This window comes from Durio zibethinus, chromosome 9 (assembly GCF_047325235.1).
Source record: "Durio zibethinus cultivar Kanyao isolate XHJ-2024 chromosome 9, ASM4732523v1, whole genome shotgun sequence".
In the NCBI taxonomy this organism is placed as follows: Eukaryota; Viridiplantae; Streptophyta; class Magnoliopsida; order Malvales; family Malvaceae; genus Durio; species Durio zibethinus.
The window spans coordinates 9,212,779-9,284,867 of record NC_143170.1 but is presented as its reverse complement, the minus strand read 5'-3'; the positions used below and the strand labels follow the sequence as shown (position 1 = coordinate 9,284,867).

Here is a 72,089-nt window from a genome sequence, read left to right as displayed (position 1 = left end):
AAGCAAAACACTAAAATAATATATGTAATATAGATGTCATTAGATTTGTAAAAATGTGTAGATAGTACTAGCAATATGAAAAATTAAAAGAAATTTATATTGAGTGTTTATTGTTAAAATTGAAAAAAAAAAAAGTTGTGTAAAAAAAAAAAGAAAACATAATAAATATTGACTTCTTACCATAATAACAGGGAATTTCATAAATTTAACCTTTTACTTAAAGAGGTGAAATTTAAAAGGAAAATTTGAGCTCTCCAAAATTTTTCATTCAAATTTCAAGAATTTTAACCATTCTAATTTTTATTTTGTTAAAAAAATTAATTCTATTTTAGAATTTTGAAAATATATTTACAAATGAAATCCCTCCCTAAAATCCCCCATCCAAATGTAAATTTTATTTTAAAATTTTAAAAATTTCTTTAAAAATGAAATCCCTCTTTAAAATAACAAAATCTCCTCTCCCTTTTATTCAATTTTTTTGTACTTTTCTTTTTTCTTCCATTCTGATTCTTCCCCACTTTCCAAGTAGGTTCTCAGTTCCCATCCATGACACACTGACAAGGCCCACTCTATTGAGCTGAGGCATTCTAGCTAAATAGACGTGGTGGATAAGGCCGAAACCAGTTGGTAGCTACCCTTATTTAAAATCTATTAAGCCCAAATTTTTATTATAAATTTTTTATTCAAAATTTAACTCAATTAATATAATTATTTTTAAAAAACAATATTCAAAGAATCTCTAATTTAAATCTTATCATTTGTAATATTTTTTTTTATTCTTAAATTACGATATTATGTGTAACAAAAAAAGCTTTTATAAGTTTTAATTTGAAATAATAGGATTGATAAAATAAAATAGTCATACAATAAAAAATGATAGAAAAAAGCATGATTAAAACATAAAAAGTAATTGATAGTTTAAAATGATAGAAATTTATAAATTTCATATTTATAAAATAATATTTTATTTTATATATATAGATATATTTATCAATCAATTTCGAATGTTTCATTAAAAATTGTTTTTTTTTAAATAAATGTTTCATAACTTGTTTGTAGTATGACAATTTCACTGCATAAATTTATACAAAAACTTAATTTTCTTAATAATCTAATGTATAATATATTAAGAAATTGAGTTCTATTTTATAGAAAAAAATAATTTTTATCATATAATAATAAAAACTAAAAAGAAATACTGTAGTAATATTAAACAAACCTCTGCTTGGGGGAAATTAATATACTATTTCACCTGCTTTGGTTACATCTGTGACATGCACCAGTACCCTTGATACGCGATGTCCACCCCTAGCGATTTTCACATTATCGACGAAGTAAACATATGTTCATGGAAACTCTGGACAGGATTTTCTCGGCTTCGGAAAAGAAAAATCAGGCAGCCACAATTTCTTCCCTGGTTTAACAAGTGAAGGTCCCGTCTAGAATTGCAGCCCAAATTTCGAGATAAATTGAGTGAGATTTATGAGATAGAAGAACGGTATTTTTCATTTATGTAATTTTTCAAAGTTGTTTGAAGGTCTCGTATTCAAAATTCAAATTTATAAGATAAGGAGACTCTTTCGAGTAATCTAAGATCATAAAACCCAAGTGGATTAGCTTGAATGCTCCAAAGAAAATATATCAGATTGATTGTTAAATGTGACAAATATTTTTATATATTTTTAAGGTCTCTTATCCTCAGCATGAGAGGTGCTAATACTAACTGCCACATCTCTTTTCCTTTGATTTGGTAACAAATCCATGTCTAATTTTCAATTTCCATCAGAAATGGAGTCAAAAGAAAACCAGAGGATAAATATTATAGCAATAGAGACTTAATCTCATCGATCCAAATGAGATCAATATAAAAAAGAAAGCTATGGTCAGCAGCTCTTGCTTCAAAAGAAATTAATCAATAAATCAACAGAATAATAATAAAAAAAAAAACTATGCATGTAAAATATTTATTCTCACGAAAGAAAAGAACAAATATTAAGTTAAATGAACAAAATCAGAACCCTTATTTGCGTCGTAAAAACAAATAGCTAATAAAACTACCCAAAAAAAAAAAAATCAATAGAAATAATTAATGAACAAAAGACTCAAATGATTTTCTCCAAAACTTTAATAATCCCGAAACTCATTCATCATCTCCAACCCTGATGAAGAAGATGAAATGGAGTTCCTCATATTTGGTGTAAAAAACAATGAATCTGTGCAATTATAAAAAGGCTGATTCACGCATAGAAAATCAGCCGAATTCGGCGTAAAAACTGGAATATTTGCCAAAAATGGAGCTGGTGGTGGTTCAAACAAAGGTGGCACAGAACAAGAATTCACTTGTCCTTCACAGTTTTCATCTGTTACAACCAATGAGGATTCATTATCATCATTGTTGATCCTCTTGCTGTCTTCTTCGGCTGAGGCGGTACCATTCTCCCCCTTGGATTGATGAGGGGCGTGGTGATGATTATGATGATCATCTTCATTGCGTGAAAATCCAGTGAGTTTTTGCACCAATGACATGAAATCCTTAGGGTGCGTGTGGATGACTTTGGGAGAGTGCGTGTAGATGATGACAGGGTGCCGTTGCTGTTGCGGCTTTGTGGTGCCGGTGACTCCAAGGGAGGAGGCCGCCGATGATGATGACGATGAGGACACTGATTTTTTTATCAAATGGGAGTCTTTGCTGACTTTCAAGGGCGGAGTGCATAGGCCACCATTACCGTTGGATGTGCTTTCATGGTGTTGTTGATTATTAAATTGTGTAGGGCTCATAATCTTTTTTTCTTCTTTTGAACAAAACAATTAAAAGAAAAAAGAGCAAATGATTTTAGGGTTTGTTTACATTTATTTTTTATAAATAAATTTGTGGGTTTGGGTTTTTTTTTTTTTTTTTTTTTTTTCCTTTTTGATTTACGATTTTGAAAGTTTGCTAGAAGAAAAATGGAATGGAATGTCGTTATTTATAGGGAGGTGTGAAAAAATGGTTGCATACTTGCATTTGGCATGGAGGGGGTATTACGGTCTTTTTCAAATATTGCCACCTGGGGAGCATGTTGTGGAAAACGATAAGCAGGGAAGAGTTACACTCTTCAACACTTGGAACATTCTAAAAAGGACACATCATTTTGAAGTTTTATGTTATCGAATGTTCCGGTCAATCTCTTTTTTTTTTTTTTTTTTTTTTTGAATGTTTAATTTGACTTTGTCTCCTATCAACTCCTTCATTTTTTATGTGAAGACTATATAGTATACAAACGTGGCTGATTTTTTTTTTAGATAAATAATATCAATTTTCTGTGTGGGTTTAACTTGAAGTCATTAGTTATGAATTTCAATGGATTTAGGGAAAAATGCTTCTATTTTTCACTATATTTTAGTAAAGATACACATATTTCTAGCTGTTTGAAAAATGCTCTCTCATCTTTTGAGTTTTAATAAAACATATCTTATTCTCATGAGCATTTAATTATTAAGTTTTTTTTTTTTAAAGGCATGGCTATTATAAGGCAAAAAAAGAAAAAAAAAAAAAAAAGAGATCTAGACTAGCAATCAAGACATTTATATTTTCATAAAACTTTCTTAATTATTAGATCAAGAAGCCAAAGATAATTATTAAATTAATTTCAAATAAGAAGACAAATATACTTTTTGTTAATTATTAATTTTTGTATTTTTTCTTTTATTCAAGATTTTTTTACTATAAAATTATAAAAATTTAATTAATTTTAAAATTATTTTCAATTATTATCAAATTATATTTTAATTAAAATTTATTCTAGTTCAAGTACATGTAAAAAATTTTATGCTTATCTTTAATTCAGTTATCATATATATTAACTAGTTTTTTTTTACCCGTGCCAAGCACGGAGTTTTTTATTATATTTTTTATAATTTAAAATTTTAATTTATATCAATTTTTATATTATATATAGATAAATAAAAATAATCATAATCATCCATAATTTGTAGTTTAAAATTAAAAAAATTTGTATATATATAAATTATTATGAGAGAATCTAAATAAGTATTATGAAAGCTTTAAATTATGAAAGTAAAGTTATATACAAATATCAATGAGAAAATTAATCCCTTATTCACAATTACATAAAATTTTAAAAGTATATATTATTTTAGTATAAATTAAGATTTACACATATGATATATCATGAAAAACTTTTTCATATTTAATTTTAAAACTTTATTTTGTCAAACTTTTATGACGAAAAGAAAAAAATATTGATTGTGAAAAAAAATCATAAATATATATTTGATAATTATTTAATTTAAAAAAATTTTAAATTTTTAAAAATTTAGTTTATCCAAGTTTAATTTTAAATTAAGATAAAAAAGTTAGTATAATTTTAAATTTAGATACGTATGTAATTTTAAATTGAGATAAAATATTTTTTATTTTAAATTATAAAAAAAATAAAGACAAAAAATTAGTAAATAAGAGTGGTTCAACCACAATTTTTTTTATTTAAATTTATATAAATATTAATTTAGATGGTGTATAATTTTTTATTCCTAAAATTTAAGGATTTAACATTTAAAAATTATTTTAATTGGGTAAGAGTAAAATATGAGAAGATATATTTTATTATATTTAAATTAAGATAAATTTTATATATTTTGAAAGACTTTGATAAATGTAAATTTTAAAAATTTAAAATGTTTAAAAATTAAATAATTGATTGAATAAAGTTATTAAGAAATATCTTACGTGTCAATAATAAAAGTTGTTCACGTAAACATTTACATAAGCAAATCTTATAAGATTTTTATGCATGTTGTAATATAATATTATATATGATTTTGAAATGAATGCATTAAATTATCCTTATTTAAAACAAATTAATCACCATTATTTTTTCTTAAAAAAAATTTAATGATAAAGTAATTGATTATAAAAAAAGAGATAAGAAAAGGAGAAAAAATGAAGGTACTTTTAATATTAAAAAAATAGAACAGATATTAGTTTGACTAATGGAATCTTAACATTAGTTATCTTTTCAAAAGAGATAAAATGTATTTTTTAAAATTAATAGAACCAATCATATTCTTGGGGAAAAAAATAGAAACAAGTTTATTTTCAATAAAACCTCGTGGGCGTAGTTTTATTTTTCTTTATTTGTCTTTTTTCTTTCTATTTCTTCATTTTCTGTTTTAATTAATTTATATATCATTAATTATTTTTTAAATGTTGATAATTAATTTATTTTAAATAAAAATAATTCAGTATATTCATTTCAAAGTTAATATATAATTGAAGCAAAGATAATTTTAAAATATTTAATATGTACTTGAATTAAAATATAACTTAAATAAATTTTAATTTAATAGTAATTAAATAAAAATTTAAAATTAATTAAATTCTCAAAATTTTTAATTAAAAAAGTTTTGAGTAAAAAATAAAAAAATAAAAAATAAAAAGATAATTAATAATTAATAATCAACTAATATATTTCTCTCACCATCACCAAGATGACAATGAAGCAAGACAAACCCCAATTTGGAAGTTCCAAGATAAAACGCCATCCCAATTAGTGAATTAAGCACTAAGCAATAACCCTATAGGTTAATAAATTAAAAAGAAAATTAATTTCCTAAAACAAATCAACGAGAAAATAAAATCCCAAAAACGAACCTAGGAAAAAATTTCAAATTGAAGAATAAACAAGAGCAACATGTCGATCACAGCTTCAAGCAATTTAATGGTGAGACCGTGAATCTCAATGACGAGACCGTGAATCGCAATGACGACCTGACCTATTAGGTTAATGGTGTTCAATCACTTGGCCTTTTTATACAGCCAATAACACCAGTGGAGCACTATGAGTGGCTAAACAAGCTTTTAATGGAGATTTGGTGAGAATTAATAATTCCTCACTTGTTAAGGCATCTTTATTTGAGTTGATCATCTTCGATCACTAATGAAATATGCTTGTGAATAGATTGAACAATGCCAAATTGAGACATATATTTTGTTTAAATTGTGCTATTGAGTGATGATCAAGTTTTGTCGTAACGGTTTTGAGATTGTCGGACGTAAAAGGTTTTAAAATCAAAATAAATGAGAGGAGTCGCCACCAATTTTTGTTAGGGTGTATTGGTCACCCAAAAATTTATCTTTTTAATAAAATTATAAAAGCATGTTTAAAGTTTATCAAAAAGATAAATTTTGATCTACGAAAAATCAGGTTGAGTCCGAGAGTCGGTTACGTGTGGGGAAGGATTAGCACCCCCACAACGCCCATAAATTGGTACCATTTAATTACGCTATTTTCGGTGTTGGATAAAAATGGTTTCAATTTGAAATTTAACATTAGTTCCCTTCATTTGGAAAAATAAAATTTTGCTAAAGCTCTTTATTTAGGAATATTGAGAAAATCTTAAAGTTAAAAAATTATTTTAAAATTCTCCAACATCTAGGTAGAATTTTAAAATAACACTTTTCGCTTAAGATTTAACACGATAATCCTTAAAATGAAATAACAATCTTTATAAAAGATAATTGTTAGTGACTCTCCATCATTTAGGCAAAGTACTAAGAATTATTTCCTTCGGACTATTATTTTTATTTTATTTTATAATATCATAAAAATTTTTTTTCCAAAATGTATTATTCTTTTTTTATTATAAAATATTTTATCATCAAATAATAAATAAAAATTAAAGAGAGAATAATGCAGACAATTATCGATGATTACATGCTAATGTATGTATGCTAATGAATGTCATGTAAAATGAAATGCCATTTAAAAGTTGGATTCTTAAGTATAATGAGACCACCCCGACTCTCCAATATCTAGGCAGAGCTTAGGTGCAACTGTTTATATTTAAAATCATAATTTACTATTATACTTTTTATTTATTAATCTTATTATTAATGCGAATTAAGAAATCGTGTGAAAAGACTTAACGAAGTAAAATTTTCTAAATACCTTATCATCTAGACGGCATTCGGGAACAAATTGCTTCAAATGGGATTTTCACACTTGTTCTTAGGATTTTCAAGATGTTTTGAGTAAGGACTTAAGTAGATGTTTTAAAGATTAGGATTTCAAGATTTTGAAGATTTGGATTTAAGTTTTGAGGGTTTTAGGGTTTGGTTTTAAGGTATGGAAGGTTTAGGGTTTGATTTTAGAGTTTGAAGATTTTAGGGCTTCGGTTTTAAAATTTGAGGTTTGGGGTTTGGATTTAAGGGTTTGGATTTTAGGAGTTTGGATTTAAGAGTTTAAAGATTTGAGATTTCGGATTTTAGGGGGTTTTAGATTTTAGGGGTTTCAGATTTTAGGATTTTGGATTTTAGGGGTTTGGATTTAGGGGTTTTAGATTTTAGGATTTTAGATTTTAGGGGTTTTAGAAACTTAGGATTTTGAAAAATTAAGAATTAATGTTTAAGGTTTCGTTTTTAATAAAATACGAACATCTCTAAAAATCTTTAACATCTAGGCGAATTTTCGAAAGAAGTTTGATTTTAATGATTTTTGAAAATTAATTAAAAATTTCTTATATATTTCTTTTTATAAAAATTTATTAATAATAATTTTCCAACATCTAGGCGAAATTATTTCTATAGGAAAATATTTTTTATTTCCTCTAACATTTAGGCAAGAAAAATAATAATAATTATTCTATTATTATTATTATTATTATTTTTTAAGCATTTTTAACATTTTTTAAAATTATTATCTTACTTATTTTCATTTTTACTATTATTAAAACAATTAAAAAACTTATCCTAACAAATGTAAAACTTATCATGCATAAATATATAAAAAAAATACTTAAAATAACATAAATAATAATATATAAAAAAAATTAGAAAATTAAAAAAAAAATACCTGAACCGGACCGATCAACGGTGGTTCGATTGGACTGAAAAAGGTTCGGTTGAACCGGTTGAGGCACGGTTCAAGTCGATCTATGGAGCGGTTCGATCTGGTTTGATCAAACCAGTTCAGGGTTGCTGAGGAACCGGGTTGGTGGGTCGGTTACGTGGACCCTAGTTGGGTTCGGTCCATGCGCGAATCCTCTTATGCTTGAAACAATGTCGTTTTGGTCCTATGCTCAAAACATCATCGTTTTGCTTCTATGTTTTTTTTTATAAAAGTCAACTTTTTTTTCAGTTCATTCTTTTTTGTTTCAGAAAAAAAAAGAGAGAGCTTTAGGGAAAAGGTCCGGGGCCCTTACCGTCCGATCGTCGGATTACCGCGCTTGCCGTCACCTTGGCTATCGCCAATGGTGATCGTCGGTGCTAAAAAAATTTTAAAATTTATCAAGAGGTTTCGTTCAACCTCCTGAGCTCAGATCTGCCACTCGTTTCACCGAAAACAGCCTCAATTGGCGTAAATCGAGGTTTGAAGTTTTTTGTTTTTCTTTTTTTTAAAAAAAACGAAGACTGATCTAATTTTTTGTTCTTGTAGGGAGCTTCGATGTTGAGGTTCCTCCCAATGGGGATGACTATGTTTTTTATTTTTTATTTTTTTTGTAGTATTTTTTTTGTAGCGTCACTCCCTCTTTTTTTTTCTCCCTCTTTTCAGGGTTTAGCTAGGAGCTCTATTTATAGAGCTCCGCCCATGCGTGGCACGAGGTTCAGCATGGGGTGTAAACACGTGCCCCATGCCCTTTTTATTATTTTTGTTTGATCTAACAGTGAAGGTAGTAAATAGGGTATGGGTAATAGGGTAAACGGGCAGTGATGTGGGTGATTAGAGGGGTAGGTTAAGGTGGTAGGGTATGGTGGCAATGGTGCTGGGGAAATGACCACTACCATCTCTTTTTTTTTTTTTTTTTGTTCTGTTGTTTTTTTATAATTAATTGATTTTTAATTTTAATTAAACCAATTTTATTGTTATTATTATTAAAATCATTATTGTTATATATAAAAAAGTATACCGGACAAAATTGGTATCTACAATTGCCTCTCTTTGCACATTACTAAAAATCAAGAATATGGCAAAGACAAAGACAACGATTTTATCTGGAAGCAAATCATGGATTTCTCAAAAGATTTTTTTTTTTTTGATGAATTTTTTAACCACAATTCGAGTGATAAAGAAAATGACAAAGAAGACATCGCGAGTTGAAAAATAAGGAATCAATTAAGGTAACATCACAAGTCGGATAATAAAAATAATGATCGGGGCAACAACGCAAGTAAAGGAACAACAAGATCAGGATTGAACTTAGATTGAATCACAAGTCAAAATATAAAGAGACCGAAATTAAACCACGAGTCAAAAAAAGCAATAATCGAGATTAAACTGTGATTTTGGATTAAAAAAATTGAGATTGAACCGCAAGTCAAAATAATGTCAACTTAGATTGAATCACAACTCAAAAAATAAAGAGATCGAGATTAAACCATGAGTCAAAAAATAACCAAAATCGAGATTAATCAAGATTAAACCATGAGTCAGAAAATAACAACAATTGAAATTAAATTGTGATTTTGGATTAAAAAAATCTATATTGAACCGCAAGTCAGAATAATGTCAACTTGGATTGAATCACAAGTTAGAAAATAAAGAGATCAAGATTAAACCACGAGTCAAAAAATAACAACAATCGAGATTAACCTGCGATTTTAGATTAAAAAAATCAGGATTGAACTGTAAGTCAGAATAACGTTAATTTGGATTGAATCACAAGTTAGAAAATAAAGAGATCGAGATTAAACCACTAGTCAGAAAATAACAACAATTGAGATTAACCGGGATTAAACTACGAGTCAAAAAATAATAACAATCGAGATTAAACTGTAATTTTAGATTAAACTACGAGTTAGAAAATAACAACAATCGAGATTAAACTACGATTTTGGATTAAAAAAATTGAGATTGAACCGCAAATCAAAGAATAACAACAATCGAGATTGAACTACGATTTTTGAATTTAAAGAGATCGAGATTGAACAGTGAGTCAGAATATAAAGAGATTGGGATTAGACCATAAATTAGAAAATAAAGAGACTGGGATTAAATCGTAATTCAAAAACTATAAAAATGATCAGGATTAAATCATGAGCCAAAGATTAAAGATGATTAGGGCTAAACCATAAGTTAGAAAGCAAATGTGACTGAGATTAAACGGTAACTAAAAAAAAAATGATCAGCATTAAATCATAAGCCAAATATTAATGATGACTATGATTGAACCGTAAGTCAGAGAAATAAATAAGACTGAGCTGTGAGTTGAAGGGGATTAGATACCCTATAGATCAATAGTTTTGATTTTAAGGATTGTGCTAACATACCATTTTCAAGGCCATTATCTTTGTTTTGAAAAAAAAATACTAATTTTTTTTGATGTCTCATAAAGAAACTTTCTATGCAACTTATCAAGAGGTATATAATGCGTGCAATGATTGTGATGAATGAAAAGACAAAGATGCCATCAATGAATTATATCATGTATTTTCATCCAAGTTAATTCAACTTTTGGTTTGATTCTTTCAAACTTTAAGAACAGTTTCCAATAATCTCATCCTTTTAAATCTTTCAATTTTCGATCAGAAATCTCCATCTTATGATGGAACCACTTGGCTTTTAGTCACTCTAAAATCTTCTTTCTTTTGAGTTCTTTCTTTATCCCCTTCCTCTTATTTGTTTTCAACTTCATTTCATTCTTTCTGCCCCCATATTAATATTTTTGTCATCTTTATATTGCATTCTCTTTTCGAGCAGTGCATTGGTCTATTATAAACTTTATTAATCACTATCTTAATTTTAAATGACAAATGCAATGATTTCAAATTCAAAGTTAGGTGTGAAACACAATCAATAATGGGGTATTTTAGGTTTAGAAAGACAAAGATAAGCCTTTTCGGACATAAAGAACAGTTAACTTAAAAGTATTTCAATAACCAAATTATTAATTCTCTAAATAATGAACATTTGAATGACCTTAGCCTATTCAAACCAGGTCTTTTCCAAAAACTTGTTACATTTACGATCTTAGCACGTGTGATTTTATATGACCAATTCTTGCCTCATATCTGTGACTAATGGGAACTAGCTCCCTAAAAGTTATCTCCCTTAATTCTGGCGAGAATTCATCCATTTGGTGCCACTCTTTCATTCTTTGAAAGACCTTTTCGAGCTTCATTTTCATTTGAGTCACCTTTTCAGGTTTTTAGCTCAAATGATACCTTTTGATTCAAACCGCCCTTTTCAGGTTTTTAATCTGAATCACTTTTTTTGTTTATTTTTTCTTTTTTTTGTATTTTTTTAAGTAAAATATTTCTTGATAGTGTTCGAATTTACAAGATTTGGTAATTCATCACTGTCCATTTCTGTAAAGATCATAGCTCTACCAAAAAAGGCTTTTTTTACCACTTATGGACCTTCTTAATTACGCATCCATGTTTCTCTATTGTCATGCTGACATGGCAAAATCTTTTTCAAAACCAATTCGCCCTCATGAAAGCATCGAGGTTGTATCTTTTGGTCATATGCTTGCATAATTCTTCTTTGATATATTTGTTCATAATTGAGTGCTGAGAGCCTTTTCTCTTCAATAAGATTCAATTGCTCAAAACGATCCTGAACCCATTCTATCTCATTCAATTTTGCCTCCATCAACACTCTTAAAAAAGAAATTTTCACTTCAATCGATAGTACGACCTTCATCCCATACACTAGTGAAAACGGGGTGGTCTCTGTGGAGGTTCGAATTGATGTTCTATAGGCAAGCAAAGTAAAAGTAATTTTTTATGCCAGTCTTTATATGTATCAGTCATTTTCCCCAATATTTTTTTGATGTTCTTATTGGCAGCTTCCACTGCACCATTCATTTTTGGACGATATGGTGCTGAATGATGATGCTTTATATTGAACTGTGCACATAATTATTTCATCATTTTATTGTTCAAGTTGCTAGCATTATTTGAGCTAATCTTTTATGGGAGCCCATACCGATATATTATCTCTCTTTTTATGAATCTGAATACTACTGATCGCATAATACTAACGTACGAAGCTGTTTCTACCCATTTGATAAAGTAGTCAATTATCACAAAGATAAAACGATGCCCATTTAAAGCTTTTAGGGTTATGGGTCCGATCACATCCATTCCTCACATGAAAAAAGGCCATGGTGATGCCAAGACATGCAATGGGATTGGAGGAGAATGAATTTTATCTGCATAAATTTGGCATTTATGGTACTTTTTAACGTAGTTAATGTAATCTTTTTTCATTGTAGACCAGTAGTAACCAGCTCTCATAAATTGTCTGGCCATTATATGCCTGTTAGCATGTGTTCCATAAATTTTTTCATGTATTTCCTTAAGTATCCTTCTTGTTTCCACAGTATCTATGCACCTTAGAAAAATCTGATCTTAACTTTTTTTTTATTCAGGATTTTTCCATCAAGCACAAAACTTGCTGCTAATCCTCGAATGATCCTCTTATCATTTTTTGAAGCCTGCTCTGGGTAATTTTGACACTTGATATATTGTACAGTGTCATAGTATCATGGTTGTCGATCTACTTCTTCTTTCACATTTGAACAATAGGCTGGTGAAATTTTCATTTGTACTTTAATGAGCTAAATTTTTGTACTATTATTTAACTTGAGCATCACTACCAAAGTAGCAAAGACGTCAAAAATCTAGTTTTCTTCTCGGGGAACATGCTGAAATTGGATCTTTTTAAAATGTTTCATCAAGCCAATTATGTGCTTTTGATATAACACTAATTTCAGATCTCTGGTCTCCCATTCACCTTTCAGCTGATAAATTACCAATGTTGAATCCTTATATACTTCTAATGTTTCAATCTTTTTTTCAATGATCATTTGTAACCTCATGACACGTGCTTCATATTCAACAACATTATTTATGCAATTGAAATCTAACCTTGTAGTACAAGGGTAATAATTCTCTTCTAAGGATATTAGCACTGCCTCAATACCATGCCCCATTATATTGGATGCCCTATAAAAAAACATCTTTCACACTTTTCTTATAGGCTCTTTATCTTCATCTTGCAAGATCGCCATTAAGTCTTCATCTGAAAACTCAAACTTTATAGGCTTGTAATCTTATGTAGCTCGATCCATAAGAAAATCAGCTATTGCACTCTTTTTTATGAACTTTTGTGTCACATATACAATATCATATTTCAAGAGCAAGACTTGCCATCTTGCTATCCTACCTGATAGAGATGGTTTTTCAAATGTACTTGAGGGGATCCAATTTTGATATCAGCCAAGTCGTATGATAGAGCATATACTGTCTAAGTCTACGAATAGTCTAAGCTAAGGCACAATATATTTTTTTTATTTAGGGGTACTTGGCCTCGTACTCCATAAACTTTTTACTCAAATAGTAGATAACATGTTTTTTCTTGCTAGTTTCATCTTTGTGCCCTAAAATGCATCCCATTGGTTTTTCTTGAACTATTAGATATAAAATCAATGGCTTTCCTGCAACTAGTGGTACTAACATTGGTGGGCTTGTCAAGTACTTTTTAATCTTTTCAAAAGCATTTTGGCATTCTTCATCCCATTTACCAGGATTATTTTTATGAAGTAATTTAAAGATTGGATCGCATTTTAAGGTAAGTTGAGATATGAAGTGAGAAATATAGTTCAATCACCCCAAAAAGCCTCTTACTTCTTTTTACGTGTACGGCACTGACAACTCTTGAATGGCTTGAATCTTATCAGAGTCTACTTCTATACCTCTTTCACTGACTATAAACTCTAACAATTTTTTAGATTTAACACCAAATGTGCTTTTGGTTGGATTCAATTTAAGTTAGTATCTCCGTAATCTTTCAAATAGCTTTATGAGGTTAACAACATGATCTTGACTTTCTTGAGACTTAGCTATCATATCATCAACATATACCTCTATCTATTTATGTATCATATCATGAAAAAAAGTGATCATCACCCTTTGATAGGTGGCACCAACATTTTTTAGCCCAAAAGCATGACTTTTTAACAAAATTTGCCCTACATTGTTACAAATGTGGTTTTCTCTATCTCTTCACGAGCCAGCCAGAAAAACCATCCATGAATGAAAAAGTGGAGTGCTTAGCAATGTTATCCACAAGGGTATCAATATATGGCAACGAAAAATTATCCTTTGGGCTAGCCCTATTCAAATTTTGATAGTCCACACGCATTCTAACTTTTTCATCTTTTTTAGAAACTAGGACTATATTGGCTACCCATTCAGGGTACTTAGCCACTTCCAAAAAACCAGCATCAAATTGCTTTTTTACTTTTTATTTTATTTTTAGTAATATTTTTGGCTTCATGCATCTTAACTTTTGCTGTATCGATCGATACTTTGATTTTAGAGGTAACCTATGCTCAACCACATCTGTGTTAAGTCCGAGTATATCCTAGTAGGATCATGCAAATACATTAATGTACTCTTACAATAGATTCGTTAGCTTCTATTTTTCAATCGGTGATAATAAAGTACCGATTCTGACTTCTTTCTTATCCTTATTATCTCTTAAATTTAGCATGTCAGTCAATTCCTGATGGGGTTCTATAATTTTATCCTCTTGCTCTTTCTATTTCAACAGATCGTGAGGTAAATCATAATCTTTTGAATCAACATCATTATTAAGCTCGCTAATGTGAATCAAATTTTCAAAATTAAACCTAATGTTAGTGCCTTGGTCGTCCATAATGTTCATTACTAGAAAAACCTGAAAATGGGTATAATCACAAAAAATCTTAGCAACGGCAAAGAGGATAGCAATGAAAAAGGAAAGTGAAATAAAAAAATAAAGAATATGGTATATGTGAAATGTATTGCATCCATCATTTTATTAAGATAATGAAACTAAGCCCATACATTTAACCCGCATGCTCTTGGGTAGAAATAATTGGAATTTTTTGAGTTTAAAGGTTCAAGGATAACAAAAATGGTACATCATTCTTAAATCTTCTAAAAAGCAAAAAAAAATCTTTTTATCCTACATTACCCCTTCATTTGCTTCAACTTGAAATTGATAGAAAGCTTCCTCTAATTTCATTATTGATTCTCTTTGTCTAACCTTCATTGACCCATGATAAAGATGCCCAATTGAATGAAAGGTTTCATACAAATAAGGGAACATCATTTTTATATCAATTGAATCTTGCCCTTTGAGGCATGCCATTCTCTTTTCTTTCTTCTCTAGCATTACATTCTTTCTATCAGCAGTCATAAGCTTATAACCTAATCCTCATCTTTTTTTATTTTCAATCGAGCATGGTGCTCTTATGATTACTTTTAGAGCTTTTTCTAAGCCTTGCTCGGCTTACTAACCCTTGTCAATAGTCTACTTGATTACCATATTTGTAGCTTTTGACAATTGAGGGATCGGTATCATTGACCCTTCTCTAACGTAAGTAGTGTTTGCTACTCAAAAGCTTTGAATGAACATTCGATCACTTCTTCTGTCACCTCAACGTAGGAAATAGTTAAGGTCTTTGTTACTAGTAAATCTTTTTCACCATCCACACAAATTTATTTTTCTTTCATGATAAATTTTACCTTTTGGTGTAAAGATAAAGGCATAGCTCTAATCATGTGAATCCAAACTCTTCCCAGTAGATAACTATATGTCAGAGTTATGTCCATCACTTGGAATAAAATGTTGAAGGTATAAAGACCGATCTACAATGGGATCTCTATATCACCAATCACCTCTCTTCATACTCCATCAAATGCTTTTATAATCATGTGACTATTTTACATGTGAGAGGAATTTACCGAAAGTCTTGTCAACATCATTAGAGGCATGACATTAATGGAAAATCCATTGTCAATCAAAACTTTAGCCATAGTATGGGTTTTACATTTTACAGTAATATGTAAGGCCTTAATGCTACATTGTCCTTCTGGAGATATTTCGTCATCATTGAAGGTGATAAAATTTGGGGCTATGATATTTCCAACCATGTGATCTACCTTCTCAACAGAAATATTATGCTCGGCATAAGCTTGATTGAGCACTTTCAACAAAGCATTTTTATGTGGCTCATAATTTAATAGTGGTGATAGCAAGGAAATACGAGCTGACAATTTGTTCAGTTGGTCACCCACACTGTACTCACTATGTTTAATGATCTTTAAAAACTCACAAGCTTCTTTTTTTGACATCGATTTGTTAGTCTACATTTTCGAGCTTACCATCGGTTGAGAATCTTGATTTTTTCTTGTGTCTTCTTCTCTTATCTTGTCTTTTCCTTTTTTAGCCTTTTCTGACATTTTGATAGTGTAAATCCGACCACTTCGGATAATTCTTTCTATTTTCGCTATGTTGGTAGTATTTTTCATACTTGGATTATTCGATGTCACATCAGGGCCTCACATCACAACATCATAATCATATTTTCATGAGATTGCTTTATCGGTTTGATAAGGGAATGGACTAGGGACATAAATGGTCATTGGTATCTTGGAAGAAGGAATGATTTTCTTAGTTAGGGGCTTCGATTTTTCATCATAGTAGATAGTGAGAGGTTTTGGTATAAAAAACTTACCAGGATGCTCATCATCCATTGTATTCACACTGCTTTCATCACATTCATCATAAAACTCAACGATGGCCTCATCCATCAAGCTCTGTAATATTCATTTAAAGTCCTCACAACCTTGGATCGAATGTCCAATCGATCCTTCATGATACTTGCAAGAATGGTCGGGGTCTCCATGACTTCCATTATTATCCAAAAACAACGGTTAGATCATAATCACCTCGTATAAACAGTCATACACCCATTCAAAATGAGTCTTTATTTCATCCACACATCTTTTTCCTTATTCACCATATTAATTTTTCTTTTGGTGTGATCTGACAAAAGGTTTTCATTGACACTTGGCTTGAATTTGGTGTCAAAAGTTAAAAGGCCATCGTTTATCAAACCCTACACCTTATATCTAAGTGCTGTATAATTTTCAATAAAGTGTCTTGTAACACAATAATGATAATCGCACTTAGCGTTAGGGTCATACCAATTTGGGTAAAGCGACTTTAATGGTTTTACGTAAGAAGGAGTGATAAGATGACCTCTCACCAACTGAGAGTATAAATCGATATAAGACATAAAAATTAGATCAAAATGAGGTTTTTTTTTTATTATTATTATGTTGTGGAGTTTTTTTTATTGTTGTTTGGATAGATTGGTAAGGTAAATGGTCTAGTTGGAGGTATAGAGGTATAGTTGGATGGCTGAGGGCTAAAGCTTGGTCTGGGCAATGGTTGTCAGGTTACTCAATAATGATATGGTTCTTGAGAAATTTAGTTAGCGATAGGGTAGTAAGAAGGGTATGAAGGGCTTAGATTATATGAGACAGAAGGATGATAAGAGATATTTCTATGAGTAACAGCATATGTCTCACGCTCTTTCTTTTTTGAACTTATTGTTTTCTTTTCAGGCCCTTTAATTTTGCCACTTTTGATAGCGTACTCTATCATTTCTCCTGAGATTACCATGTCAGAGAAGTTTTTCGTGGCATTTCCTACCAACCTATCATAGTACGAGGCTTTCAATATGTTGACAAATAGCGCAGTTATCTCTTTTTCAGTCAGTGGTGGTTGGACTTGGGCTGTCGTATCTCTCTACTGATGCACATATTCTTTGAAGGTTTTCATTGATTTTTTTTTATATTTTGTAGTGACAACCTATCAGGGGTTATATCCAAGACATGCTTATATTAAGCAAGAAAAACTTTGGCTAAGTCTTTTCACGAGCGAATTTTACTCCGATCTAATTGTACGTACCATTTTATCGATGAACCAGTCAAACTATGTTGAAAATAATGTATCAAGAGTTTGTCATTATGGGTATGACCCATCATCTTTCTATAAAATATGGTAATATGAGTGGAAAGATACTTTGTTCCATCGTCTTTCTCAAAATCTTGGATCTTGAATTTTGGTGGGATAACTAAGTCAGGCACTAGGCTTAGCTCATTGGCATCAACAGCCTCATAAATGTCATTACCTTCAATCGTTTTGAGCTTCTCTTCAAGTTGGCCATACTTGTTTCATATTTTTGAGTTTATAATAGGCTCCGACATTTCACAAGACTTCTTCTGTTCAATTGATTCATCAAGATTTGGTACTATGGTGGAATCAACTGGGATAGGCTCAACATTAGTATTTAAGTGGATTGATTGTTGGCCAGCAGCATGATTGACATAGGATATAGCTGCACACTTAGTGGGCGTATGTGCATGCCATGAGGGGCTTGAGCTTGGGATTGAGGTGGAGTGAATCCAAGAGGATAGAGTGGTTTTTCCGTATTAACTTTTACCCCTGTCCTTGATACCCCAATAACTTCTTTACCTTTCACTGAACCAATTAATAATTATCTTAATTCAGCCATCTGGGTTTCGATACTTTGCTGTATCTCTATCATTCTTTCTCTTATTTCTTTTTGTGTCCTTTCGACTATCTCAAATCTGGTTGCATTCTTTTCTTTCATAACTCAAGCTTGAGAACGAGTATTATATCTATGCGAGATTATTTGACTTAGATTCTTCAACTTTGCTATCCTTGAACCTTAGTTTATTAACCATGAATTAGAATGCATGATATAATATCATTGCTTATTTACCTTTATTAAAATGCATGCATGGAATGAATGACATGTAAATTATGGGTATTATTTTAGATCAATTGAAACAAAAAGAAACTTTCATTAACCATGGGGGCCTTTATAAGTCATCCGATCATTCTTGCGTTAAAATCATAAAAATATTTAATTTGAGCATATTGCTCCCTAACTTCACATAAGAAATTCAGTAATCTCTGACTATGGCTTTGAGTTGGTACAATCTTCTGTTCTAGTGCCTTTACTTTTTAGATCATGTTGCCTACTTTTTGAACAGCCTTGTAGATTTGAACAGTCAAATATTCGATGTATTATTGTTTCCCTAAACTTTTTACTCTCCACATCTCTCAAGCATCCACTTTCATGTTATAAGTATGGGCTCAATAATCCTCTCTCTCTTGCCATTCATTTAAAATCTTGTCTATGTGGCTCTGATTGTTAGTCAATTGAAGCTTTAGACTCATTAACTCTTGTTCCAAAGCTTTCTGCTCATTTTACAAATCAGAAGTCCTATCCTGTTCCTTCATTAGTTCAGCTCTTAGCTTTTCATTTTCCTTTTGGCACCTCGTTACCTTTCCAAAGGCTCCTGAAAATCTTTCTGTCCATTTATGTTGTTCTTTTGTGAGTGTAAAGATCACTTCTTTATTCTCTTGAGCTCTGTTATTCCAATACTCCACCATATCTCTTAATTCTTCCACATCCTTATTAAATCTCTTCAAAAGTCTACTGTCTAACCTCAATTTCTTATTTTTTTGATATAGATTTTACATATCTTCTTTCAATACCTTTTGTTCATTGATCAACTTCTGTATTGCATCATCTCTTATCATCAAATCATATCTTAGTTGGTTAACTTGATCCATCATGGCCATCTTTTTTTTCTCTAACTTTTTTCTTTCAATCTCAAATTTCCATTAGGCAATCTCAAAAGTTGACAATATCGGTACTGAAATAAGAGTTGGTAATTTTTCTGACACATCAACTGGTAGAGACCTAATTTTGTTAACCCTTTTCATCTTTCATGCGAGGTAACCTTCTGCAACATTATCTGTAAATCTAGCAGGGCTTATTCGATTGACCTGTTTCCATGCTTTGATGATTTCACGAACCCTTTCCATGTAACCAGGTGTTCCATAATTAAACTTGAGTGAACTGAGTTTATGAGTCATAAGAATGAACTATCGTAAGTCATATTGTCTTTGAACCATAAGAGGTGCATAACTCACTACCCTCTATATTTCTAACAAGGGTACCCAAGACTCATTTCCACAACTATACAAGATGGTCATAGGAGGTGCCCTCCATGTTACATCCTCACTAGTGAGTTTCAGAAAGGACAACATCCACTGACTTTTTATCCAATCCTTTCTCCATTCTTTGGCAACAAACTCCTTGATGGGAATTGAATGAATGAAAAATGGTTGAAATAATATCTTTTTTTTCCCCAAAAATGACTTCTGAGCCAAACAAAAAGTAACTGAACACATTTTATAAATCGCCCTTCACCCTTCTCTCTATAAAAATTAAGTGATCTAATAGTCTCTACCAAAATAATCGGTGAAAGATTTATACCTTTATCCAATTGCTCAAAAAAGTCAACCACTGATGTTTCTATATGTCCTAACACTTTAGGGAATATCATCAATCTATACATGATCAAAGCAAAAATATCTAACCCCTGATCAGTATCAATATTTTTTTTATATACTCAAGCAAAAAAGCTGATAGAATAGTTTCAACCTTATTTTTTTTCTTTCTTATGCTTGTCTATCTCTTCAGCCCCTACTTGCATGATCTTGGCTAACTTCTTTCTATATCTAATAGTCTTATGCTCTTTCTAATAGATATTATCTTGATTTGTAGACTCTATCTGAAGTAAAGATGAATATTTTTCAATTGTAGGGGTCAAGTCTTCTTGGTTAAACACAAAGCATCGATAAGATGGATCCCAGAATTGTACTGCTGCTCTAATAAGCTGTTCATCAATCTTTACTAACATAAGTATTGCCACATCCCTATATTTCTTGAAAAAAGATTCTTTTATTTTTGTACCCCATTATTTCCAGATAGCATCCAATTCTGATGTGTCATTTTGACTGAGATCCACATGCACTGACTATGGTAGCGATGGGATATAACCATTTACTAAACAATCTCTTTCTTTCTCGTAAGTACTTTCTAATTGGCTTTTAACCTCTAAGTAGCTATTACACACGGATGACATCTCGTGGGTTTCCTGAAAGTTTTTCTTGCTGAAGATTGTTTCAAATCAATACCCTCTTAAGAAATGTGATATCTATATGAAGTATGCAGCAAAATTGAAGGCAACAAAAAAAAAAAAAACAAATAAATAAGTAAATAAACAAACAAACAAGTATGTGACAAAATAAAATATATAGTGTCCTAATTTTAGGTAATTTTCTAAAGGTTGACAAGGCTCTATCTTAAGGTTGGGCCTTACGGCTCACTATATGCTTGGTTAAGATTCACGTGCTTAAAGATTTCTAAACTATTCCTCACATCATTGTCCGTTACAGACTAATAAGGTTTCCCGATCCTCACCCATTATGGGCTATTATCGAAAATGGTTCAATCTGAGTGAAAGTATTTCGCTAGCAAATGCGGAGGTTATCACTTTACGAGAGTGTAGCTATTTCACTTTCGCTAAAACGAATAGAGCCCAAGGTCTAGAGCTCATGCATGCGTATGAATATGTAAAATATGTGCAAAGTAATGTATTAATCAAAATAACATGAATAAATATATCACAAAACCAAAGTAAAGTAATAACTAACAATTTATTTTATTCATTAATTTTTTTTTAAAAAAATAATGGAATAAATGAATTAAATTAACTATCAAATAAAACTAATTAAATCAAACCATTATTAATAGCGCATAATTAACAATTTGGCTTGACATTTAAACAGTCCCCAGCGGAGTTGCCAAGCTGTCTTAATAGTTTTGGGACCGCTAGACGTAATGTGTTTTAAAATCGAAAAAAATAAAAGGGAATCACCACCAATCATTGTTAGGGTGTGATTGACCATCCAAAAGTTTATCTTTTTAATAAAACTATAAAAACGAGTTTAAAGTTTATCAAAAAGATAAATTTTGATCTACGAAAAACCAGGTTGGGTTTGGGAGTCGGTTACGTGTGGGAAAGGATAGCACCCCCACAACGCCCATAAATTGGTGTCATTTAATTATGCGCTATTTTTGGTGTTGGATAAAAATGGTTTTGACTTGAAATTTAATACTAATTCCCTTCGTTTTAAAAAATATTTTTGCTAAAGTTTTTATTTAAAAATATTGAGAAAATCTTTAAGTTAAAGAATTATCTTAAAATTTTTCAACATCTAGGCAGAATTTAAAGTAACTCTTTTCACTTAAGATTTAACACAACAATCCTTAAAATGAAATAACACTCTTTATAGAAAATTGTTGGTGACTCTCCAACATCTAGGCAGAGTGCCGAGAATTATTTTTTTCGGAATGTTATTTTTATTTTATTTTATAATATCAAAATTTTTTTTAAAATGTATTATTTTTTTATTATAAAATATTTTATTATCAAGTAGTAAATAAAAATTAAAGACAGAATAATACAAAAAATTTCTAATAATAACATGCTAACGTATGTATGCCAATAAATGTTAGTAGGATAAAATGTAATTTTAAAGTTGGATTCTTAAGTATAATGAGACCACCCCAACTCTCCAATATCTAGACAGAGCTTAGGTGCGACTATTTATATTTAAGATCCCAATTTACTATTATACTTTTTATTCATTAATCTTATTATTAAAGCAAATTAAGAATTCGTATGAAAAACTTAATGAAATAAAGTTTCCTAAATACCCCATTATCTAGGCAGCATTTAGGAACAAATAATTTCAAATGGGATTCTAACACGTATCCTTAGGATTTTCAGAAAGTTTTGAGTAAGGGTTTGAGTAGAGGTTTTGAAGGTTTGGTTTTAAGGTTTAAAGGATTTTAAGGCTTGAATTTTAGGATATGGAGGGTTTAGGGTTTTGATTTAAGGGTTTGGGTTTTAGGAATTTCAGATTTTATGGGGTTTGGATTTAAGGGATTTTGGATTTTTAGGGTTAGTGTTTAAGGTTTCGTTTTAAAGAAAATACGAACATCTCTAAAAATCTCCAACATCTAGGCAGATTTTCGGAGTAAGTTTGATTTTAATGATTTTTGAAAATTAATTAAAAATTCTTATATATTTCTTTTTATAAAAATTTATTAATAATAACTCCCCAACATATAGGTGAAATTATTTTTTTAGGAAAATATTTTGTATTCCTTCAAACATCTAGGCAGAGAAAATAATAATAATTATTCTATTATTATTATTATTATTATTAAGCATTTTTAATAATATAGTTTAATCATTATCTTAATTATTTTCATTTTTATTATTATTAAAATAATTAAAAAATTTATCCTAACAAATTTAAAACTTATCATGCATAAATATATAAAAAAAATACTTAAAATAACAAAAATAATAATATATAAAAAAATTCAAAAAATTCAAAAAAATTTTTTTTTTTACTTGACCTGGACAGTCAACTGTCTAATCAATGACTGTTTGATTGGACCGAAAAAGGTTTGGTTCGACGTAGGGTTCGGTTGAGCTGGTTGAGGTGCGATTCAGGCCGATCTACAGAGCGATTCAGTTCGGTTTGATCAAACCGATTCAGGGCTACTGAGGAACCGAGTTGACGAGTCGGTTACACGGACCCCGGGTTGGGTCCGAGTCCACGCGCAGATCTTCCCTTGCCCGATATGATGTCGTTTTGGCCTTTAGGCCTTTATATATAATTGAAAATTTTTTTTATTTCGTATAGACATCGACTTTGTCCGGATCTACTGTTTTCATTTTAGTTTAATAATAATAATAATAATATAAAAAAATATATAATAATTTTAAAAAATTAATTAAAAATTAAAAAAAGAAGAAAAAAAAAAGAGACAGAAACCAGAGGGCTAGTATGGTGCCGCTGCTGCCTTTGTCCAGCCCCTGACCAGCCCCCTATCCAGTACCTAACCAGCTCCCTGTTTAGCCCACTTACAGCCACCCAGATCCTTCTATTTGAAGCTCTTTAAAACCCCAAGCCTCTTTCCCTTTCAGACTCTCTCTCGAAAAAAAAAAAACCTATTCAATCTACCCCCATGACAAACCCTCGAGCTCAAACGAACTACCCCCCTTCAAAACATTTTCAACAGCCCCAGACAGAACCCCCATCCCCACACATAAAAAACTCAAATTTCAAACAACCCCTAAAATACGCAAACAGAAAAATGAAACAGATCTACACAAAAAAAACACAGTCCTCCCTGCAGGGAGGAACCTCAGCACCACAACCGCCTGAAACAAGAAAGAGAAATCATCAGTTTAAGCCATCCGAAAAAAAAAAAAAGAAAAAGAGGAGAGGTCAAAAATTTCGAAGACTGATTCGTGACTATCAAGGCTCTTTCAGGCCAAACGAAGGTTAGATTCAGAAAGAGGGCATCGAGAGAAATTTCTGGCGATTTTCTAACCCTTTTCTGTTCACTGGTGACCACCGTCGACAACGACCTGCATGACAGCCGGTGCAGTGCCTAGCACCGGATTCCGACGGAAGCCAGAGAAAACCCCAAAGCTTTTTTTTTTTTGTGAAAGGGTGAAATGAATTGAGAAAAAAAAGTTGATTTTTATAAAAAACATATGGGCAAAACGACGTCGTTTCAAACATAGAGGATTTGCGCGTGGATCGAACCCGACCTGAGATCCACACAACCCGATCCGACGATCCGTTTTGGCCAGCTTTGAACCGATTTAGATGAACCGTCAATAAACCGGCTTGAACCGTTGGATCACCTGAGCCACTAATTGAACCGTCGAACTGGTCAAACCAGCCCAAACCAGCGTTGATCGGACCGTTGATTGGTCCGATTCAGGTAAATTTTTTTTTTATTTTTCTAATTATTATTTTTGTTATTTTAAGTTTTTATATTTATGTATAATAAATGTTTAAATTTATTAGAATAAGTATCTAATTTTTTTTATAATAATAAAATGAAAACAATATAGGATATTAACTAAAACATAAAAATGTTTAAATAATAATAATAATGGAATAAGTTTTTTATTTTTCCCACCTAGATGTTAGAGGGAATTAAATCATATTTCAAGAATAATAATTTCGCCTAGATGTTAGGGAATTATTATTATAAAAAAAATACTAAATAAGTTAATAATTTTGATAATAAGTTTTTATAAAAAAGGATTAAAAAAACATTTTAAAATAATAAAAAATTTAATTAAAAAAAATTATTATGTTTCTTAAATTAATTTTTAAAAAAAAATTATAAAAATTGAACTTACTCTGAAAGTCACCCTAGATGTTGGAGATTTTTAGAGATGTTTGTGGTTTAATTAAACCCCAAATTCTAAACTTAAACCCTAAACCTTTACCCTAAATCTATTTTGAAACTTTAAGGATACGTGTGAAAATCTCACATGAAATGGTTTGTTCTCGAATGCTACCTAAATGATGGGGTATTTAAGAAACTCCATTTCATTAAGTTTTTCACACAAGTTTTTAATTTACATTAATAATAAGATTAATAAATAAAAAGTATAATAGTAATTTAAGATCTTAAATATAAACAGTCGCATCTAAGCTCTGCCCAGATGTTGGAGAGTCGGGTTGATCTCATTATACTTAAGAACCTAACTTTTAAATTACATTTCATTTTACATGACATTCATTAGCATACGTACGTTAGCATGTTCTCATCGATAATTGTCTGCATTATTCTCTCTTTAATTTACTATTTGATGATAAAATATTTTATAATAAGAAAGGGAATAATACTTTTTAAAAATTTTTTTTTGTGATATTATAAAATAAAATAAAAATAATATTTCGAAAGAAATAATTCTTGGTACTCTGCCTAGATGTTGGAGAGTTACTAACAATTATTTTCTATAAAGATTGTTATTTCGTTTTAAAGATTATTGTGTTTAATCTTAAGCGAAAAGAGTTATTTTAAATTCTGCCAAGATGTTGGAGAATTTTAAGGTAATTCTTTAACTTAAAGATTTTCTCAATATTTCTAAATAAAAATTTTAGCAAAATTTTATTTTTTCAAATGAAGGAAATTAGTGTTAAATTTCAAATTAAAACCACTTTTATCCAACACCGAAAATAGCACGTAATTAAATGGTACCAATTTATGGGCGTTGTGGGGGTGCTAATACTTTTCCACACGTAACCGACTCCAGGACCCAATCTAATTTTTTGTAGACCGAAATTTATCTTTTTGATTAACTTTAAACCCGTTTTTATAGTTTTATTAAATAGATAAACTTTTAGGTGGCCAATCATACCTTAACAAAGATTGGTGGTGACTCCCCTCATTTATTTTGATTTTAAAACTCATTTATGTTTGGCAGTCTCAAAACCGTTACGACAGCTTGGCGACTCCACTAGGGACTAAAATTTGAGAGTCAAGCCAAAACTTTTAATTATGTGCTATTAAAGATTGTTAGATTTAATTGGTTTTATTTGACATTTCATTTAATATCCTTTATTTTGATTTTTTAAAAATATATATGTTTGTTGTTATTTTATTTTAATTTTGTGTTTATGGTATTTCGATTAATACATTATTTTACATACATTTTGCATATTCATGCATGAGCTCTAGACCTGGGCTCTATCCTTTTTAGGAGAAAGTGAAGTAGTTACGCTCTCGTAAGGTGATAACCTCTGTATTTGCTAGCGAAACACTTTCACTCAGATTGAACCCGTTCTGTTAGTAGCCTGTAATGGGTGAGGATCGGAGAGCCTTACTAGTCTATAATGGACGATGATGTGAGGAATAGTCTGAGAACCTTTAGACATATAAATCTTAACCCGACATATAATGAGCTGTAAGGTCCAATTTTAGGATAAAGACATACTGTCCCTTTTACGAGAAAATTACTTAAATTAGGACACTATGTATATTCTGTTATGACGTATGTTATACTTGTTCATTCATTTACTCATTTTTATTTATTTGTTTTATTTACATTATTGATTTGTTTTATCTCTTCGATTTGGTTGCATGCATCATATAGGTACAATATTTCTAGAGGGTATTGTTTTGGATCAATCTTTAGCAAGAAAAACTTTTAGAAAACCTAAAGGATGTCGTCTGTATGTAAGAGCTACTTAGAGGTCAAGAGCTATTCAGAAAGTACTCATGGAAAAAAAAGAGATTGCTTAGTAGATGGTCACATATCGATGCTGCCACAGTCAATGCATATAAATCTTAGTCAGAATGATATATCAGAATTAGAAGCTATTTGGAAACAGTGGGGAACAGAGAGAAAAAAATCTTTTTTCAAGAAATACAAGGATGTGGCACTGCTTATGTCAGTGAGGGTTGATGAACAACTGATGAAAGCCACAATACAATTTTGAGATCCATCTTATCGATGCTTTGTATTCAACCAAGAAGATTTGGCCCCCACGATTGAAGAATATTCTTTTTTACTTTAGATAGAGTCTACCAATCAAAATAATATCTATTGGAAGGAGCATAAGACTATCGGATATAGAAAAAAGTTAGCCAAAATCATGCAAGTAGGGGTTGAAGAGATAGACAAGCACAAAAAAGAAAAGAACGGGGTTGAGACCATTCTATCAGCTTTTCTGCTCGAGTACATAAAAAAGTATATTGATACTGATCAGGGATTGGATGTGTTTGCTTTGGTCGTGTATGGATTGATGATATTCCCTAAGGTGTTAGGACATATAGAAGCATTAGTGGTTAATTTCTTTGAGCAATTAGATAAAGGTATAAACCCTTCACTAACTATTTTGGTAGAGACTATTAGATCACTTAATTTTTATCGAAAAAAGGGTGATGGACGATTTATGGGGTGTGCTCAATTACTTTTTGTCTGGCTCAGAAGCCATCTTTGAGGAAAAAAAGACATCATTTCTACCATTCTCCGTGCATTTCAATCCTGTCAAGGAGTTTATTGCTAAAGAATGAAGGAAAGATTGGACAAAAGGTCAATGTTTGGCATTCTTTCTAAAGCTCACTAGTAAGGATGTAACATTGAGGGCACCATGGATGCTTCCGATGGCCATCTTGTATAGTTGTGAAGATGAGTCATAGGTACCTTTGTTAGGAATATGAGGGGCAGTGAGTTACGCACCCCATATGGTTCAAAAATAATATGACTTATAGCAGTTCATCCCTATGACTCATAGGCTTGGTTCACTCGAGTTTGATTATGAAACACTCGATTATGTGAAAAGGGTTTGTGAAATCATTAAAGCATGGAAGCAGGTCAACCGAATGAGCCCAGCTAGATTCGTAGATAATGTTGCAGAAGGTTACATTGCGTGAAGGATGAAAAAGGTTAATAAAATTAGGCCTTTACCAGTCGATGTTTTAGAGAAGTTGCCAGCTCCTATTTCAGTGTCGGTATTTTTAACTTTTGAGATCACTTAACGAGAGTTTGAGATTGAAAAAAAAAGGTTAAAGAAAGAAAATATGGCTATGATGGATCAAGTTAACCAACTGAGATATGATTTGATGATGAGAGATGATGCAGTACAAAAGTTGACTAAAGAACAAAAAGTATTGAAAGAGAATCTACAAAATGTACATAAAAAAAAAGAAATTGAGGTTAGATAGTAAACCTTTTAAGGGATCTAAGAAGGATGTGAAAAAACTATGAGATATGGTGGAATATTGGAAGAACAGAGCTCGAGAGAACAAAGAAATGATCTCCACACTCACCAAATAATAGCATGACTGGAAAGAAAAACTTTCAAGAGTTTTTGAAAAAGTGGCAAGGTACCAAAGAGAAAGTGAGAAGTTGAAAATCGAACTAAGTAAGGAACATAATAGGAACTCCGATTTGCAAAGTAAAAAAAAAAGCTCTAGAGCATGAATTAATGACTTCAGAGCTTTAACTAACAAGTAATCTGTCACATAGATAAGATTTTAGCTGAATGGTAAGAGAGAGAGGATTATTGGGTTTTCACTTGTAATATGGAGGTAGATACTCGAGAGATGTGGAGAGAGAAAAGTTTAGAGAGGTAACGGTACATCGAACATTTGACTGCTCAAATTTACAAGGCTGTTCGAAAGGCAAGCAACATAGTTAAAAAGGTAGAAACATTGGAACGAGAGATTATACCAACCTAAGGCCATAGTAAGAGATTATTAAATTTTTGTATGAAGCTAGGGAGCAATATGCTTAAATCAAATATTTTTATGGTTTTAATGCAAGGATGATTGGATGATGTATAAAGACTCCCATGGTTAATAAAGGTTTTTTTTTGTTTCGATCGATCCAAGATAGTACCTTAATTTGTATTTCATTCATTTCATGCATGCATTTTAATACTAACAACAATATCAATGACATTATATCATACGATCTAATTCATGGTTAATAAACTAAGGTTCATGGATAGCAAAATCGAGGAATCAAAATCCATCAATTTCACATATATATATAATATTCGTTCTCAGACTCAAGCTATGGAAGAAAAGAATACAGCCAGATTTGAAAAGGTCGAAAAGGCACAGGAGGAGATACGAGAAAGAGTGATGGAAATACAACAAAGTATCGAAGCACAAATGGTTGAATTAAGACAAATGTTGCTTGGTTCAATGGAAAGAAAAGGAGTCGCTGACGCATTAAGGACAGAAGATGAAGTTAATATGAAAGAGTCATTATACCCTTCGGGATTCATTCCGTCTTAGGTTCAAGTTCAAGTTTCTCAGGGTCTACACATACAACCACCAAGTGCACAGCCATACCCCTATGTCAATCATTTTGCAAGTCAATAACCGACCCACTTGAATACTAATTCGAAACCTATCCCAGTCGATCTTATCATGGTACCGAATCTTAATGACCCTATTGAACAAGAGAAGTCTCATGAAATATCAGAACCTGTTATAAATTTAAAATTTTGAAACAAGTATGACCAACTTGAAGAGAAGCTTAAAGCGATTGAAGGTAGTGACATTTATGGGGTTATTGACACTAATAAGCTCAGCCTAGTGTCTGACTTGGTTATCCCACCAAAATTCAAGACCCCAGATTTTGAGAAATACGATGGAACAAAATGTCCTTTTGCTTATATTACCATGTTTTGTAAAAAGATAACGGGTCATACCCATAACGACAAACTATTGATACACTATTTCTAAGATAGTTTGACTGGTTCAGTAGCTAAATGGTACATACAGTTAGATCAAAGCAAGATCCGTTCATAGAAAGACTTGATCAAAATTTTTCTTGCTCAGTATAAGCATGTCCTGGATATAACCCTTGATAGGCTGTCATTACAAAATATAGAGAAAAAATTGATGAAAACCTTAAAGGAATATGCATATCGATGGAGGGATGCAGTGGCCTAGGTCCAACTGTCACTGACTGAAAAAGAGATAACTGTGCTATTTGTCAATACATTGAAGGTCCCGTATTATGACAAATTGATAGGGAATGCCACGAAAAACTTCTCCGACGTGGTAATCTCAGGAGGGATGATGAGAACGCTATTAAAAGTGATAAAATTAATGGGCCCGAAAAGAAGACAGTAACTTTAAAGAAGAAAGAGCATGAGACACATGCTATCACTCATAGAAATCTCTCACACCATCTTTTTGTCTTATATAATCCATACCCCTTTACTACCCTACCACCAACCAAATCTCTCACCAACCATACCATTATCGAGCACCCCAACAACCATTACCTAGACCAAGCTTTAGCCCTCGATTGTCCAACTATACCTCTGTACCTCTAACTCAATCATTTACCTAACCAACCTACCTAAACAGCAATAAAAAAACTCACAAAATAATAACAATCAGAAAAGACCTTATTTTGACCCAATTCTCATGTCTTACACCGATTTGTACCCTCAATTAATGAAAGGCCACTTTGTTGCTCCTTCTTATGTGAAACCATTAAAACCACCTAACGCCAAGTACGATTATCATTACGGAGTTACAGGACATTCTACTGAAAATTACACGACATTTAAACATAAGGTGCTAGGTTTGATAAATGATGGGCTTTTGTCTTTTGATACCAAATTCAAGCCAAGTGTCAGTGAAAACCTTTTACCAGATCACACCGAAGGAAAAATCAATATGGTGGGTAAGAAAAAATATGTGAAGATAAAAAAATGCATGGATGAAGTGAAGACCCATTTTGAACGGATGTACGACTATTTGTATGAGATAGGCATGATTCAACCATTATTTTTGAATGACAACGGAAGTTATGAAGATCCTAACCATTTTTGTAAATACCATAAAAAAATAATTGGACATTCGATCCAAAGTTGTGAGGTCTTTAGGCAAACATTACAGAGCTTAATGGATGAGGTCATCATTGAGTTCTATGATGAATGTGATAAAAATAGTGTGAATACAGTGGGTAATGAATGTCCTGACAAGCCTTTTATCCCTAAACCTCTCTCTGTCTATTATGATGAGAAACCATAGCCCCTAACTGAGAAAATCATCTCTTTTTTTAAGACATTAATAACCATTTATGTCCCTAGTCCATTCCCTTATCAGATCGATAAAGTAGTCCCATGGAGATATGATTATGATGTAGTGATGATAAGGCCTGATATGACCTCAAATAATCCAAATATGAAAAATACTGCTAATATAGTGAGAATAGGAGGAATGACCTCGAATGATCGAATTTACACTCTTGAAATGTCAGAAAGGGCTAGGAAAGGGAAAGGCAAGATAAGAGAAGAAAACACAAGGGAAAGCGAAGATTTTCAACTATTGATAAACTCGAAAGTGAAAGTTAACAAATCGGTGATAGAAAAAAAAGCTTGTAAGTTTCTAAAAATCATTAAACATAGTAAGTACAGTGTGGTTGACCAGCTAAATAAACTGTCAGCTCATATTTTCTTATTATCGCTGCTATTGAATTCTGAGTTGCATAGGAATGCTTTGCTGAAAGTGCTCAACCAAGCTTATGTCGAGTATTTTCTATTGAAAAGATAGATCACATGGTTGAAAATATTATAGCCTCAAATTTCATCACCTTCAATGATGATGAAATACCTCCGAAAGTACGTGGTAGTGTTAAGGCTTTACGTGTTACTGTTAAGTGCAAGTCTCACACTATGGCCAAAGTGTTGACTGACAATGGATCGTCTATTAATGTTATACTTTTGATGATATTGTCAAAACTTTTAGTGGATCTCTCTCACATGCGAAATAGCCATATGATTGTAAAAATATTTGATAGGACGCAAAAAGAGGTACTTGACGATATAAAGATCTTATTACAAATCGATCATTGTACCTTTAATGTCATATTTCAAGTAATGGACATAACTCATGCATATAGTTATCTACTTGAAAGAACTTGGATTCACACGACCAGAGCTGTACCTTCATCTCTACATCAAAAAGTAAAATTCATCATAGAAAGAAAATAAGTCTATGTGGATGATGAGAAAGATTTATTGGTAACAAAGACCTTAACAACTCTCTACATTGAGGCAACAAAAGAAGCAATCGAATATTTTTTCAGAGTTTTTGAAGTACCAAATGCTACTTACATAAAAAAAGGGTCAAAGATATTGATCCTTTAATTGTCAAAAGCCATGAATATGGTGATCAAGCAGACTACTGACAAAGGTTGGTGAGTTAGGTAAAGCTTAGGGAAAACTCTACAAGGAATCGTAAGAGCATCATGCTCAGTTAAAAATAAAGAAAGATGAGGGTAGGTTATAAGCCTACGGCTACTAATAAAAGGAATGTAATGCTGGAGAAGTAAAAAAAGAGAATGGCACGCCTCAAAGGGTAAAATTTGATTGATGAGAAAATGGTGTTCCCTTATTTGTATAAAACCTTCCATTCAGTCGAGCATATTTGTCCTGGGTTGACAGAAGTTGAACAAAAGGGACTGGTAATGGGATTAGAGGAAGCTTTCTCGTAATTTCAAGTGGAAACAGACGAAGGAGTCATGCAAGATGAAAAGATCCTTTTTTTTTTTAAGAGACTCGAAGAATGATGTACTACTATTTTTGTTGTCTTTGAACCTTTTAACTCAAAATTTTCAATTGCTTCTGCTCAAGAGCATGCAGAGGTTAAGTGTATGTGCTTATTTTCATTGTCTTAATAAAATGATGAATGCAATGCATTTCACTTATACCATATTCTCTATTTTTCATTTTTCTTTTTTTTCATTACCATTCTCTTTGCCCTTGCCAAGTTCAATATATATTTCTTTGTGATTATACCCATTTTTAGGTTTTCTAATAATGAACATTATGGATGACTAAGGCAATAACACTGGGTTTGATTTTAAAAATTTGACTCACATTAGCGAGCTTGATAACAATATTGATTCAGAAGACTATGATTTACCTCATGATCTGTTGAAATAGATGAAACAAGAGAAGAAAATTATAAAACCCCACCAGGAGTCAACTGACCCATTAATTTGGGAGATGGTGATAATAAGAAAGAAATTAAGATCGATACTTCATTATCACCGATTGAGAAGCAAAAATTAGTGAACTACTGTAAGAGTACATTGATGTATTTGTATGGTCTTACTAGGATATGCCAGGACTTAACACAAAGGTGATTGAGCATAGGTTGCCCTTAAAACAAGAATATCGACCAGTACAACAGAAATTGAGACGCATGAAGCCAAAAATGTTACTGAAGATAAAAGAAGAAGTAAAAAAATAATTTGACGTTGGTTTCTTAGAAGTAGCCAAGTACCCGAATGGATAGCCAATATAGTCGTAATTCTCAATAAAGATGAAAAAGTTAGAATGTGTGTAGACTATCGAGATTTAAATAAGGCTAGCCCAAAGGATAATTTTTCATTATCATATATTGATACCCTTATGGATAACACTGCTAAGCACTTCACTTTTTCATTCATGGATGGGTTTTCTGGCTACAATCAGATTAAAATGGCTCATGAAGATATAGAGAAAACTACATTTGTGACAATGTAGGGCACGTTTTGCTATAAAATTATGCCTTTTAGGCTAAAGAATGTTGGTGCCATATATGAAAGGGCGATGGTCATTCTTTTTCATGATATGATGTATAAGAAGATAGAAGTATATGTTGATGATATGATAGCTAAGTCCGAAAAAAGTGGAGATCATGTTGTTAATCTCAGAATGCTCATTGAAAGATTATGGAGATACCAGTTCAAGCTGAATCCAGTTAAATACACCTTTGGTGTTAAATCTGAAAAATTGTTAAAGTTTATAGTCAGTGAAGAGGTATAAAAGTAGACCCTGATAAAATTTGAGCCATTTAAGAGTTGTCAACACTATGCACGCAAAGAGAAATGAGAGGCTTTTTGGGGCGATTGAATTATATTTCTCGTTTCATATCCCAACGTACCTCGAAATGTGATCCAATCTTCAGGTTGCTTCGTAAAAATAATCCTGATGAATGGGATGAAGAATACTACAATGCATTTGAAAAGATTAAAGAGTATTTGATAAGCCCACCGGTGTTGGTTCTATCAGTTGCAGGAAGATCGTTGATTTTATATCTAATGGTTCAAGAAAAATCGATGGGATGTGTATTGGGGTAAAGAGATGAAACTAGTAAGAAAGAGCATATTATATACTATTTGAGTAAAGAGTTTACAGAGTACAAGGCCAAGTACCCCCAAATAGAAAAAATATGTTATGCCCTAGCTTGGACTACTCGTAGACTCAGGCAATACATGCTCTATCATACAACGTGGCTAATATCAAAATTGGATCCCCTCAAATACATTTTTGAAAAACCATCTTTATCAGGCAGGCTAACGAGATGGTAGGTCATGCTCTCAGAATATGATATTGTGTATGTGACAAAAAAATCCATAAAAGGAAGTGCAATTACTAATTTTTTTACTGATTGAACTATAGAAGATTATGAACCTATAAAGTTTGAGTTTTCAGATGAAGAATTGATGGTAATCTTGTAAGATGAAGATAAAGAGCCTATAAGAGAAGTATGAAAAATGTTTTTTGACGGGGCATCTAATATAATGGGGCATGGCATTGGAGCGGTGCTAATATCCCCAGAAAGAAATTATTACCCATGTACTGCGAGGTTAGATTTCAATTGCACAAGCAATGTCCCTGAATACGAGGCATAGGTCATGGGGTTATAGATGACCATTGAAAAGAAAATTGAAACACTAGAAGTATATGGGGATTTAGCCTTGGTAATTTATCAACTAAAAGGTGAATGAGAGACCAAAAACTCAAAACTAGTGTTATACCAAAGGCACATAGCTGGCTTGAGGAAACATTTTAAAGAGATTCAATTTCAAAATGTTCCTCGAGAAGAAAACTAGATTGCTGATGCCTTGGCTACTTTGGCAGCAATGTTTAAGTTAAATAATAATATGGGAATCCATCCATTAGAGTACAAATGAAAGTTTCACTAGCCTACTGTTCAAATATGGAAGAAGAGGTAGATCGACATCCATGGTACTATGAGATTGTATAATATATCAAGTGTCAAAACTACCCAGAGCAGGTTTTAAAAAATGATAAGAGGATCATGCGAAGATTAGCAATAGGTTTTGTGCTTGATGAAGAAATCCTATATAAAAAGAGTCGAGATCAAATATTGCTAAGGTGCGTCGATGCTGCGGAAGTGAGAATGATACTTGAAGAAGTACATGAAAGAATTTATGGAACACATGCTAATGGGCATATGATGGCCAAACAGATCATGAGAGCTAGTTACTACTAGTCCACAATGGAAAATGATTGCATCAATTATGCTAAAAAGTGCCACAAATGCCAAATTTATGCAAATAAAATTCATTCTCCTTTAGTCTCGCTGTACGTCTTGGCACCACCATGGCCTTTCTTCATGTGAGGAATGGATGTGATCGAACCCATAATCCTAAAAATTCAAATGGGCATTGATTTATCTTTGTGGTAATCGATTATTTTACAAAATGGGTAGAAACAGCTTCGTATGCTAGTATTACGTGATCAGTGATTTGTAGATTTATAAAAAGAGAGATAATATATCGATATGGTCTCCTGAAAAAGATTATCTCAGAGAATGCTAGCAATTTAAATAATAAAATGATGAAAGAATTATGTGCACAGTTCAAGATCAAGCATTATCATTCAGCACTATATCGCTCAAAAATGAATGGTGCAGTGGAAGTTACGAATAAGAACATCAAGAGAATATTAAAAAAAATGACTGACACATATAAGGATTGGCATGAAAAGTTACCTTTTGCTTTGGTTACTTATAGAACATCCATCCGGACCTCTACATGGGCCTCTCCATTTTCACTAGTGTATGAGATGGAAACTATACTGTCGATTGAAGTGAAAATTCCTTCTCTGAGGGTGTTGATGGAGACAAAATTGGATGAGGCAGAATACGTTCAGAATCATTTTAAGCAACTAAATCTTATTAAAGAGAAAAGGCTCTCAGCACTTAGTTATGGACAAATGTATCAAAGAAGAATCATGCGAACATATGACAAAAAGATAAGACCTCGATGCTTTCGTGAGGGCGAATTGGTTTTGAAAAAGATTTTGCCATATCAGCATGACAATAGAGGAAAATGGATGCCCAATTGAAAAGGTCCATATGTGGCAAAAAAGGTTTTTTTTGGTGGAGCTTTGATCCTTACAAAAATGCATAGAGATGAATTACTAAATCTTGTAAATTCAGACATTGTCAAGAAATATTTTACTTTAAAAAAAAAGAAAAAATATACACAAAAAAACAAAAAAAAGGTAAAAAAAAAAAATGATTCAGATTGAAAACCCGAAAAGGGCTGTTTGAATCAAAGGGGGTCATTTGAGCTGAAAACCTGAAAATTTGGTTTGAATAAAGGTGGAGCTCAGAGAAGGTTTTTCAAAAAACAAAGGAGTGGCACCGAATGGATGAATTGTCACCAGAATTAAAAGAGATGACTTTTAGGGGGCAAGTTTTCATTAATCATAGATGTGGGGTAAGAATTGGTCATATGAAATCACATGTGACAAGATCGCAAATGTAATGAGTTTTTGAAAAAGTCTTGGTCTGAGTAGGCCAAGGTCATCCAAATGTTCATTATTTAGAGAATTGATATTTGATTCTTGAAATACTTTTGAGTTAACTGTTCTTTATGTCTCAAAAGGCTTATCTTTATAAACCTGAAATACCTTATTACTGATCGTATTGCACACCTAACTTTGAACCTGAAATCATTGCATTTGTCATTTAAAATTAAGATATTGATTGATAAAGTTCATAATAGACCAATGCATCGCTCGAAAAGAGAATGCAATATGAGGATGACAAAAAAAGTAATATGAGGGCAGAAAGAATGAAACGAAATCGATTGATTACTGAAGATAAAGAAAAGATTTTAGAGCGACTAAAAGCTAGATGGGTCCGTCATGAGACAGAGATTTCTAGTCGAAAATTGAAAGATTTAAAAGGACGAGATTACTGGAAGTGACTTTTAAAGTTTGAAAGAATTGAACCAAAAGTTGAATTAACTTGGATGAAATGCATGATATAATTCGTTGATGGCATCTTTGTCTTTTCATTCATCACAATCATTGCACGCATTACATGCCTCTCGATAAGTTGCATAAAAGGTTTCTTTATGAGACATCAAGAAGAATCAACATTTTTTTTTTCGAAACAAAGATGATGGCCTTGAAGATGGTATGTTAGCACAATCTTTCAAAATCAAAACTGTTGGTCTATGGAGTACCCAATCTCCTATTTTTCAACTCACAGCTCAGTCTTACACCATCCCCTGACTTGCGATTTAGTCCCAGTCATCTTTAATCTTTGACTCGTGGTTTAATCCCGATCATTTCTATAGTTTCCCTGACTTATGGTTTAATCCCAATCATTTTTATTCTTCTCACTCGTGGTTTAATCCCGATCATTTTCATAGTTTCCCTGACTAATGGTTTAATCTCAATCATTTTTATTTTTCTCACTCGTGGTTTAATCTCGATCATTTCCATAGTTTCCCTCTATAGTTTCCCTTAACTCGTTGTTTAATCTCAGTCATTTTTATTTTTTTTTCACTCGTGATTTAATCTCGATCATTTTTATAGTTTCTCTGACTCGTGGTTTAATCCCAATCATTTTTATTTTTCTCACTTGTGGTTTAATCCCGATCATTTCTATAGTTTCTCCTAGCTCGTGGTTTAATCCTAGTCATTTTTATTTTTTTCTCACTTGCAATTTAATCCCGATCATTTCTATAGTTTCCCTGACTTGTGAGTTAATCCCATTCTTTTCTATCTTTCTCACTTGCGTTCAATCCCAGTTGTTGTTAATATTTGGCTCGTGGCTTAATCTCGGTCATTTCATTATTTTTTTAACTTATGGTTTAAGCCCGATCTCTTTATTCTCTAATTTACGATTCAATCTCGATCTCTTTAATTTAAAATCACAGCTTAATCTCGATTATTGTTAGCCTCTGACATGTGGTCTATTCCCAGTCTTTTTATTTTCTGACTTATGATTCAATCCAAGTTAACGTCATTTTTTGACTCGCGGTTCAATCCCGATCCCTTTAATTCAAAGTCGCAGTTTAATCTTGATTGTTGTTATCCTCTGACTCGTTGTTTAATCTCAGTCTCTTTATTTTCTTGCTTGTGATTTAATCCAAGTTAACGTCATTTTTTAATTCACGATTAATCTTGGTCTCTTTATTCTCTGATTCGTGATTTAATCCCGATCTCTTTATTCTCTGATTCGCGACTAATCCTTAGTATTTCTCTTACTTGTGGTTTATTCCCGATCTCTTCATTTTTGACTGGTGATTCAATTCAAGTTCAATCCGGATCTTGTTATTCTTTGACTTACAATATCGTCCCGATCACTTTCTTTATTATTCGACTTTCGGTGTTGCCTTAATCGATTTTTTATTTTTCAACTAACGATGTTGTTTTCTTTATCACTTGACTTGACCTGTAAAAAAAAATTCATGATTTACTTTCAGACAAAATTGTTGTCTTTGTCTTTGTCCTATTCTTGATTCTCAGTAATGTGCAAAGAGGGACAACTATAAACACTGATTTTGTCCGGATCTACTGTTTTCATTTTAGTTTAATAATAATAATAATAATAATAAAATATATAAAATATATAATAATTAAAAAAATTAATTAAAAATTAAAAAAAAAAGAAGAAAAAAATGAGACAAAAATTAGAAGGCTGGTACGGCATTGCTGCTGCCCTTGTCCAGCCCCTGACTAGCCCCACGTCCAACCCCTAACTAGCTCCTTGTTCAGTCTACCTACAGCCACCCAGATCCCCTTATTTAAAACTCTTTAAAACCCCAAGCCCTTTTCCTTATCAGACTCTCTCTCGAAAAGAAAAAAGAGACCTATTCAATCTACCCCCACGACAAACCTTCGAGCTCAGATGAACTACTCCCCTCAAAACACTCTCAACAGCCCCAGACAAAACCTCCATCCCCACGCATAAAAAACTCAAATTTTAAACAACCCTCCAAATACTCAAATAGAAAAATGAAACAGATCTACACAAAAAAAAAAAACAAAACACAATCCTCCCCTCAGGAAGGAACCTCAGCGCCACAATTGCTTGAAACAAGAAAGAGAAATCATCAGTTTAAGCAGTTCAAAAAAAAAAAGAAAAAAAAGAGAGATAAAAAACTTCGAAGATCGATTTACGACTATCAAGGCTCTTTCAGGCCAAACAAAGGTCGGATTTAGAAAGAGGGCATCGAGAGGAATTTATGGTGACTTTTTGACCCTTTTTTGATCACCGACGACCACCGCCAGCGGTGACCTGCAAGTCGATTGGCACAGCGCCCAGCGTCGAATTTCGACAGAAGCCAGAGAAAACCCCAAAGCTTTTTTTTCTGTGAAATGGTGAAATGAACTGAGAAAAAAAAATTGATTTTTATAGAAAACATAGGGGCAAAACGACATCGTTTTGAGCATAGGACCAAAACGATGTTGTTTCAAACATAAAGGATCCGCACGTAGACCGAACCTGACCCGAGATCCGCGTAACCCTACCTAATGATCTACTTCAATCAGCCTTGAACCGATTCAGATGAACTGCTAGTGAATCAACCTGGATCGTCCGAACTACTGATTGAATCGTCGAATCGGTTAAACCGGCCCAGACCAACGTTGACCGGTCCGGTTCAGGTAAAAAAAATTTTTTTAAATTTTTTTATATATTATTATTTTTGTTATATTAAGTTTTTATATTTATGCATGATAAATGTTTAAATTTATTGGGAAAAATATCTAATTATTTTTTTATAATAATAAAATGAAAAAAATATAGGATACTAACTAAAAAATATATTAAAAATGTTTAAATAATAATAATAATGGAATAAGCTTTTTATTTTTCCTGCCTAGATGTTGGAGGAAATTAAATCATATTTCAAGAATAATAATTTCGCCTAGATGTTGAGAAATTATTATTATAAAAAAATAATAAATAAGTTAATATTTTTGATAATAAGTTTTCATAAAAAGGATTTAAAAAAAACATTTTAAAATAATAAAAAATTTAATTAAAAAAAATATTATGTTTCTTAAATTAATTTTTTTAAAAAAATTATAAAAATTGAATTTGCTCCGAAAGTCCGCCTAGATGCTGGAGATTTTTAGAGATGTTCGCATTTTAATTAAACCCCAAACCCTAAACTTAAACCCTAAACCTTTACCCTAAATTTATTTCGAAACATTAAGGATACGTGTGAAAATCTCACATGAAATGGTTTGTTCCCGAATGCTGCCTAAATAATAAGGTATTTAGGAAACTCCATTTCATTAAGTTTTTCACACGAGTTCTTAATTCACATTAATAATAAGATTAATAAATAAAAAGTATAATAGTAAATTAGGATCTTAAATATAAATAGTCGCACCTAAGCTCTGCTTAAATATTGGAGAGTCGGGGTAGTCTCATTATACTTAAGAATCCAACTTTTAAATTGCATTTCATTTTACATGACATTCATTAGCATAAGTACATTAGCATGTTATCATCAATAATTGTCTGCATTATTCTTTCTTTAATTTGCTGTTTGATGTAAAATATTTTATAATAAAAGAGGGAATAATACATTTAAAATTTTTTTTGTGATATTATAAAATAAAATAAAAATAACATTCTGAAAGAAATAATTCTTGGTACTCTGCCTAAATATTGAAGAGTCACTAACAATTATTTTCTATAAAGATTGTTATTTCATTTTAAGGATTATTGTGTTAAATCTTAAGCGAAAAGAGTTATTTTAAATTCTGCCTAGATGTTGGAGAATTTTAAGGTAATTCTTTAACTTAAAGATTTTCTCAATATTTTTAAATAAAAATTTTAGCAAAATTTTATTTTTCCAAATGAAAGAAATTAGTGTTAAATTTCAAATTAAAACCATTTTTATCCAACATCGAAAATAGTGTGTAATTAAATGGTACCAATTTATGGGCGTTGTGGGGGTGCTAATCCTTCTCCACACGTAACCGACTTCGAACCAACCTGATTTTTCTTAGATCGAAATTTATCTTTTTGATAAACTTTAAACCTGTTTTTATAGTTTTATTAAAAAGATAAACTTTTGAGTGGCCAATCACATTCTAACAAAAATTGATGGCGACTCTCGTCATTTATTTTGATTTTAAAACTCATTTACGTTTGGCGGTCTCAAAACCGTTACGATAGTTCGTTATTTTTTTGTTTCAGGAAAAAAAAGAAAGGAAAGCTCTGGGGAGAGCTCTAGAGCTCTCTTGCCATCCGATTGCCGGTCGCCGTGCGGCTGCAGCTGGGTCACCGTCGGCAGTGGTCATCAGTGACTAAAAAATTTTAAAATTTATTAGAAGGTTCCGTTCAACCTCCTAAGCTCAGATCTGTCACCTATTTCGTCGGAAACAACCTCGGTTGGCATAGGTTGAGGTTTGAAGTTTTCTGTTTCCTTTTTTTTTTGTAAAACAAAGATTGATATAATTTTTTGTTCTTGCATGTAGCTTCAGTGTTGAGGTTCCTCCTTACGGGGAGGACTGTGTTTTTTTTTGTTTACTTTTTTTTCAGTAGTATTTTTTTTGTAGCGTCACTCCCTCTCCTTTCTCTCTTATTTTTTCATGGTTTGGCTAAGAACTCTATAGAGCTCCGACCATACGTGGCATAGGGCTCGGTATGGGGTGCAAGCACGAGCCCCATGCCTTTTTTATTGTTTTTGTTTGATTTGACAATAAGGGTAGTAAATAGGGTATGGGTAATAGGGTAAACGGACAATGATATAGGTGATTAGAAGGGTGGGGTAAAGTGTGTTGGGAATATTGACTCAAATCCCATAAGAGATTTGTTTGAGATTTGTTAGAGCTTTGTTTGAGATTTGTCAGATATTGCTTAACAGATAAGAAAACTTACAAAAAAAGAATTCTAAGAGAAAGAGGATTCTTAATAGGTAAGTTTGACTTGCAAGAGAAGAATTCTAAAAGGAAAGGGATTCTTAATAGGCAAGTTTGACTTACAGGAGAAGAATTCTAAAATGAGAGGGATTCTTAATGGGCAAGTTTGTATGGTTATAAATAGGTGAAGTCTCTACAGGGTTAGGTATGAGAAAAAGATGTAAGAAAGTTGTAGGGTTTTGTAGGATAGACACCCCATAGGAGTATTGGGGCTCTACGTCTTATGGATGTGTATATTTGTTTGTGAATGGACTAGAGGAGACTGAAAGGGTCCATATAGGTATGATGTATGGGAGCATATGGGTATGTGTTTGGTTGTGTTGAAAGAGTGCACAAGGGTTTGGGTTTGGGTTTGTTTGGGTTGAGAATACTCCATAGGACTAGAGGAGATTGAGAGTGTCTTATGAGTATTGATTATTGAGTGAGGTTGATGATTTGATATAAGTTTATAATTCTCTACAACTAGTGGATCTTGTTTCTCATCCGTGGATGTAGGTTGATTGGATCGAACCACGTTAAATTATTGTCTCTTGCGTGTTTGATTTATTGTTTGATTTCGCTTCCGTTGGTGTGATTGGATTGGAGGCTTTTAGCCCAACAAGTGATTGGATTGGAGGCTTTTAGCCCAACAAATGGTATCAGAGCTGTGGTGATCCCCAACAAATGGTATCAGAGCTGTGGTGTTCCCCAACAAGTGATATCAGAGCTGAAGATTCGAAACGTGAGAAGAGTTAAAGATTCAAGATGTAGAAAGAGCCGATGGTTCGAGACATGAGAATAGTTGACAGTTCGAGATATGGGAAGAGCTTGGTTTGAGACATGGGAAGAAATAAGCTTAGAGGAGCTCGATTCAAGAGAAAAGTTTGAGTTTAAGATTGAGGATTGGTTTGTATGAAGCGTGCAGACACAAAAGAAGATGATTGTGAGACTTTCATTGCAGGTAGAGCCAAGCATGTCTAGCATGAAACAGATGATTAATGGAATTTGAGTCAAGGTGGAGATTGTTGGGAATATTGACTCAAATCCCATAAGAGATTTGTTTGGGATTTGTTAGAGATTTGTTTGAGATTTGTCAGATATTGCTTGATGGACAAGAAGACTTGCAAAAGAAGAATTCTAAGAGAAAGAGGATTCTTAATAGGTAAGTTTGACTTGCAAGAGAAGAATTCTAAAAGGAAAGGGATTCTTAATAGGCAAGTTTGACTTACAGAAAAAGAATTCTAAAAGGAGAGGGATTCTTAATGGGCAAGTTTGTATGGTTATAAATAGGTGAAGTCTCTACAGGGTTAGGTATGAGAAAAAGATGTAAGAGAGTTGTAGGATTTTGTAGGATAGACACCCCATAGGAGTATTGGGGCTCTACGTCTTATGGGTGTGTATGTTTGTTTGTGAGTGGACTAGATGAGACTGAGAGGGTCCATATAGGTATGATGTATGGGAACATATGGGTATGTGTTTGGTTGTGTTGAAAGAGTACACAAGGGTTTGGATTTGGGTTTGTTTGGGTTGAGAATACTCCATAGGACTAGAGGAGATTGAGAGTGTCTTATGAGTATTGATTGTTGAGTGAGGTTGATGATTTGATATAAGTTTTTAATTCTCTATAACTAGTGGATCTTGTTTCTCATCCGTGGATGTAGGTTGATTGGACCGAATCATGTTAAATTATTATCTCTTGTATGTTTGATTTATTGTTTGATTTCGCTTCCGTTGATGTGATTGGATTGTAGGCTTTTAGCCCAACAAGTGATTAGATTAGAGGCTTTTAGCCCAACAAAGTGATAGGATATGGTGGCAGTGATGCTAAAGAAGACATCACTGCCATCCTTTTTTTTTTTTGTTGTTCTGTTGTTTTTGTTATATATAAAAAAGTATACCGAACAAAACCGGTGTCTACAAGTTTCAATCTTTAAACGAGTGAATTTGAAACTCTTCAAGATATGAAAGAAGAATGCATGGTAAAGGCTTGAGACTAAGCAGAGCAGGAGCTTTTATTCAAAAAAAAAAAAAAAAAGGATCAGCTTGGTCCGGAAATTTTGAGCTCATTACCTTCTCTAAGCAGAAGATGATCACACTCCAGTTCCCCGCTGCGTATAATTGGATAGGGGTGCATAATCTATTTTTGGCAGCCAATGAAGCAAAGGCATATCATCGCTTACAGTAGGTGCCGTCTTTTTCGAATTTCAACTTTAACAATATCTGTTGCTAAGCAATGCGGGTTGGTGATTTCTCGCCTCTATGTTGATCATTCATCTTCATCTTTAATTGTCTTTGGATGTTACATACTGTTTTTGCTATATTTTTTAAAAACATTCCTTGTTTGTAGTCGTAGATATACTTGCAAGGTCTTGTTCAAATGCAAATGGTAGCTGCGTTAAAGTCATGAATTTGGTTAATTTAGGCTCTAATTAGATATTTTTCTACTCATTTTTTATTTTTTATTCATTATTTGCTTAATCACAAGTAAGAAGAGCTAATTTATTTTTTATAAATTCCACTAGTGACATTAGAATATTATCATATGTTTTATTATTTTTATAATAATTTTTTAATATCTTAAATTATTTGTGACAATTTTTTAATTTCATTATTAGTTGAATTTTTTGACCAAATATTATTAGTTGAGTTTAAAAATTTAATAGATGATGCAATAGTTTTTTAAATTAAATTAAAAAAATAGAGCATTGCTTAGCCCAATTTGTAACAAAAAGAATCAAAACCCAATGTTCCCAAACAAACCCATATCCATACCAAAATATCCCAAAAAGAAAGGAACAATCTTATCTCTCCCTTCACCGAAAACGGCTTTCTTCCAAGTTTGCTGCACTCTCACTCCCTGCAACCAAAGCTGTGCCACGGTTCCTGAATAACAAGACCATACCTTAAAATTCAAATAAAAAGAATGGCCGCCATAAAATTAACGGAAATACCACTTAGAACTTCACTCCCTTTCTCTTCTTACTCTTATTCCTACTCTCCTTCTCTCAACCTTTTCTTCTCTGCCCCAAAACCGTCATTTCGCTTCTTTAGACCTTTCTCTTCCCTCCGGTCAGGAAATAACCCTAGCTCCACGTCCAAGCCCTATTGTTACCCAAGGGACCACCAATCCTCGGGCGCATCTTCTTCCTTCCAAGCCTGGCCCTCTCCTTCCGGAAAAGTCATCCAATCGGACGCTAATGATAAGGTTGATGTTGAAACTCGATATTTTGATAAAGATAAAGGCCAAAGCGCAATTGAAAGAATCGTTCTCAGATTGCGAAACTTAGGGCTAGGATCAGATGACGAAGAAGAAGACGATGATGAAACGGACGACTATAATCAGACGCCGGTGACTGGAGAAGAGAGGTTAGGTGATTTATTGAAAAGAGAGTGGGTACGGCCTGATACGATGGTGATAGAGAGAGAAAAGAAAGAAGCTGTGCTGCCGTGGGAGCGAGAGGAGGCGGAGGTGGAGGTGGTGGAGGAGAGAGGCTTAGGATTTAAGAAGAGGAGAGTGAAGGCACCGACATTGGCGGAGCTGACAATTGAGGATGAGGAGCTGAGGAGGTTGAGGAGGATGGGCATGTATTTAAGGGAAAGAATCAATGTGCCGAAGGCGGGGATTACACAGGCGGTTTTGGAGAAGATTCATGATAAGTGGAGGAAGGAGGAGTTAGTTAGGCTTAAGTTTCATGAGTTTCTAGCTGTGGATATGAAGACTGCTCATGAGATTGTTGAGGTTGGTTGTTGCTTTAGTCATTGGAAATGTCGGATGTTTTCTGTGTTTATGTTTTCGCCTGACCTTTGAAATTATGTTATTGGTTTGTTCGTATCAAATATGTTGTTGTTCATGCAAGTCTATTACTTAAAGATTATTGGTAGGCTTGGAATTAAGTCTATAGCTAAGAAAAAAAAATTGGATGATTTTACAATGGAGCCATGGAGGTGATATAGTCGTAATAAGATTTTGTATTTTATAGAGTAGATTTTTTATACATTAAGCCTTTTGGTTTTTCTTGGTGAATGGTGATAAGGGATGAGATATTATGAAACAAATGTAATGCATTAGTATTGAATTAGTTTTCATCAGATACGGCATGAGATAGTTCAGAAAGGAATCCAATTTTAGCCTTTGAATTATTTTTCATAGCAGTTTATGAAATGGATAAGTCAAAATTTTCATGAACATGTGAATTGCTCATTGGACATGATAAAGGAGCTTGTCACAAAAGTAACAGGCCAAATAGTCTTCGATGCCAATTGGTGGATAAAATTATTCATGTTTTTATGTAGATTTTGAAGTAACTTATGATATCTGTAGCCAAAGTTTTATAATTCCTTGCATCTCTGCCTTAATCTGATGTCATGGCTCTGAGTACCTGTTACAACATAAATATTCACGGCTTGAATTGATGGTCAGCGTCGTACAGGAGGATTAGTTTTATGGAGATCTGGAAGTGTTATGGTGGTCTATCGTGGAAGTAACTACGAAGGTCCTTCTAGATCCCCATCTATTGGTGGAGAAGGAGAAACTCTTTTTGTCCCAGATGTTTCTTCTGCAAGCAATGCAGTAAGGGGAAGTGAATCTGGCACGACTTCAACCCCTGAAAAGTGTGATCCAATTGTGGTGAAGCCTGAACGTAGTGAAAGCATGACTGAAGAGGAAGCTGAGTATAACAGTCTACTAGATGGTCTAGGACCTAGGTTTGTTGAGTGGTGGGGTACAGGAGTACTTCCAGTTGATGCTGATTTACTTCCTCAAAAGATACCTGGTTATAAAACACCTTTCAGGCTTCTTCCTGCTGGAATGAGAGCACGGCTTACGAATGCAGAAATGACAAATTTACGGAAAATTGCTAAATCACTTCCTTGTCATTTTGCCCTGGGTATGGTCACCTTTTCTCCATTCTTTCTTACTTTACCTTGTCTGTTTGGGACATTGAATAAAGTTTTTCTATGTAAATATTCTTCTAGGGAGGAATAGAAACCACCAGGGATTGGCGGCTGCTATAATTAAACTTTGGGAGAAAAGCCTTGTTGCAAAGATTGCTGTAAAACGAGGTATTCAGAATACAAATAACAAGCTTATGTCTGAGGAGCTAAAGGTATGATCTTTTGACAACTTCAAGGCTTTAGTGACTTGTATATTCTCAATCTTCTGCCTAAAATTTGTTTCTCTAAGCCATTGCATGAACAAGAAAATGCTAAGTTCCTAGCAGGATGCAAAGGTAGTATTGCCTAAGCAAATTTTTTTACTCTTAAGAATTACTCTTAAAATCATGTTCAGAACGGTGCCGTTGTTAAATCAGCTTGTTTTCTTCCTCTGCTGCTGCAGTTCTCAGCATTGTTTCTTTTATCAAAGTTCAAGTTTCTGCTTTGTTGCCAGTTTAAGGATAAAGAAGGTTTCAGTCCCCATAAACAAAGCAGATCATTAACTTTTATTTTTTAGTAATTGTTGTTAATCTTTTGGCTGCCACACGGCTTTACCTGATTCATGCTATAGGTGAACAGTTTTTGACAGGTTCCTGCTGTGCTCAACCCAATTCAATTTAGAATAAATCCCAAATTTATTGGGGTGTTTGACTACAAGAATGCTTTTTCTCCGTTATGCTTGATCAAAGGTTGTGTTCTTAGTATGACCCAAATATATAATAGATTGGTCACCTTGACTTCTACCATATGATATTTGGCCTACCTCTACCTCTCATCAGTCCTCAAACTGAACCATTCTTATGCCAAACCTCTTTCAACTGAGCATGCCAAACAAATTGATTGTTTCATGATACTCTTATAGGAGCATGTAGATAATTTCTCTTGAGGTTATTTCTATTTTATTGTGGCCAAGAAAGCTTGGAGAGCACCTGATTATCTTTGTGCAGTTGGTTGAGCAAGAATACACAACAATTGATTCAGTCAAAATATCAACTCACGCGAACAAACTAATTGTTTCTTTCATTTAAACCAAACCTCATTTAATTTGAAGACATTAGAAACTTATATTAGTTTATGAGCATACATTCAACGTAACAATTATTAGTTAACTTGATGAAATATAACAGAGAAGCATAATAATCTCATTCGATGGAAAAAGTGCCTAGTGGGACACACTTTAATGAAGCTGCTTAAAGGAGCATTTTAACTTTTATCCAAGATTATAAAAGAAACATTTACTACCACCATTGTGTTATAGTTCACCAGTTTTCCCCGGTGTATGACATTTCTTTCCATGTGTTTCTATGGACTCTTCACCATTTAAGATATGCTGTACTTTCAAAAGGAGACGTAAGAATTACTGCTCATGCATGCTAACAATTTTGCAGAACTTAACTGGAGGCATCTTGCTGCTCAGAAACAAGTACTTTATTGTCATATACCGAGGAAAAGATTTCCTTCCAACAAGTGTTGCTGCTGCTCTGCAAGAAAGACAGGAGTTGACAAAACAGATTCAAGATGTCGAGGAGAAAGTGCGGATCAGAGCAGTTGAGCCAGCTCAATCAGGTGAAGAAGATAAAGGACAGACTCCTGCAGGTACATTAGCTGAGTTTTATGAAGCTCAAGCCCGCTGGGGAAGAGATATATCTGCAGAAGAACGTGAAAAGATGATTGAAGAAGCTTCCAAAGCTAAGCATGCTAGACTTGTAAAGCACATCAAACATAAACTGGCTGTTGTAAGTATAATAGCTATACCCTTATGCTCAAAAAGAAAATTTTCAGAAAAGATTCGGCTATTTGAAACTATTAACTAATGTTGTGTTATTTTAAACTATTGCAAAGTTAATCATAGAACCTTCTTTTACTGTACAAGCATGTCTAGCTTCTTGGGAGTTTACTATCAGGCTCCCTCTTGTATGCCAAATAAGCTTTATTTTGTTTTATTTTTTTGAAGATCTGAAACTGGCTGCTATTTTTGGCCCTCGGTTTGCTATTAATTTTTGAAAATGATCACTTTCTTGCTTAGTGGATCTTGGTAGTTGCTGTATGCTATAAACTTTTCCAAGATTGTACCTTCTTCAAGTTTACAGTTTGTTTTAGTTATTTTACTTATTTGTTTATTGATGTTAATTGAATGCTTGAATGCACAAACAGGCCCAAGCCAAAAAGCTTAGAGCAGAGAAACTATTAGCTAAAGTAGAAGCCTCTATGATCCCTGCTTCGCCAGATTATGACCAAGAAACAATTACTGATGAGGAACGGGCTATGTATCGCAGAGTTGGTTTAAGAATGAAACCATACTTACCTCTTGGTGTGTAATCTTTTGATTTGGTGACTGACGTTTGAAATCAGAGTTAAAATGCTGATGGTTTGTATAATAATATACCAGGTATTCGTGGTGTTTTTGATGGTGTCATTGAGAATATGCATCTGCATTGGAAGCACAGAGAACTTGTGAAGCTAATAACCAAACAAAAGACCCTTGAATATGTTGAAGATACAGCCAGGTTATTGGAGTATGAGAGTGGTGGGATACTGGTGGCAATAGAAAGGCTCCCCAAAGGATATGTTCTTATTTATTATCGTGGAAAAAATTACCGTCGGCCCATTAGCCTGAGGCCAAGAAACCTTCTAACAAAGGCAAAGGCATTGAAGCGCTCAGTTGCAATGCAACGCCATGAGGTTTGACCTCTTACATTCTGATTTTATTGTTATACGTCATCACGGTGGTTCCATATGACTGTTATGTCTTACATCATACTATTTGCAGGCTCTGAGTGAGCATATTTCTGAACTGGAGAAAACCATAGAGCAAATGAAAGGGGAAATGGTAACTGCTCCTTTCCTGTGTATAGTCAATTATTGAGACTGTAACTTTTATGCTAGATGTATGTGCATGCCTAACACTAGTTATTCTTAACAAGTGGTATGGACTTGAAACCATTATTCTTGGACACCAGAAATCTATATCTTTATTTCGGATCTCTTTCCTCGCATGACATACTTCTGTATATGAACTATTCTTTTGCCCCAGTCATTTCTCTAGTAATTGAAGCCAAATTGGCTGTATAAACTTTAGTTCCACTGAATTGAATGCTTGAGGTTACTAACAGTTCAGTTGTCTTATACACTTGTTATTCTGGTTTCTGCTTTAGGAGTTCTGCCCATCATGGTTAAACCTCCAATAACTATGAGATTGAAATTTCATCAACGAACTATATTGTTGAATTTAGTGGAGATGCCACAGTGAGTAGTGGAAGCCAATCAATATGCATGGTTGGCATTCCAATATACTTGCAATCAATCTCCAGAATTTCAAGGAAAATGATTCTGCCTTTTTTTTTTTGCAAAAGAAGAAAAAACAGACAAAATATCTTATGTTCATGACAATGTAGATAGGTGAATCACAGAACTGAACCAACACTGGCATTTTTATAGTAATAATATGATTGCTAATCTAGTTATTGTCCTGTATTATTTATGGTTTACTGTTTGCCATATAGATTTATGTATCTTTCTTTACTAATGCCAATTTAATGAGAGAGTATGCAAGGGTCTGTGGTCAGACCTATGAGGTTATAATATGAGAGGTTTTTTTCTATTTTATTTTTACTAATTATGACTGGAGGAATTAGTTAGTGTTGCTTTTCTTTCCTATCAAGTGGGAAAAAGAGAAAGTAACTCTGGTAGATTTTGTTTCTTTAAGCATTTTTTTTTTTTTGCTTTCAAAGTACAATGTTATCCATATTTTCTGTCTCATTATGCTTAAAGTAAACTGGAGAAACTGTTGTTGATTCTTTAGGGTGCCTCTCAAGATGTTGAGGATGACAATAATGGGGACTCAGGCGAGCATGGCCAGTTTGATCCTGTTTCGGAACTCACCCAAGTGAGTTACATATGTTGTTTCTTTTCTTGTCTTGGGTATGTTGCAATGTACTTACTTGAGTGGGGAATGGTTTTCAGTTTGAAGCTTCAGTAAATAGTTTGTCAAGTACTCGATTGCAAAGTGAGGATGAAGCTTCATGTATGGCATCTGATGGTGATGAGGAATATGATGATGAGTTTGACGACTATGAAGATGATGGTGAGTTTGATGATGATGAACATGAGGATGATAACATTGACTCGGAAGCTGATGAAGATTCTTTACAGTCAAACTTTGAAAAAGCCAATTTTCACAGATATCATTGATCAAGTTTCCAAAAATTTTGAACTGACTAGATTGTGATTTTCTTTTTGTCCATAACCCTATGAGGTAATCATTGTCTTTCAGTTAATCTTTTTATTCTGTTACAAGGTTTCTTCAGGAATTTTGCAACTTAATTTTCTTATGAGTCCAAAGAATTTTCTTTTTACGCCCTATTATGTATTATGCGTCCAGAAGCTGTAAAATCATTAATGTTTTCTTTTCCCTAATAAAGTTAGTTATGCATTCTTATCTACATCGTTATATTCCATTCAATTGAGCAGGTTGAACATTGGGATGGCTTGGGCTGGACTGTATATCATGGATGAGTTTTCTTCCCAAGTTGCTCTGTTTATTAAACAGGGTGAAAGGGCTTGCATGACTGGCAATGGTGACATCCTCATTTTCTGCAGCATTCTGTTCATTTCACCCCATCAAGAATGATGCTACGACTAACTGAAACTTGGTGGTAACACAGCTTCAGGTTCTGTCTGGTCAGTTTTTTTTTTACCAAGTCATGACAGTCGACATTAATAATGAATTTCTTATTTTTTGGATATGTATTTCATTTATCAATTAGGGGAATATTATTTCTCCCATCGTAAAAGCACTTGGATTTATTGTAATTATTACTGTATATTTTGGTGTTAATACATTGGAATATGATCCGTTTTGCTGTATAATGAGCTAGATCTATGGAACTTTCGAGTGTCGCATGTATTTTACTTTTATTATTAATTTTTTCTACATGTGGGCGGTTGAGCTTCAATGCACAATGTGTGTGTGATATGTTAGACACGAATATTTTGGAAAAATGAAATTGTCGTAGAGCGACTAGAAAGAAAGTACATAGCATAAGGCTTCTCCGCTTCTCCTTGATTATGTATGCCATGTATTAGCGATGCGCCCGGAAGTGGATAGTGCGAAGGCATCTTCTCAACTTAAAGTTTGTTAACTTACAACACATTAAAGAAACGTATCTTCGCAAGGGCCCACCAATGTGCCAACAATCAACTTTAAAAAGGCTACAAATCCACAAATAAATTTCCAAGACTCCAAGGAGATTAAGATAAAATGCATCTATATAAGTCTCCGCAGCAAATGCTGAATTGGCAGCAGTATAACAGCAGAAAAACAATTTTCTTCGGTTGGGATTTGACTGTATCAGATCAGTTACCATCTATCACACAGGTTCCTCACATGCTATGTCAGGGGAATATAGCATAACATTTGGTTCCATTGTTGTGTGAAGGAAAGACATTGATCTGCTTCCCAGTGCGGCTTATGACCTGCTGAAGTAAAGCCTTCTCATTGGCGCAGAATCTGTTGGAGCTGAAGCACTTGATTCCTTTGCTCTGGTGGCAAGAGATTAATCTGTTCTGGGGTGAGGCTCATTACCTGCTGTAGTAGTGCCTTCTCCATTTCAGGAGTCAACTATAAATAGCCAATGGAAAATCAAACTGTTAATGGAACAATTTGAGCTATTGATAAATAATCTTGCTTGCATGAAACTCAAAGTTTTGACAATCACCGATGCAGGGCGAGGGGGCTGATTTCCTGGACCCATCTGACTGGGAACCAATGCTGGGGGTCCTTGAAGCTGTGTTAGTGTTGAATTGTCTGGTTGGCTAGACATCCAAGAAGATCCTCTATCTGCCTGCATGGAACCTCCAACTTGGTTGCCAAACTCAGACCCTATATGCAAGCCTCCTGCCTGAAAGAATGAGCATAACATATACCAAAAAATTTTCAATTGGTAAAGTCTATCAACCAATAGATATTTCTCACAGGAACATTCCTCGAGAGATGGAATTTTGTTTAAACTAAAAGTAGAAAATCAAATTTAGGAGTTTAAAATTCCATTTGGTTATTGTATTTGCTCATTAATTTCTTTATTATTTGCTCTTTTCTTCCTCAAGAATTACCACAAAATAAAAGTAAATAGTAAAAAAAAAAAAAAAGTTTGATTAAAAATAACCAAACTTTAAAATGCAACACAAATTCAAATATATTAGATCCATAGAAAAGTAAAATCACACATAATTATCATGAAAATTAAATTTTAACTTCAATTCTTCAGAAATATTGTTTGTTTTTGCATCTAAAATAATTTTTTTTACTTCTTTTGCTACTGGAAGGAAAAAGTAACAAAAATAGGAACTGAACAAAATGGAGGAAAATAATTTAACTACTTCATACAAAATTGCAACACCAACTACTCACTCAACCTCTGGCCAAAAAAAACTATTCACTTAACTAGACAACAAAGAGCCATCTTGACTTCATGATTAGGATAATTTAATTCAAAGTCATTAAAACTTTATCTTTTATTAAATTCAAAATCAGTTACCAACTCATATTCTTGTTCACTCATTTCAATGGGTTACATTCTCCCAGCTTATGCCAGAACTCTAACTTATTTAGCTAGCTGAATGAATAGTACTCAAACAGTTGTCTGTCCTAATTTATGCAAAGGTGGCATAAACTGCTCATTGATAACTACAAATACATTTATCCTTATTGACTTCTGTAAAATGCATAGAGGTAACTCATGCAATAGCCTTTCTACATATTGAATTACATAAAAGTGCACCTAATTGCTATTGCAATCATAATTGCATTCATTTCTAACTTGCAATTATGTTCCCATCTTCACTTACAAGTGTTGCAAAAGAACAAGAAAACATAAACAGATTTCCATTGACAAGGCAGATTTAATGAGACACAAAATCAATTAACTCAACAATCACTTCACAAAGGTGCCATTGACAAGACAGATATTTATAGGGAAGAATATTTTCATAACTTTTCCAGATGAACAAAAAAAAATCCACTATTTTTCATTTTTTCAACTTTAGAGCATAAACTAGTGAACCAATCACCAAGCAGAAGGGAGACCTATATTGACAGATTGCCTAGTGCCCAAAAAAAGTAATTGAATCTAGTTCACAACAGCTAGACCATGGAGTGTTTAGAATCATCCATTTAGTTATGCCATTTATGCATAAATTAAAAACATGAGCTTACTTTTATAATGAGCCCCGTAAGAGTGGTTCACTAAGAGATCAAACCAATACATAACAAACAACTAAATTATGCACATACCTGATTTTGATACATTGATTGGGGTAGCAGCTGACTTGGTTGTGGTGGCTGTCCTTGTGGAAAAGAAGGTCCAAGGCCAGAAGGAGGTGTATTACCTGACTGAGTAATTCAACAATAGGAGGAATTATTGCAGAATATATTACAAGGGAGACACCCAGGATTGACTTCAAAACTAACTTTTGACTTACATGGAACATCGGCTGTGAAAGATGCTGAGGAGGGAAACCTGCATTAGGACCCATTTGTGGAGCATACTGATGATGGAAAGTTGGCACTGAAGGTGGTCTTGCCTGTGGTCGCATTGGTGGTTGCAAAGGCATATGAGGAATTCCAGTTGTCTGCAATGGCTGCTGCAACTTGCTAGAGGCTGTTGGCATATGGGTTTGATGATGATGAGGGGGCAGTGAAGATGAATGTAGAGGAAGAGGAGGTACATTTGGGAGTTGGGACGATGGTGGAAGGGACATTGGAGGATTCAAATGTCCCTTCGTCTGCTGTGGTATCTGTAAGGAATGTGGTGGCATGGGTTGAGACTGAAGGTTTGCTGCAGGAACAGCAGCAGCAGCAGAGATTTGTGTCCCAGTTTGGTTTTGAAGATGCTTCCTTACGGGAGGTTGGATCTGAGATGCAGCAGCTTGGTCCTGCCATCCGACTTGACCAGGCAATGATTGTGCTGGCTGGATGTTTAACTGTGGAGCTGGTTGAGCTGATTGCTGAGATTGCTGTGATGCAGGTGGCTGAATGGTAGGAATCTAAACACATAGAAATTTAGAACACAGGCACAGTACAGTCCCCAATGTAAAATTTCAAAGACAATTCTATATAGATCAGAAGCATACCACTTGAGGGGGCTTAACCATTCCAAGCATAATCTGAGCCTGAAGTAACAAAAATAATTAAAGAAACCTGGTTAGGAATGGAAGCTCCTAATGATTCATTGGTAAAATGTCAAAAAAGATGCAATTTAAAGCAAGAAAAAGGTCGTTAACCATCAAGCTGCCAAGCACTACAAGTAATCCTCAAGAAAGATGTTTCCCTGATCACTGCTTCTTGCACATTGTTAGTTGCAACTAGAACTACTACAAGCATCCCATAATTACAAAACCAACTTCAGAAACCTAATTGTCCATACTAAGGTTCTTGAATACAAGCATATTCACTGTCTGTGTTGATTAGGTTCTTAGTGAGTAGCTACTCTCAACTACTATATATACAAAAAAAAAAAGGCGACAAAAGTTCACAACTTTAGCCTACTAGGGATATGAAGAGGGCATAGTAATAGCAAGCAACAATTCAGTCGAACCAACATATCATAGCAACATATAATTACTCACAGTATCAAAATTAAGAATAATTTGGAAAGGAAAACGAAAAATAAAGAAGAAAAGGAAAACCTGGAAAAGGGCTTTAGTCAAGAGAGGGTTTTGGATAAGGATCTGCCTCGCTTGCTGCTGGTTTTGTTCTATAAGTGTCTGCATATAACCCCCAAAAAAAACAATCAAACGACCGTTATTTAGGAAAATTAAATTACCAATTAGAATTGACGGCGAAGGAAGTTGGGTCTGGAAGAAAAGAAAAGAAAATTGGAAAAATAGAGTGCCTTCATCTGGGACATAATCTCGTATAGTTGGCTTTTCGACATTCCGGCAATGTTGGCCGGCAAGCCCTCGCCGGCGACTTGCTTTCCCGCCATTGTCTCCGTGGACTTTCTCAACGAGCCGCAGAGAGAGAGAAATTCGAGTGTGGCTTCCGGTTGTAGTATGAGGTTTTATAGGAAAGTGGGATCGAAAGGCCAGAGCCCAATGATAAACAATTTGGGCATTAACACATTTTCAATTTATTTTTAAAGTCGAAAATATAAAAAAAAAGTATAAATATTAAAATTTAAATATTATATTTATTGACCGTTATTTTTTAAAATAATTACATTAATTAAGTCTTTCGTTAGTTTTCTTTCCATGATTAACTCTACAAAAATAACACAATTTGTTAATTTAAAATAAATTTCAACTTTAGATTAATGAAGGTGCTTTTCTCATTGCCAAATTCTTTTATTATTATGTGTTTTAAATAAGTAGATTGTTTTCAAGTTTAATTAACAGAAGTGACTTTTTTTTTTATTTAGTCAACAAAAATAATTCATCTGAAGAAATTAAAATCAACATTAGAGCACTCACCCCATACTTAAGAAAATATTATAGTATTTTTTTCTTGAAAAATAATGGCATTACTATATATATATTTATATTTATGAGAATTACATCACAATTAAACAATTCAAAACAAATATGACATAACTATAAATATTACATTCAATCTAAGGAATTAATTAATAGACTAAAACATGAAATAAGATCACTACAAGCAACAAAAGTACATATATAGCCATCGCAGCAAGATTATTTTAAACATCAATTCAAAGACTCAATTAACATTAACCAAAAATGTTTTTTGCAACATCTTTTGTCACGTCACAAAATTCTGATTTTTTTTTTATTGGTAACTTATACATATCTTAATTGATTGTTCTAAACTACATTTAATGACAAAATGAGCTCAAAATATGTTTCTTTCATCGACCATAAATTATTTGTAACTCCTCAAAATGATTTCAATTTTGTTGCAAAAAAGATGTTTTGATATTATAAGAAAGATTAATGAAGATTGCTACTAATTATGTATATGTTTCGAAAGCGCAACAACATCAAAATACATATATAAAAATTATTGCAAAGAGTTTTCCATTCCTAACTATTTGAAGCAATCGGCAGTTCTATATCATTATATGTATATATTTATACATATAAATTATTGTTAAATAAATTTCAAATTCTTTAACGTCATATAAGGGAGCATTTGCTTTGCTTGGCCCTCTCAAGAAAACATGTACATATATCCATGAGGATTAAGAAGCGGCCAACATGTTGCTGTCTATATGCATGCATGAAATAATGCAATACTATGTTGCTAGGTTCAATACAGTTAAATATACTTCTTATTATAGCAATTGCAATTGGAATTTATGGACATGGAAATTGTATACTAGCAACCTACCAGGGACATTTTCCTTCTAGACATGGATGATAAAACAGGCCAACAGAAAATGGTCACTATGATATTGCGGTACTTCTACCTACATAAACATAATTATGACTGAAACTCCACAATTGATCATTGCAGGATGGAGATTGTTTTCATCTTAATTAACCCTTTCAAGTCATGGAATGTTGAGTATACAAGGTGTTAGTTTTTTCACACTTTAGACATGTTTGTATTGTAGCTTCACCAAATAGAGTCCATATTGAATGGCTGCTCCTGTTGTTGTTGTAGCATCAGATCTGAAACCCTGGAAGAAGAAGCTGGGCCATGGAAATTTGAACTTAAACCTGTTCTGGTTTGAGAATTAATCCCTTGCGAGGACGACAGAAGGGAATAACCCATAGCTGTAACATCTCTTGGTTGATAATTCCTAAGCTGCAATGCTTTAAGGAGAAAGGAATTCGTGGAAAGATTAGGGCTTAGAATGCTAGAAGGCCATGTCAGGGATGATGGAAGGTTGGCTGCTACTTGATCTCTTGCTGCTGCAAGATCCAGGTTTAAGTTCATCATGTTCATTTGACCATGATTAACAGTATTACTATAACTTGGCGTTGCAATGTTACTGAACCCACTTGATGGATTGGCATTAATGTTCAAGTTTGGTAGCAAAATGTCTCCAAACTCATTCACAATTGAATTTGTGTCACATGGAGATCCAAAAGATGGCTGTGAGGATGAGGTTGGCTGTGGTTTCTTCACTACTGCACTCTTTTGGAATACCCTACATACCACCCATTCCTCCTAAAAATATCAAAGGGGAAAAAAGAAGAAAACAAATTAGTAAATCATTAGAAATGCTTGATTCAAATTCTACAATGAGAGAAAAAAAAAAGATGAAGAAAGAGAATACGCGCGCGCACACATATATATATATATATAGTTATATATACCTTTGTGGCGTTGAAAGAATGTTTGTTTTGAAGCCTATATTCATGCATGACCCAATTACTTTTTACGCCCTTGGGAGCTCTTCCCTTGTAGAAAACTAGGGTTTTCTTCATCCCAACAAGAATGCCACCCCGGAAGATTTCCTTGTCTTTGCCTGTGGTTTTCCAATACCCTGCTTCAGTAGCTCGGTTGGTTCGAACTCCAGTTGGGTATTTTCGGTCTCTCAAATTGAAGAAGTACCATTCTTTCTCCCCCATGGACGCCTTGGCTGCATGGAATTATAATTTCAGCATCAATCTTTGTTAGGCCGCCAAAAGTAGGGAAACATAGTGTTTTATGCCCATAATTGGCCTATAAAAGCTTAAAGAGAATTAATTTACCAATCATAATTTTGTCCTTTCAACATAAGTAGACCTTGTTTACATAATTAGTATGTTATTCCAAACAAAAGTTCATTCTCAAATTCAGCAGAAAAGAGAAAAAATAGAAGAAAACTTTAATTTCTTTGATTAAACACTTACAATTAACTATACGGGCAAATTAGAAACAAGAGGTTCGAATAGTAAAAATTAAGAATCAATAACTCTTCCATTATAGTTGTCTCTTTCTCTATAAAGAGTCTTAAATGGTTTCTAGCTCTGTATAATTAATTGTCCATTAAATCAAGTATATATTAATTCTTTCCTCTAAACACAAACAAATTACAGAAGCCCTCTAAGGTAGTTGTTCCGAAAATCAGTTAGGATTTTAGAAAAGCTTTTAGTCAATCAATTTTACCAAAAAATCAAATCTCTTTTATATCTGAACATTTGACTCAATAATAATTGTATATATCATTTATTAATCAAAGACTCAGTTCAAACTTTTTTTTTGCTGTATATGTATATTGAATCCCCTCTCTTTTTCATATTAATATTATGGAGTTAAAAGCATGAAGAGTACAGAAATCCAATCCATCAATAAGAAATCGATCCTACTATCAAGTAATTATACAAAGACTCGCTAAATTTTCAACTACATGGACAACCAATTCCTCCAGATGATATGAAATGTAATAAGAAGAAAGTAAAAGGGTTAGATTTAGTTTGAAACAAATTAATAAATATATTAGTAACTCTAAATTAGCTATACCTGGAAGATCCCAAGGTTCACATTTATTCAGATCAACATCAACAATAGCTTTGGACGTGAAGCTGATATTTGAGACCTTGTGGGAAAGATAATAAGTGATGAGTTCTTCATCTGTGGGATGGAATCTAAACCCTGGAGGAAGATTCTCCTCCATTTTTGTTTCTTGATAAAATCCTGAAAAGCTAGCAGGCAAAAAGGCAACTGAAGTTCCCAAACTATGGATGACCCTACAAAAAGAGCTTATAACAAATATCAACTGAGAGGAGATTGGATTCGGAAAGGGGTAGCGTGTACTTTATGTTCTACAAACAAGAATTGAAGAAGAAGCTGCCATGACTAACCTTTGTTAAATCATGATAATTACAGCTAACACTATTGACAAAACATGATGCAAGAAAAAGACTTGGTTTTGAAATTTACAGCCATGCCACTATACAGTGAATGGTTGTCCTAAATGGTGCGTATTTGCTAAATTGTCGCTAAGGTTTCCAAATTATAGTTAATTATATTTTTAGTATCAAAACTTTGGGAGAATGCATAATCACAAATTGATACCTAAAAAATAAATTATATAATTTGCATCTTGAATTTTCAAATAATATATCATTTTAATTCGAATTCTAATACTATTGATTTAATTTACTCATATGTTAACTAATCAATATAATTTCATTATATACATGTTATTTATTAAATAAAAATATTAAATATTTTGTAAAACCTTCATATGGATGACATATCGATATCAAGTGATAAATAATAGTTGGCTGATTCTAAACAATTTTTTTATGATTAAGGTAAAAAAATATATATAGTTTTAATTTATATTGAAAAAATATTATAATATATGTGGTAAATATATAATTTGATAATATTTATCATAATTAATGAAATTAGAGTTTGGATAATTAATATGATACATAATAATTTGAAAATTCAAGTACAAGTTAATTGTATATTTTAATTTTTTAGGTATCAATTTATATATATATTTTAAAATTTAAGTACAAAAATGTAATTAACTCTTTGAAATTATTGAAAAGACTAGCAGTTGTAGCATTGACTAACGAGGGGATTGTTTATGTTTTTCTGTTTCAAAGCTGAATTTCGTGAGGGGAGGGAGCGGCAAAAGGTTTGCGCACGAGGGTTTGAGTGAGTCTTTGATACACTGTAGTTTGAGATGTTTATTGTGTTTTTCTTCTACGATCCTGCCCAACCACCTTCACCCATCTCTACCGACCCAAATCCTAGTCCAATGGGAACATGGCCTTAACACTAAATCATCAATAATTTATTCACACTTGTTGGCTCTTGTAGTTCTAATATTGTTATCAATCTCTCCTTCTCTCTCAAATGACAAGGGTGTTCGATTAATTAATTGTTTCTTTAATCTATTTGTTTGACAAAATTCAATTATTAAATCATCATTGCAAGTGACAGATTAATAAAAAAATAAAGATTTTAAATTTTTGGTGAGATCATACATGTTATTAGACTAGTGAAAAGGAAAATTTTGTGATATCATTATTTCATCAGTGTGTATAGTATATTTATTCAACACCTTGATAATAAAAGTCTACATATATGAGTTGTTGGATTATAGTGAGATATAAAAGATATGTTTTGGTAAGAGTAGGGATGACATAGAATGTTTGACAACTGACAGTGGAGGATCTATCATGGCTGCTCATAAAATTTAATTTTCATTAAACAAATATTGAGAAAAGATTGCTAAGAGTGGTTAAAAGGGTCACCAAACCACACGACTGTTTCTATGGTTAAGCATTTCCGTTTGGACGTTTTCCTACTCCTCATCTCATTTGTCCTCAAAGCCCCTCCCCACCACAAATATTGTCAATCCTAACTACAAATTTTAATTAAATGTACTACATTTTTTTTTTTTTATCAGTTGGGTTTCTAGAAACACAAACTCAATGTTTCCTTCACAAGACTCTCTCTCTCTCTGTCTTTTCCTCTTCGTTTTTTTTTTTTTTTTATGTTTATGCTTTTCATAATCATGATTATTTGATTAAAATCTTCAATTAAAACCCAAGGGCAGTTCATCAAAATCATCAAATTGTGAAAAAATAAATCCCAAAGAAAAATGAAAGGGAATTGCATTCCTTGTCCAATTTTATAGAATATGGCGGTCATTTTCTTAAGCCAAATGGGAACCAAACCTAAATGAAAAGATTGCCATAGTGAACTAGAAATGGTAGTTCATATATGATCTACTTATTTGTCCACATTCATCTTAAAATCAGGGAACCAAAAAAAAAAAAAAAAATCACATTCATATAGTCTATTTCATCAATTTCTACAAGACAATAGGATTAGTGAACCCTAACTACTTTAATTCGGCATGAAAATTAAGAATTAATTAAGTATTTATTTGACTATGCCTTGTTCATTGAGGATTGGTTGGTATATCTATGTATAGAATTAGCAAGACATGCTTAATTCTATTTGTGCTCTACCTAGAAAGCCTTCTTTCATAACAAACGAATTTTTTTTCTTTTTTTTTCCTACGAATTAATCTTTTTTTTTTTTTTTTTATAAAAAATAATAGTAAGTCCGTGTCATTTCCTATTCGACAAAAGCTGAAACTGAGCTCCATTGTCAAACTTAGGAATGAGAAAAAAAAAATTAATAAAACTCAAAATCGATTTGAAATAATAATATTTGATTTGGTTTTGGATTGATTTTTTTATTCGATGTAGATTAAGTTCAAAAATTATACATATATTAAATTTGTATTGAATTTTAAATAAAAAAGTAAATAATAAAAAAATTGAATCGAATTATCTAATTTTATTAACTTTTATATGTTTTTTAAATTTTTATAAAAAAATAATTATTTTATATCAAAATCTATTTAAATATATTAAAATAATATATAAAATAAACAATTTTAAATTTAAAAAAGCAATTAATCAAATTAATAAAATTTAATTTGAATCTGATTATTTTAAGAAAAATCAATTCAAATCAATTTTTAAAAATATAATATTATACGTTATCTAAAATATCAAATTAAATCTGATCTAATCTAAACCTATATTACTTTAAATCAAGTCTAAGGGCCTGACTGCTTTATCGATAGGCCATGTAATGACTCACAATCCAAAACCGGGAAAACCAAGGAGTCATGGATCACACTAAATCTGGCCCATATCTTTCCGGTAGAACTGTGAAAATTAATAGAAGCATGAAACATTAAATATGAAATATTATATCCGATGGTATAACTAAAGATTAAAACTTGAGATTTCATGTTAAGAATTCAAATCTCGAAATTAGCAGAGTAAGAATGGACAAGAATTACATTTCATTGCATATTTCAAAAATCAAATATGAAATCGTGTAACAAAATTCAAACATGTAAAATATACAGAATCATTAAAATAATGTTTGATAAAAGATGATCACTTAAAATCATAGGGATCTATATATAATAATTAGATTATTATGTTTAATAAGTACTAAATAATTTTATGTAGCGGTGATCTTGAATAAAAAAATTGATCAAATTACTGTATCAAAAGATGATTTAATTTCCATTCAAAAGAGTAGGAACTTTTTATCACCTAACTGAAGTAATAAATAAAATTAATAATAGTTAATATTACTCATTTAATATATAAATTAATTTTTTTTTCTTTTAAAATTGTAATTATTATATATTATAAAATTTGTATTTTATAAAACTAGTATTCTTGGTAATAGATTCAAAAATAATTATTGATTTTTTATAAATATTTTTTATATAATATAATATTTCTTTTATTATGAATTTAATAGATTAATTTTATTTTCTAATTCAAATATTTTTTATGTAAATTATATTATAAAAATTAATTAATTTATTAATAAATGTATTTATTAATTTAATAATTTTATTTTAAAATAAATAAAATACTACTAACATTTTACAAATTATTATCTTTAAATAATATTAAAATCATTAACTATTGTAACTATTATAATATGCATGATTATTTTCGTATTTTTAAACAAAATAGTGTTTTATTTTTAATACTACCAAACACAATGTTATGAGCTTACTAAATATTAATGACTGTTAATCAAATAAAGTAATTTCAAATTATGAGTAATAAGAACACCTTATTAATTACACTACTAATTAAGGAGTGTAGTTAGACAAATATTCCACGAGAGAAAAGAAAAGGGCAGTATTTATAGAGAGCTCAGTACGTTACCCTATTTCTTTTCCTGATAAAATGGGGAAGAAAGTGCAGAGTCCAACTGGAAGTCTGGAAGTAATCTCTTAGTTAACTATGGCCCAGATCTTAGGCACAACCCCGCTTTTATGTGTTGGGGCCCATGACAATTTGTACCTCGTTTAAGCTTTTAATGAATCTGGCGTGGGAGGAGCTTTGATGTTGTGGATACCATTATTCTCAATAATCAAATTTAAGAGCTCAGTACGTTACCCTATTTCTTTTCCTGATAAGATGGGGAAGAAAGTGCAGAGTCCAACCGGAAGTCTGGAAGGAATCTCTTAGATAACTATGGCCCAGATCTTAGGCACAACGCGGCTTTTATGTGTTGGGGCCCATGACAATTGGTACCTCGTTTAAGCTTTTAATGAATCTGGAGTGGGAGGAGGTTTGATGTTGTGGATACCATTATTCTTAATAATCAAATTTAAGAGTTGACGAGAAGCATGTTATCAAAAGCTAAGAAAACTTGTAAACTGGGTGATTCGCCTTCATTTGAGGGGCTGGAGAATTTTTACCTAAATAAAATGTTCAATTCGACAAGTTTGGGTAATATATTTTACTCCATGTTCATTCAAGAAGAATGATAATAAAAGAGCGTTAACATGAGTTCAAAAGAAGTTAGACGGATAACTTAAAGTTCCACCTAAGAGCTTTTTTAAAGGCTTTTTATAGTATTAGATTATGACTGAATTTTAGAACCTTGCTAATTGAATTAATCCCTTACTAGTAAATTAAATAATTTTATCTGTATTTCATTTTTGTGATAATGATGTAAGACTTACCTTGTTTTTGGGGACTTTTGATTGTGGATTTCATCTTCGTTTAATTTCTCTTAAAAATTCTACATGTTATATGCTAATTCTACTTTTTATTTTGAAAAATAATAAATAACTCAAAATGTGTAAAACAAAAAAATCATAGGGAGACAGCATTTTCTGCGAAAGCCTTAGGAGCCAAGCTAAGGACATAAATGGAGCAAATGAGAAATTTGCCTAAGAAGCCCCAAAAGACATTCCCACACACCCACCCTTTTAAGGCTTTCCACAATTAAGAGGCAAAGAATATCTCAAACAATAAAATCTCTCCACGCCACCCCAAATTACTTATATTAAATTAAATTATGTTACACGGTTCTATTTTCTTATATTATTTTTTAAAAGTTATAATATATTATTAATTCTTTTATAAAGCATAAAAGCCATACTTGTTTACGGATACTTGTAGCCAAGTTTTGGTCTTTGGATCTCTTTTTTTCATTTTGTTGCTACTGAGGATTTTCAAAGAAGATACGATTTTTTATTTTCTCTCATTTGAATATTGGTATGGTATATTTAGATTAATACAAGATTTCTTTTTATGCTTTTAATGAAGAGAGGATTTCTATGAGTTTGTGTGTCTATATTATGCAGCACATTACATGCAAAACAACAACATCATACTCATATAAATTTTTGAAATCTTGTATTAATCTAAATACAAGATTAATTCACTATGTCTTCCTCATTTATAAATTTTTTCATATACACAAAAAAATCGTAGTTTGAAAATATTAAAATGAAATTACACGTTTTGAAATTTAAATTTTAAATTTATCATATTTTAAAAGTAATTATACTAATTAACTAAACTAAATTCTAATTTCTCATCATATATAGCTTTTGAGTATTGCAAAACTAATTAATCCTTCCAAAAAGTTTTTGAGTATATTTATTTTTATATTTGCAAGATCTTTAATTAATATGTCAATTCATCCCATCAGATGATCAACCAAGTTGTTCAAATAAAAATTCAGTTTCTCCTTGCCAAGAATATCGGTAGCTTAGACAAGCAGGGATAATGAAAGATGTGGGAATTTGTAATCTAATAACTCTATGATGACCAAATCAGTAAAACATGTCGTAATTAAGAAAATGAGAACTCCTATAAAAGCCGGCTTCTTCTTCTTCTTTTTGTTTTTTTCTTTTTTTTTTTTTTTTTTTCTATTTTTGTACGTGAAAGACCACCAAATTTGCTGACAGATTTGCCCTCCCAATTTCAATTGATGTTTGGAAATGATTGAGGTAATTTTGACATTTTAGGACAGATTAGATATTTTAAGGATGCAGGAATGGGAGACCCATTAAAAAAAAAAAAAGAAGACATCTTCTTTTTAACCAAGACTTCACTTTGCTTTTGAGTAGGATTATTTGTTGGCAGCTCATTTTGCAGCACCAACAACGAGAAAATATGCCATTTTCAAAGGAAGTTCTAGTTAGATTGTTTTACAACCTCTCAAGCTCCTCTCTGCTCTTCCTTGTATTCCTATACTCCTCGTCCATTTTGCTTGCCAAGTTCTTTTACTTCGTTGGAAGTTATCAACTTATCCAAAGGTCTAGTATCAGCAAATCTCTTCCTCTTTTTCTTAGCTTACTAAAATTCTTTCTTTTCTAATTTACATTGTTGATGAAGAATTTTGTGCTGTGCGCTTTCTTCTTTGCAGGAATCAAAATGGATATGACTACAGTATGTTTTCTGATGAAGAGGAGGAAGAGGAAGAAGAATATGCTGCTGACAGGTATAATTATAGGGTGAACTGCATGGAAAAAGATCACCTGGTGGCTGACATAATTCATGGTGGTGAATCACTTGTATTCCTGCCAGACAACAGCTTTCACATGACTCAAAATGATTTTGAGGAATCCTTGAACCCCCATGATGATCAGCTGATCACAAGTGAAGATCAAGAATATGCAAGTTATTCGACTGAACAGTTTTCTGCTCTTGACTCGTCACCTTGTTCAGATTCTGAACATCATGATCATGATGATGATACAGATTTGCTGGATGAAGAGAACCCAAAAAATAATGCTGATTCACTTCAGAATTTTGATGCAAATCAAGACGGTCCCACTCCTATCGTCTCGCCAATACTCACAGAACTAGACAAAAGTGATCAGGTGGACAATGATGAATATGGTGATGGTATGTGCATTTATGCTTGATTAGGATCACATGCTGTACTTCATTTGTTTCTGCTGATCATTACAGTTATTGTACTTTTTGTTTTCATGTTTTCAACTCGACCTGTTACTGCCTATGCAGAAATTTGCAGTAATCAAGAAATCAAACAAAGGGTGGAAACAGATTTTTCAAGAAGTGATCAGAAGTTTTTTGTTGTAGGACCAACAAAATTGGAGTCTAGGAAGTTATTAGTTCAGGAAAAGGATGATGAAGAAATCTACGGAGACTCTTGCACAATTGGCTCTACTTCTAAGAGCTCCTCCGAGTGGAGAAGCTCAATAAATTGTAGAGATTCAGGGACTGATGATCCATTTTCTTCTTCCTCAAGAAGAAGTTGTCCTAAGTGGGAGTCCTACACAGTGTTTCAAAAATATGATGAAGAGATGATGTTCCTAGACAGAATTAGTGCACAAAAGCTCCAGGAAACTGGTAACATATAATTTAATCCAGCAAACGTTTAGTCATTTGATGTAGTACAATGTACATTTGCTTGATTGGTTTGAAATTGTTCTAGAGTCCCTGAGGTCCATCCAAGCTTGCCCAAGGTCAATATCAGAGAGAATAGTCCGCAAGTTTGCCACAATGAACAAGAAGCCATCAGATATCAGACACAATCCATATCATGAACTGGAAGCTGCATATGTAGCTCAAATTTGCTTAACTTGGGAAGCTCTTAATTGGAATTACAAGAACTTTGAACGTAAAAGAGCAGCACGCAAAGATTTCGACTGTCCTGCCATTATTGCTCAGCAGTTTCAGCAATTCCAAGTTCTTTTACAAAGATACATAGAAAATGAGCCTTATGAGCAAGGCCGGAGACCAGAAGTCTACGCCAGGGTGAGGCTTTTGGCACCAAAGTTGCTTCTGGTTCCTGAATATCGAGGTAATATGCTAACCCTCTATTTCCTATCCTGAATATCGTAAATTGATTTTTGATGTATCTACATTTATAATACCTTTAACATTCCTTTATTCCATCCATGTATTGATTTTAATTAAGATTATGAGGACGATCAAAGGGATGAAGGTTTTGGCTCAAGAATTTCAGCAGATTCATTTCTGGTGATAATGGAAGATGGAATCCAAACCTTCATGAATTTTCTCAAGGCCGACAAGGAGAAACCATGCCAAATCATCAAAGCATTTTTTGGGAGGAAGAGAAGAGGTTCAGTTGACCCAACACTTCTCCAACTCATGAAAAAAGTTAATGCTAAAGTAAGTTCAAATTAAATTCCCAATATATGATACAATTGGCTTTATATGTATATATCCCAATGATGAGTAGTAATCAGATTTTGCCCTTTTTTTTTTTGGCTTTAATTGCAGAAAAAGATGAAGCTTAAAGAACTTCGCCGGGCTCACAAATGCCTAAGGAAAAGAAAATTGAAGGTGGAGAAAGAGGTGGACATATTGATGGGCCTAATTGACCTAAAAGTGGTGTCAAGGGTGTTGAGAATGAGTGATCTAAGTGAAGAACAATTGCATTGGTGTGAAGAGAAGATGAGCAAAGTGAGGATCTTGGAAGGAGAACTCCAAAGAGATTCCTCACCAATTTTTTTCCCAGCACATTGACCCACTACCATGAATATCCTAGGCAAGCTTTTGTAAATACTGTTAAAAAAGAAAAAAAAAAATATATATATATATATATATATATATAGATGGAGGAGGGAGGGTCCTACAACTCAAAACTACATGTGGGGGTGACATGGAATTTGGAGATATGGGAGATCCATGAAATGAAAGGAAGAGAAAAGCAAGGTAGGCTAAGGGATTTTTTCGTAACTGTGAAAGTGAAAGACCAGACACAAAGCAAGGAACATGAAGATAGATACTGCAATGGTAGCTTTATTAGTTTGCTTTTGCTTTTGCTTTATTTAAATTAGGGTTTATCTATAAAGATTTGAGAGCTTAATTGTCAAAAGAATAGAAGTACCAAAAGGCCGGTTACACATGCAGAGCAAAGAATAAAAAGGTAGCACATGGTACCACTCAAATGATGTAATAGTATATCAGAATAGCATTTAGCCTCATATTTGACCCCACTTCGGTTGTGGGAAAGAAAGAAAATTAGTATGAAATAAAAGCATAAGATTTTAGAAAAGGTCTTGTAGTACTAAGCCTATGATGATTAGCTAGATGAGTTTTGATTAGCATTGACTCATAAAAACAATAATGGCTGAATAAGTTAGCGCAGCCTCATAGATGTTACAATTTCTTAATAAGAAATAAACATTTCCCTCTCAATACAACTTGTTTTCTCTTTTTTCTTTTTTTTTTCCCTTTTGTCATGTTTCAATTTCATTTGTAATCCTTAATTAACGGCTTGTTCCCTTTGACAAGAGGAGCTATAGCTTGCTATATATTGATGGGATGTTCCACGAATTTTTTCAAGACAGGATTCCATGAGTTTTTTCTTGATGTATTGGATATCGACGTTTGATTATTAAAATTAAAATTTTAATATTTTGCCAACCAATCACGCTGACACGTTTCAATTTAAAATACAACACGTAACGTTAAAAGTCCACACTTTCCATTATTTGAAGGGTTTTTTTTTTTTTTTTTTGTGTCCAAGATTATTTGAAGGGTTTATAAACTAATTTTGCAGATTGGATTAAGAAAGCTATCAATACATGGAGCTGAGTTGATATATTAATTACAAGTGTAAAGAGGAATAAAGGTTCAATTAAGAACAACTCATATGTGATAAACTCGCTTTAATGGGTAATAAATTATAGGAGTGATTAAAACGCAATGCAACCAAAGGTATTCTCTAAACAGGGGTCCATGAACTCTTTTTTTTTTTTTTACGAGGGAACAAGAGCATATATGTTCCCACAAGGGAAAAACAGTTGGTCAAACCTTGCGGACGTATAGAATTTTTTTTTTCGTTTTACCTTTCCTTTTTTGTGCCTTGGGAAGAAAGAAGGATGCTGAACAAAACTTCCCATTAGCCTTTCTACTATGCTTAGTCGGACTTTTAAAGATTCAAACAATGAGGTAATTAATTTAAAAAAAAAAAACTAAAAGTTAAAGGATGAATTTGATGTGATCGGTTTGGTGTGGTTTTAATTTGTATAAGAAACTCAAACCAATCAATCAAGTATCGATTATATAATATAAAAAGAAACTGTCCTTTTAAAGTAGAATTATCTTTTATAGTGTCCATTTCATTCAAATATTAAAATTTTTGCTCTTTTCAATCTTCTACCATTTTCTATGTTAATTTAAAAAAAAAAAACTCATTAAGTTATTTAAAAAAAATAAAAAAACTTAGATTTAATTTCAAAATCTCAATCTTAACACAACTTTGATACCACTTTTTAAGTAAAAAAACTCAAATTCAATTAAACATTCACCTCAATAGAAGTAAAATAAAATAATCAAATAATCATATAAGAGACAACAATTTAATATGATTTGACTCAATCAACTTATATTCACAGATAAGAGAAAAAAATCACTAGTTATAAAAAATTACAAATATATAATTAAACACTTAACAATTAATACCTATAAGCCTTTTCAATTTCTTTTAATTCTATAAAATATTCTCAACCCAAACAAATACATACTTACGTGCACTCATACATCATATCTATATGGATCTTTTTAGTCTTTTCTAATCCACTCATAAATATTCAAACATACAAACTCATAAGACATTGATTTTTAGTAGTCTTATGGGGTGTCTATCCCATAAAACCATAAAATCATAAAACTTTCTTACATATTTTTCGCATACCTAACTCTATAAAGACTCCACCTCCACCTATTTATAAGCATATAATCTACTTGTTAAAAAAATTTTTTCTCTTAGAATTCTTTTTTTACAAGTCTTGTTATCCATCAAGTAATATCTAGTTGATCTCAAAAAATCTTTTATGAGATTTGAGTCATTATTCCTAATAATCTCTATCTTAACTCAAATTCCATCAAATTATTAGTTTTCATATGAGACATACTTGGCTTCACCTATAATGAAAATCTCATAACAATCTTCTTTGCATTTCTTCACACTTCACGCAAATTAATTTTCAAAATATGAACTTGAACTCTTCCACTGAATCGAGTTTCTTTGGGCTTACATTTTCTCATGTCTCGAACCTTCAGTCCTGATATCACTTGTTAGGACTATGATAGCTTTGATACTATTTATTAGGCTAAAAAGCCTTGATTCAATTAAACATCCATGTTGGTAGAAGTAAAGTCAAATAATCAAACAATCACATAAGAGACAACAATTTAATGTAAATGAAAGAAAAGATCCACTAATTGTAGAGAATTATAAAGATACAAACACTCAACAATTAATATTTATAGACCTTCTTAATCTTTTTTATTTCTATAAAGTATTCTCAAATAAAAATATACCAATATACACCCATACACCATATCTCTATACCATTTTAGTCTCCCCTAGTCCACTAATAAATATTCAAATATACATACATATAAGATGTTAATCTCTAATAGTATTATAAGGTGTTTATCCCATAAAATTTTACAACTCTCATATATCTTTTTCTCAAATCTAATTTTATAAAGAACCCACTTGTTTATAAGCATACAAACTTACCTATTAAGAATCTTTTTTTTTTTTTTAATTTTTTTCTACAAGTTTTTTTATCCATCTAGTAATATCTAATCAATCTTAAACTGTAGATACCCATCTGTATTGGGGATTAATAGGGCCATTTTTATTAGTATTATTTTATAAGTATATTATTATATTATTAGATATGTTAAAGTATAGTATATAGTATAGTATTATTATTATATTGTTATTATTATTATTATTATTATCATATTATTATTATTATTATTATTTTATTTTCCTTTCCATTTTCATTTGATGATAATAATCACGGAAACTGAAATCCTAAATCGATTATGTCAAAAAACCCAATTCGTATAATTAATCAGAATTCAATTCAGGGATCTTTTCAAACAAATTAGCAAGGATCTAGCCTAAAATCATGCTTGTCATAACGTATAGATCTGTTAACCTATCACTGGACATGGATTAGAGGAGTCGCCACCAATCTTTTTTGGTTATGTGTGATTGGCCACCTAAAACATATTCTAATCTACGAAAACAGATATTAGGTTCGGGAATCAATTACGTATGGGAAAGGTTGTAACACTCCATAATGTCCATCCAAAGATGATACTAGTTTGATTTCAAATTATCCAAACCTTAATCATTTTTATGATTTATCAAATAATTTAATATTAAAAATTAATCTTGAAATTATCCCAATAATTTGATAGCAATTTAAGATAATTTTCTCACCTCAGTAGTATTCATAGAGACTAGTATCCCATTCTGAAGAGGCTCCATCATTGAATTTATTGATTTATCTTATTCCAAAAAAGTTAGTAAATCTCCCAATAGTTTGATAGGACTTACTTTGAAGCAATTTTTCAATAGTTTAGAGGATAAAAATT

The 72,089-nt window shown here is 32.4% G+C and overlaps 5 protein-coding genes across 5 annotated transcripts; 2 read left to right on the top strand and 3 right to left on the bottom strand.

The window, feature by feature from the left end:
* Positions 1–1,799: 1,799 nt before the first annotated feature.
* Positions 1,800–3,365, bottom strand: LOC111316886 (VQ motif-containing protein 20-like). The gene has a single exon (XM_022919112.2). It carries the CDS (start codon positions 2,776–2,778, stop codon positions 2,125–2,127), a length of 654 nt encoding a protein of 217 aa, XP_022774847.1. The 5' UTR covers positions 2,779–3,365; the 3' UTR covers positions 1,800–2,124.
* Positions 3,366–44,829: 41,464 nt separating this feature from the next.
* Positions 44,830–51,879, top strand: LOC111310813 (CRM-domain containing factor CFM3, chloroplastic/mitochondrial-like). The gene is made up of 10 exons (XM_089765800.1): positions 44,830–45,789; positions 46,471–46,936; positions 47,025–47,155; positions 48,371–48,718; positions 49,137–49,293; positions 49,372–49,664; positions 49,753–49,812; positions 50,785–50,868; positions 50,946–51,237; positions 51,453–51,879. The coding sequence occupies exons 1-9, from the start codon at positions 44,974–44,976 to the stop codon at positions 51,171–51,173; spliced, it is 2,583 nt and encodes an 860-aa protein (XP_089621926.1). The 5' UTR covers positions 44,830–44,973; the 3' UTR covers positions 51,174–51,237; positions 51,453–51,879.
* A 203-nt stretch (positions 51,880–52,082) lies between these two features.
* ESP1 (hydroxyproline-rich glycoprotein family protein) lies at positions 52,083–56,042 on the bottom strand. The gene is made up of 7 exons (XM_022910221.2): positions 55,874–56,042; positions 55,668–55,745; positions 55,113–55,151; positions 54,462–55,025; positions 54,274–54,372; positions 52,700–52,882; positions 52,083–52,602 (listed from the first exon to the last, which is right to left on the bottom strand). The coding sequence occupies exons 1-7, from the start codon at positions 55,964–55,966 to the stop codon at positions 52,477–52,479; spliced, it is 1,182 nt and encodes a 393-aa protein (XP_022765956.2). The 5' UTR covers positions 55,967–56,042; the 3' UTR covers positions 52,083–52,476.
* Positions 56,043–57,243: 1,201 nt separating this feature from the next.
* On the bottom strand, positions 57,244–59,666 carry LOC111316879 (NAC domain-containing protein 100-like). The gene is made up of 3 exons (XM_022919099.2): positions 59,392–59,666; positions 58,263–58,528; positions 57,244–58,113 (listed from the first exon to the last, which is right to left on the bottom strand). Exons 1-3 carry the CDS (start codon positions 59,543–59,545, stop codon positions 57,556–57,558), a joined length of 978 nt encoding a protein of 325 aa, XP_022774834.2. The 5' UTR covers positions 59,546–59,666; the 3' UTR covers positions 57,244–57,555.
* A 6,103-nt stretch (positions 59,667–65,769) lies between these two features.
* On the top strand, positions 65,770–68,342 carry LOC111316874 (uncharacterized). Its single transcript, XM_022919085.2, has 6 exons — positions 65,770–66,004; positions 66,115–66,596; positions 66,717–67,064; positions 67,150–67,518; positions 67,636–67,850; positions 67,962–68,342. The coding sequence occupies exons 1-6, from the start codon at positions 65,862–65,864 to the stop codon at positions 68,205–68,207; spliced, it is 1,803 nt and encodes a 600-aa protein (XP_022774820.1). The 5' UTR covers positions 65,770–65,861; the 3' UTR covers positions 68,208–68,342.
* The last annotated feature ends 3,747 nt before the right edge of the window (positions 68,343–72,089 follow it).

Coding starts and splice junctions, on each gene's coding strand:
- LOC111310813 (XM_089765800.1), top strand. CDS start 44,974: ATGGCCGCCATAAAATTAACGGAAATACCACTTAGAACTTCACTCCCT. Junction 45,790..46,470: donor CTGCTCATGAGATTGTTGAG/GTTGGTTGTTGC, acceptor ATTGATGGTCAG/CGTCGTACAGGAGGATTAGT. Junction 49,665..49,752: donor TTGCAATGCAACGCCATGAG/GTTTGACCTCTT, acceptor TACTATTTGCAG/GCTCTGAGTGAGCATATTTC.
- ESP1 (XM_022910221.2), bottom strand. CDS start 55,966: ATGGCGGGAAAGCAAGTCGCCGGCGAGGGCTTGCCGGCCAACATTGCC. Junction 54,373..54,461: donor TTTCACAGCCGATGTTCCAT/GTAAGTCAAAAG, acceptor TGAATTACTCAG/TCAGGTAATACACCTCCTTC. Junction 52,883..54,273: donor AATCAATGTATCAAAATCAG/GTATGTGCATAA, acceptor TCATTCTTTCAG/GCAGGAGGCTTGCATATAGG.
- LOC111316886 (XM_022919112.2), bottom strand. CDS start 2,778: ATGAGCCCTACACAATTTAATAATCAACAACACCATGAAAGCACATCC.
- LOC111316874 (XM_022919085.2), top strand. CDS start 65,862: ATGCCATTTTCAAAGGAAGTTCTAGTTAGATTGTTTTACAACCTCTCA. Junction 66,005..66,114: donor AGTTATCAACTTATCCAAAG/GTCTAGTATCAG, acceptor TCTTCTTTGCAG/GAATCAAAATGGATATGACT. Junction 66,597..66,716: donor CAATGATGAATATGGTGATG/GTATGTGCATTT, acceptor CTGCCTATGCAG/AAATTTGCAGTAATCAAGAA.
- LOC111316879 (XM_022919099.2), bottom strand. CDS start 59,545: ATGGAGGAGAATCTTCCTCCAGGGTTTAGATTCCATCCCACAGATGAA. Junction 58,529..59,391: donor TGAACCTTGGGATCTTCCAG/GTATAGCTAATT, acceptor AATTCCATGCAG/CCAAGGCGTCCATGGGGGAG. Junction 58,114..58,262: donor ATTCTTTCAACGCCACAAAG/GTATATATAACT, acceptor TGATATTTTTAG/GAGGAATGGGTGGTATGTAG.